The sequence below is a fragment of the Ceratotherium simum genome, chromosome 6, assembly GCF_057802395.1.
Source record: "Ceratotherium simum simum isolate JZ-2026a chromosome 6, ASM5780239v1, whole genome shotgun sequence".
Classification (NCBI taxonomy): Eukaryota; Metazoa; Chordata; class Mammalia; order Perissodactyla; family Rhinocerotidae; genus Ceratotherium; species Ceratotherium simum.
Window position 1 is genome coordinate 90,781,721 of NC_141905.1, and position 67,750 is coordinate 90,849,470.

The 67,750-nt window shown below is 54.2% G+C and overlaps 4 protein-coding genes, 1 long non-coding RNA gene and 1 pseudogene across 11 annotated transcripts; 2 read left to right on the top strand and 4 right to left on the bottom strand.

Annotated features, from left to right (window-relative positions):
- Window positions 1–1,926: 1,926 nt before the first annotated feature.
- ECHS1 (enoyl-CoA hydratase, short chain 1) lies at window positions 1,927–10,228 on the bottom strand. 2 transcript variants are annotated; one of them, XM_087432908.1, is made up of 8 exons: window positions 10,111–10,228; window positions 8,777–8,974; window positions 8,118–8,245; window positions 7,170–7,269; window positions 5,697–5,801; window positions 5,078–5,197; window positions 2,998–3,065; window positions 1,927–2,082 (listed from the first exon to the last, which is right to left on the bottom strand). In XM_087432908.1, the coding sequence occupies exons 1-8, from the start codon at window positions 10,196–10,198 to the stop codon at window positions 2,017–2,019; spliced, it is 873 nt and encodes a 290-aa protein (XP_087289034.1). In that variant the 5' UTR covers window positions 10,199–10,228; the 3' UTR covers window positions 1,927–2,016. The 2 variants fall into 2 exon arrangements, with proteins under 2 accessions (XP_087289034.1, XP_087289035.1); XM_087432909.1 differs by lacking the exon at window positions 2,998–3,065.
- A 575-nt stretch (window positions 10,229–10,803) lies between these two features.
- On the bottom strand, window positions 10,804–17,454 carry LOC147916940 (uncharacterized). Of its 3 annotated transcripts, none has more exons than XR_015552544.1 (4): window positions 17,367–17,454; window positions 15,798–15,900; window positions 11,345–13,428; window positions 10,804–10,917 (listed from the first exon to the last, which is right to left on the bottom strand). It is a non-coding gene; the product is annotated as an uncharacterized LOC147916940 (long non-coding RNA). The 3 variants fall into 3 exon arrangements; XR_015552546.1 differs by lacking the exon at window positions 17,367–17,454 and adding an exon at window positions 16,519–16,859; XR_015552545.1 differs by lacking the exon at window positions 17,367–17,454 and adding an exon at window positions 16,010–16,075.
- On the top strand, window positions 17,082–27,955 carry PAOX (polyamine oxidase). Of its 3 annotated transcripts, XM_004438850.3 has the most exons (7): window positions 17,095–17,427; window positions 17,974–18,460; window positions 20,520–20,719; window positions 21,846–22,098; window positions 24,367–24,479; window positions 24,991–25,148; window positions 27,556–27,955. In XM_004438850.3, exons 1-7 carry the CDS (start codon window positions 17,247–17,249, stop codon window positions 27,697–27,699), a joined length of 1,536 nt encoding a protein of 511 aa, XP_004438907.1. In that variant the 5' UTR covers window positions 17,095–17,246; the 3' UTR covers window positions 27,700–27,955. The 3 variants fall into 3 exon arrangements, with proteins under 3 accessions (XP_087289031.1, XP_087289032.1, XP_004438907.1); XM_087432906.1 differs by lacking the exon at window positions 24,367–24,479 and having other exon boundaries at window positions 17,094–17,427; window positions 27,556–27,702; XM_087432905.1 differs by lacking the exons at window positions 24,367–24,479; window positions 24,991–25,148; window positions 27,556–27,955 and adding an exon at window positions 23,948–24,348 and having other exon boundaries at window positions 17,082–17,427.
- Window positions 27,956–30,041: 2,086 nt separating this feature from the next.
- Window positions 30,042–44,841, top strand: MTG1 (mitochondrial ribosome associated GTPase 1). 2 transcript variants are annotated; one of them, XM_087432914.1, is made up of 11 exons: window positions 30,042–30,237; window positions 31,240–31,304; window positions 33,746–33,850; window positions 35,484–35,564; window positions 36,115–36,171; window positions 36,531–36,621; window positions 38,430–38,509; window positions 39,094–39,190; window positions 39,567–39,648; window positions 43,897–44,009; window positions 44,318–44,841. In XM_087432914.1, exons 1-11 carry the CDS (start codon window positions 30,126–30,128, stop codon window positions 44,479–44,481), a joined length of 1,047 nt encoding a protein of 348 aa, XP_087289040.1. In that variant the 5' UTR covers window positions 30,042–30,125; the 3' UTR covers window positions 44,482–44,841. The 2 variants fall into 2 exon arrangements, with proteins under 2 accessions (XP_087289040.1, XP_004438965.2); XM_004438908.3 differs by having other exon boundaries at window positions 30,044–30,237; window positions 38,448–38,509.
- A 2,550-nt stretch (window positions 44,842–47,391) lies between these two features.
- SPRN (shadow of prion protein) lies at window positions 47,392–48,190 on the bottom strand. Its single transcript, XM_014794054.2, has one exon. The coding sequence runs from the start codon at window positions 48,180–48,182 to the stop codon at window positions 47,733–47,735; it is 450 nt and encodes a 149-aa protein (XP_014649540.1). The 5' UTR covers window positions 48,183–48,190; the 3' UTR covers window positions 47,392–47,732.
- Window positions 48,191–56,163: 7,973 nt separating this feature from the next.
- LOC101408851 (olfactory receptor 6B1-like) lies at window positions 56,164–57,089 on the bottom strand (annotated as a pseudogene).
- Window positions 57,090–67,750: the final 10,661 nt, after the last annotated feature.

The following is a 67,750-nucleotide window of genomic DNA, read 5'->3' on the forward strand; positions in this document are numbered from 1 at the left end:
CTGGTGTCGCAGGGTGGCGGTCGGGGGCCGGGGGCGGGATAGCACGGACTTACTCCTTCAACCAGCATTCTTGACCCGGCCGGAGCAGGAAGGACACCTCCTGGAGGGCCCCGGCGGCCTCGGGGCTCAGCAGATGTGCCGGGAGCACCCGGCTGGGTTCCCTACCCCGTCCCCCAGGCGTCAGATCCCTCAGGTACCTGGCTGGGGTGCAGCGCCCCTGCCCAGGATAGCAGTGTCCTGACCTCTGACCCAGGGGCCCCAGCTGCCCGCCCTCCACCCCACCTCACCACTGGTGGACCAGATGGGCGAGGGAATGCATCTGCAGCTCCTTCCCCTGGAGAGAGAGCAGCTTGCCTTCAGCTGGCCGGAGTCCCCTCCCCCTTTGACCTGGCCACTAGAGGCCTGGAATCTGGGATGCTGACTCCTCATTAACCCCTTCAGAGCAGGGACCACCAACCACACTGTGCCTCCCTGTTCAGGGTGCCGCCACCTCCCACGCACTCCCCCCTGGGAGAAGATGACCACCACTCCAGAGGGGCAGCCACAGCCACCCCACATCTAGTGCTGTGTCAGAATCATGGTTCTTGGGCCTCACCCTGGTTGGGGTGTTTAGAAGATTGTGTTTTCCAAGAATGGCAGCACCACCATATCTCCCATCCCACAGTGCCCTGGAAAGGCCTCCACTGAGAGGTGGGCTCTGTCCCCTTCCCTTAAACCAGGTGGACCCTTATAACTGCCTCCACCAATAGAATCTGCTGGAAATGGTGTGGCCTGGCTTCTGAGGTTAGGTCATAAAAGGCAGCAGCCCAGCCCTGCAATGTAGCAGGCTCACTTCTCGAAATTTAACTGACGTGCTTGCACTGAGGTGTAAGGATTCATGCAAAGAATGTTCACCACATTGCTATGCATAACAGTTCTGATAACAAGAAACTGGACACAGTCTATATATCCAATACCACAGGAATAAGTAAATTACGATACACTCATATCATAAGATACTTCAGGGCCATTAAAAAGAATGCTGGTGTTGTTATTTGGCAATGAAAAGAAATGAAAGTCTATTACATGCTACAACCTGGGTGGACCCTGATTTACTAAATTTACAGAGACAGAAAGCAAGCAGAACAGGATTCCAGGGACCTGGAGAGGGAGGAACGGGGAGTTAGTGTTTAATGGGGACAGAGTTTCTGTTTGGGAAGATGACACAGTTTGGAGATGGATGGTGGCGATGGCTGTAGAAAACTGTGAATACACTTAATGCCACTGATCTGTACATTTAAAAAGGGTTAAAATGGTAAGTTTTCTGTTATATGTTTTACCACAATAAAAAAGAATGCTAGACAACAGTGCACTTATATGCACCTGCAAGTAGAAGGACACCCAGTACACGTCACACAAGTGTGTACACGGAATACCACTCTCGTAGGAGGAAAACTGAACTGCATACCTCTGTGTGTGCGCGTGTGGGCACAGAAAAGTCTCTAGAAGCTACACACCTGTTAATGGTGGTTGCCCTGGACTGTGACAGGCTGACTTACTTTAAGGACTCTGTTTGAATCTTGTCATTTATAATGACAAAACAAAAGTTTAAAAAAAGTGATAGAACATTCAACTCGAGATGATTACAGTAAGGACAGTGTGATCTCACGTCTGTCACTCAGTCAATAGCACATCTCTTTAAAGCGCCCATCAGCGACGCCTTCCCCGAGGGTCACAGTCACTGGCCGTGACCCACACGCTGGCCGACCACGTGCTCTGAGCGTGACGTGCTGTACTAAGTGACCGTGTTTGGCCACGAAACTTCTCTCAGTTCCTGAAATGAAGTAAAAACACGCTCGACAGCGCTTCTCACAACTGGTGGGTGAAGACCACCTGCCACGCACGGCCCCGCAGAGTCAGCGAGAAACTGTGTCACTTTTACTGCCCTTTAAAAGAGAAGGATTTATTTGCTTCTAAAGCTAACAGACCGTAGTTTTCCTCTTCAGACAGAGGCTTTAAGGCAGAGGCGGCCAGTGCTCACTGGTCTTTGAAGTTGGCCTGCCTCTTCTCCACGAATGCAGTCATCCCTTCTTTCCGGTCTTCCTGTGGGAAAGGACAGAGCAGAGGTGGACAGTCACACTTTGCTACTTAGCCGAAGTGCAGGGCTCTGTGTCCGGGGTGTGCTGTCGTTGGGTTCCCCCTGCCTTCGGCCCTCCACACTCACAGGGATGCTGCAGCAGGATCACCCAGAAACCTGGGAATGCTCCAGACTACCTGACCAATTAGGGCCGGCCTGGGATGGGTATTCTAATATACCCCTGCCAAGTGACGGTCACTCAGGAACCACTAACTTGTGTGTTGAATGAATGCTTACCTACAGAGAACCTCAGACGCACACATTTGGGTCATTCACCAAATCACCCCCTGGACTGGGTAGCTATCTGTCAGGTAGTATCCCGAGTGTCAAGAAGGACACGAAAATCCAGACTCCACCTCTGCATCTTTTCCTGTGTGTACACACACACGTACACACGCATCCTCACCTCAAGAGCCAAAGCCATTTTTAATCTTCCTTTCATAAAACCCCTAGATATGACTTCCTGATAATCAAAGGAATGAATTTTAATGACTATTAGAAGAATGATTTCCTTTAAGTTACTGGCAGAAATCCTAGAACATACTGTTCTAAAGCTTCAGATTATAGTATTACAATACAGTGGAACCCCATTCCAAGTAACTGGAATGATCTAGGAACGTTATGGGGGAATGGACTGCATTCAAACACAGGAGCTTGCTGGTTAAGGGCCCCTTGTAAGTTTATGCACTTTTGAACTTCCACACACTGTACTTATTTGCAGAAGTCCATGCTCACCGATAGAACATATCTGACCCAGCTACGGCAAAGCTAGCCGTTCTGACTAGAGGGAAATGGTATTTAATGATAAAATCTACGAGGAAATTCCCAGCAACTTCTATGGCTAGAACGTGTGATTCTCCATCTGGCTGTTGTTTACTCACAGTAGCAAAAGTTGAATAGAAGAGTTTCTTCTCCAGCTTATTTCCCTCTGTTAATGTCATCTCGAAAGCTTGAGAAAGAAAACTCTGAGTTACGAACCAAGATGCTGGATGTGGGAAGGCAGAACTCTTTTCTATGGCGAGAGGAAACACTCCTCACGGAATCACACGAACTTTAATTTCATCCTGATTTAAAATGCAGCCTGGGGGCCGGCCCGGGGGCTTAGCAGTTAAGTGCGCGTGCTCCGCTACTGGCAGCCCGGGTTCGGATCCCGGGCGCGCACCAACGCACCGCTTCTCCGGCCATGCTGAGGCCGCGTCCCACATACAGCAACTAGAAGGGTGTGCAACTATGACATACAACTATCTACTGGGGCTTTGGGGAAAAAAAAGGAGGAGGATTGGCAATAGATGTTAGCTCAGAGCCGGTCTTCCTCAGCAAAAAGAGGAGAATTAGCATGGATATTAGCTCAGGGTTGATCTTCCTCAAAAAAAAAAAAAAAAAAAAAAAAATTAAAATTAAAATGCAGCCTGGGAAGCCCCAGTCCCATGCGTGGCTTCTGGGTCCTGCTCCTTTGCCTCCCTTTTCACACGCACCACCCCGGCCGAGAAACCAGTGAAACAAACTGCTCTGAGGGCCTCCCACTCCTGGGCCCCGAGTGTCACTGACAGTGGCCTCGAGAAGGGACAGGCATGAGGAACTGGATGAGAAGGTGGAACAGCAAACTCTGTCCAACCACAAGAGAATTTGAGGTAGCCTACAAAATTGTATTAAGAAAGTATAGGGGCCGGCCCCGTGGCTTAGCGGTTAAGTGCGTGCGTTCCGCTACTGGCGGCCCGGGTTGGGATCCCGGGCGCGCACCGACGCACTGCTTCTCCGGCCATGCTGAGGCCGCGTCCCACATACAGCAACTAGAAGGATGTGCACCTATGACATACAACCATCTACTGGGGCTTTGGGGAGAAAAAGGGAAAAAACGGAGGAGGATTGGCAATAATGTTAGCTCAGGGCCAGTCTTTCTCAGCAAAAAGAAGAGGATTGGCATGGATGTTAACTCAGGGCTGACCTTCCTCACACACACAAAAAAAAGTATAAAAAATAATAATTAAGGAAGAAAACCAGAAAAGGGAACATTGTGCCAGAACAGAGAGCAGCCTGGGCGGTAAGAAATGCCCCTGCTGTGGGCCATGTCTTTCTGCGAAGGTGAACAGGCGCGCTGCTCTCGGGAAGCACTGCCCGTGGCCCGAGCCCCTGGAGTGGGGGTGGAGCAAGAGCAGGTGCCTTCAGCTGGGGGTCACTAACCCCACAGTGACAGCAGCGCCCCCTCTCCAGCGTGTGCTCAGCCCTATGTTGACTCTTCACAAACATTAGCTCACTCAAGCGAGGCTGGCAGCAACCCAGGGGACATGACTGTGCTTTCCTGCAGATCAACACGGACGCGGAGAGGCAGAGTGGCTGCCTGAGGGGACACACGTCCGTCCCAGGACAGTCTGACTCCAGTGCTGAGAATAAACTGCTATGTCAAAACTCAAGCAATTCTGAGGAGGTCGGAGCCGCTCCGCTGGCAGAGAGCAAGCGCAGAGGCCAGAGCAACAGTGAGCAGTGTGACCTCTGTCCCCGGCTCCACGGGTGTTTAGGGAACCTGTGTCGTCCCTTAGCTGCAGGCCGCTGACCATCTGCACAGCCCCTGACCGATGCAGGCAGGCTATTAGCTGAGGAGAGGCATGTCTTCAACCGGGGCCAGGGAGGTGAACCGTTTCTCAGGATCCAGACTTGCTTTCCTTTAGGGACCACCACACCCATCTTGCTTCCCTCCCTGCTTCCAGTGACTGTCCCCAAGGCTGGCCCTGGTCTCAGGTCCTGGTACCAAGGGGAGCTTGGAACATGTCAACAGAATTTCTGAGCCAGCAACTAGAAACCAGAACTCTACAAAGAGCCAAAACTGAAATATTGAGAATCCTAACAATTTTTGTCCAGGACGGTTTAGGATGCATAATTCAGAGCCCAAAACTTCAAGCCTCACAACTACTCCTGTGCAGTCCTGGGGGCCCTCTCCACCTTCTCCTCCTGGTGGAACCCCACCTGCATTCACTGATTCCTTGGCCATCGCTGCGACAATTTTAGAATTGCTGGCAATTTTCTCTGCACACTGGATGGCTTCTTCGACCAGTGTCTCAACAGGAAAAATTTTGCTGACAAGACCTAAAACACAAAGAGGTGAACAACGTACGAAAACCACTGGTCACATTTCTCTGAGTCACGTGGACACTTTAAGAGCAGAGGTCTCCGGGTGCTAATGGGGCTGCGGCGACACAGGGAAGGCTCCACACCGTCCCCGAGGCGGCCCATGCCTTTGGCTACCACGGCCACTGCGCTCTTACAGATGCACAAACGGGAAGAAAAGCAGTCGCTGAGGTGGGGGGTGGTGAGGACATGCCTGTGAGGGGCCCAGGGACCCCCCCATTGCTATGCTGGGATTTGGGGAAATGGATGGTTTTATTATTACTCTTTAACCTGCATGTATGTTTTAGTTACCCTTCAGTATATATGGCATTTCAAATAAAAACAAAGGAAGTCAGTCCCCTGGGTCCTCCGGACACCCGACAGTACTGTACTGATCACCCCAGCAGCACCTGGACGCAGCCCTTGCCCTCCGCTCAGCTCCCCGTGAGGGTAGCTGCACGGGTGGCCCTGGCCCTACCTGCTTGCTTGGCATCCTGGGCTGAGATCCGGTCACCAGTGAGAATCATCTCCATGGCTAGCGACTTTCCGACGGCCCGGGTCAGTCTCTGGGTGCCTCCTGCACCTGCAGGGGCAGAGGGCTGCTGGTCACAGCTGGCTCTGCGGCCAGTGCAAGCTAAGATGCCACAGACATGCTACTGGCAAGTTCCGAGGGGCTGAAGATGGCCCCTTGGGTGGGGTGTGCGGATAAAACCGAGGTGGCCAGCAGGTAGGGAAGGGGAAGCAGGAAGAGAGCCGAGAAACCCCGGAGTAGGCTCCTCTCCCCGCTCAGGCCCCCTCCTCTGGCGCCTCGGGTCCCCCACATCAGCACCTCTCATGCAGGAGTCAGACGCTGGACAGATGTGCTGAGCTCACAGCTCACGGCCTTAGATGCTGACCTGGTCCAACCTAGAAGGCAGCTGGGGGAAGGCCTCCAATCTTGGCCTGCTCCCCTCAGGATATGGAACAGGGCAAGGGCTCCCACCTCTGGGGCTGCTCTGTATATGCCCTTCCCTCCCAGCACTCTCCAGGTGCCCAGCCCCCCATGGACGCTAGCTGGCCCGTGCCCCGCTCACCTTCCCGCTCACTCAACACCCGCCAGCCGGAGAGAGTGGTCTGCCCAGTCACCCGCCCCCATGGTGAGCCCCGGGGCTACCAGAGCGAGCCAAGGGGACCGGCTGAGGGAGACACCCACAATCCCACAGACTCAGGCGCTGCCACCACGAAGCGGAGACCTGGGCACTGGGACGGGAAGGGCCTGGCTGTCAGCAGAGCTCACAAACGGCTTCCCTCACCCTCAGCCGACCCCAAACATCCTCTCCTGACCCCACAGCTGCTCCCTGCCCACCCCGACTGGCTCAGGTGATGCTTCGGGCTGCAGGCTCTACACGCAGGGCAGAGACCCCATGGGGACATAAGCCTGGAGCCCTCATGAGGAGGATCGCAGCGGGCAGAGGTGTCACTGCCCACTGCTCCTGGCGCCCTCCCTGTGGGGGGTCTGAGTCCCTGCTCTGCTGAACCTGGATGAGGCCACAGGACTTGCTCTGGACACTGAAACGAGAGCAGACGTATCACCTCTGGGCACAAGATCTCAGCACTGGCCCACAGTCACCGTGTTCTCTCTTCCAAGCTTCTGACCTACAAGGACCCACCATGGACGCAGCTCACGAGCAAGAATCACTGTGGTTGTACGCCACTGTGTAGCCAGCCTTTCAAAATGGTGTCTGACACAGGATCCGGCCGTCATCAAAGGAGCCGGCACCACTCTGAGCGCTGCAGTGCCCCCTTGGGCTTAGTGAGCCAGTCGGCAGAGGGAGCGATGTGCGCAGACAGGCAGCCCTGAGCCACCCGTCAGATGCTCCTGCTACTACTGGAAAAGCCCGTAAACCCTGCGATGTGGGCAGACTGTGGGAATTACCTGGGGAGTTTCTGCTAGGGATGTCATCACCCTTACCTGGGATGGTTCCTATCAGGATTTCCGGCTGCCCAAATTGGGCTTTCTCTCCGGCATAAATGATGTCACACATCATAGCAAGTTCACAGCCACCTCCAAGCTGCAAAACAACAGGAAATGTCACCAGGGGAACCACTCAGAAAATCACTCTATTTGCCTATTTAAATTTTATATTAAAATGAAACACAGTACAGGATAGAGCAAAGATTAATATAGGGGCACAAACCTAGTTAGGTGTTCCCATAAACTACCTACAGATGGTTGACGCTGACAAACTCTTTCTGTAAAAGGCCAGACAACAAACACTTCCGGCTCTGGGCGTCCTACAGTCTCTGCTGTGGCCACTCCACTCTGCTGTGGGGGCCCAAAGGCAGCTACACGGAGTGCGAGAACCAATGGGCAGGGCTGTGTTCCAATAAACATTAGTGGCTGACCCCGGCTTACCCCAGGGAGCTTTGTTACATGATCATGAGTAGAAACGCTCTCTTCACTTCTCATAAGCCACGACCAGCCCCAGCACCTGCGAGTGGTCCACGCGCCTACAGAGACCCCGATGCACCAACAGAGGACATGGACTTTTCAACGGTGGCAGAAGAGGCTGGTTTATAGGTGCAGCTCGGGTTGGAAAAACTGCACAGAAAAGCCAACACCTGCGCCTTAACCTAGTAGAGGGGAGACTGTGTCCAGGGGTCACGGGGTCACAGAGAAGAGTGGGGGGGTGGGGGGGGCGTTACTAACAAAGGAATCTGAGAGCCAACAGCTAGCCTCTGCTGACAAAAGCAGACGCTGAAACACCGCCTCTCTTTGCAGTCCTTGGCTCTTCAGCCCCATTCGGTAGGAAAGGCCTGCTGGCCTGGAAAGCAGACTTAGGCCTTTACAAGGTAAGCACCACACAAGCACGGTCCTTCAACCGTGCTGAGTGAGAGGAGGAGACGTGCTGACACTCACAGCATAACCGTTGACAGCAGCTATGACTGGCTTCTTGACCTGGGTCAGTTGGTCCCAGTGGCTCAAGAACTTGCGGGAGTAACAGTCCTGGAAAGTTTGGTTCTGCATTTCCTTGATATCGGCTCCAGCTGGGGGGGGAAAGGAGGTCCTGCTTACCAGAGAGCAGGGACTCCATTGCTGCCATATCCCCTACACCAACCGGTAGCTAACATGCGTCCACCGTGTGCAGGAGCTGGGGGCTGCTGGGATTGGCTGAGGCAGGGCCCCGCTCTCAGGGGCCTGTGAGGCGATGGCCACATGGACACATAGGTGGGCAGCAGGGACAGTGGCAACACCCTGTGATATGCATGGACAGAGGTGACACAGAGGGACCATGGGACAGGACAGACTCGAGGTGGACTCAGAGAAGACTGGGCTCATTCAGTCGTCACTAAGTCCTCAACACACATGACACCTGACCGTCGAGGACCTGAGCCACTCTTATCTTGCTGGCAGAGCACACGTGAACGTCCGACACCCACAGCAGCCACTTTACACAGGAATAAACCACCAAGCTGTACGGAGGCGTGATCTGACTACAACAGCTCACACCCCAGGTGCCAGCACAATCGCACTGCCCTTGCACGCCTGGGTGACCTGCCACCACACGCACACCACACCTGCAAATGCCTTCTCCCCGCCTGTGACGACGATGGCCCCCACGGCCGGGTCCTCCTCGAAGGCCTCCAGTGCCTGGTTGAGCTCAGTGATGAGGCCATTGCAGAGCGCGTTGAGTGCTTTGGGGCGGTTCAGTCGGATCAGCCCCACACTGCTGTTCTTCCCCTTCTTCTCCACCACGATGTACTCAAAGTTAGTGCCTGGGGGAGAAGGGAAAAGGATTTCCATTTACAAAGGCATCACACTGGGGCGATCTACCCCCATCAGGGGACAGAGTGACCCCTGCCCAGTCCTCAGTGGCAGCTCTCAGCTGCATGGTGGGTGGCCTTTGTACCACTCTTTGCTTTCACAGGTGTTTAAACATTTCCTTAAGTTAAAAAACACCCAGCAACGAACAGCAGCCTTCCCACTCCTGAATGCCTTGGTCCGCGCTTCCCAGAAGGTGCACTAGAGGCAGCCTGCGCTTCTGCAGAACCAACGGATGGGGAAATTCATTCTTTGCCTAAGTGCCGACTAGGTGAGGGGAACTAAGCTGCGAGCACAACAGAGTCCGGCCTTGCTGGGCAGACAGCCCGGTGGAGGTACACACAGGCAAAGGGCGACTGCCATGGCCGGAGGGGCAGTCCGCTCAGACTTGGGGGGTCAGAAATGACCTGGAGAGGAAGAAGGCTAACCCGAGAAGACACAGGTGCCGGCCTGCGTGTTGGGGCAGCTGCTTTCTTGACCGCAGTACCCGCCCCGTGGGCTTGTTAGGGAGGGACGGAAATAACACAGGTCAAGTGTTCCGCAGCAGCATGCCTGTCACATACAAGACCAGGGCACGCCTGCCGATTACAGGCCAGGATGCGGAGAAGAGGGTCAAAGAGAACTCAGGGGACCACTTGGTAGCTAGGTAGTTAACTGGATCCCCGAGTGCAGGAGAGCACGCAGGGACTCCCCCAGCTCAAGGACTGGGCCGCTGTAGCGGTAATGCTGCCGGCGCGCGGCGGGGGCGCCGCAGGCCGGCGGCAGATCCGGGAGAAGCAGGGGACACGGGCGGGCCTGCGCAGGAGGCGCCGCAGCACGAGACGTGCGCCCCTCTCCAACACCGGGGCCCAGACCGCGGGGCTCTTACAGCCGTGTCAACCCGCCGAGTCTCACGCCCAACACCCACGGCGGCACCGGCCGGAGGTCTCGGAGCTCAGCCCGCTCCCCGAGCAGAGGGGCGCCGGCGACCGCAGGGCTGGGCCAGCTCCGGCGGCGGGCCCGGGAGCGGGGCCAGGCTGGACAGGGCCCCTGAGGGCCCAGGGGTCCCGGTGCGGCCGCGGCGCCGGGCCCCCTGCCCACCCGCACTCACTCGAGGCGAAGCGGCGCGGCGCGAGGCGGCCGGGCGGGGGGCGCAGCGACGCGCGGACGCGGGGCAGCAGCGCGCGCAGGGCGGCCATGGCTTCTGCAGGCGACGCGCCCCGCCCGCCCGCGCCAGTCAGCGCCCGCCCCGCCCCCGGCCGGCACCGCGAGACCGCGCCGGCACCGCGAGACCAGCGCGGCGGCGGAAGGGGACGCGCCGGGCCGGGGGCGGGGCGACGAGTCTTGGGGAGGGAGAGGAGGAGGGGGAGGGAGAGGGGCGCTCCCCTCCCGCCCCCGCCCCGCCGGCCGCTGGGCACCCCGAGCGCTGGGAAGTGCGCCGCACACCCCCAAAAGCAGACCCGCCCAGACCGGCCGCTCAAGGAGTCGGTCCCCGGGGTCTGACCGCCCACAGCGGACCCGGGAGGAGCGCGCGGGGCGTCGGGCGCCCCGTGCTCCCGCCCGGTGGGCCGCGCCGCCTCTTCTCGCGGGAGTTGTGTTCCGGAGCACGTGGGGCGGGGATGCCCACTCGGCTGTGGACTCAGGGGCGGTGCCATATCGGGGGACAAAGAGGCAGTGAAGGGCCCGCTCAGCCCGGGGTCCGAGGTGTTCCCTCAGGCGCACAGTCGGCGCCCCTCTCCCGGCCGTCAAGTCCGCGTGTGCAGTCCGGTTGTGTAGCTGCCTTGTCTCCAGCCTCCCTGGGCGCGCGCCGGGGCCTTGCGTCCAGGTGTGGTCAGGTGTGAGCGGGACCAGGGCACCATGGGGGGCCGCGTGGAGCAGGTCCTTAGCCTAGTGATCGCTGCCTTCGTGGTGCAGGACCCTGTCAATCAACAAGAAGATCCAGGGTGATCGACCAGAATTAAGTTTGGGCCCCCCAGACCCTGTTTTGGCCAGGTTCCCATCCAGGAATGGTGCGGGCAGAATCTTGACGGTTCTGAATAGGCCTATGAGGGGCCAGCCTGGTGGCATAGCAGTTCAGTTCGTGTGCTCTGCTTCCGTGGCCTGGGGTTGGCTGATTCGGATCCCAAGTGCAGACCTACATACTGCTCATTCAGCCGTGCTGAGGTGGTGTCCCACATAGAACGACTAGAAGGATCTACAACTATGACATACAAGTAGCTACTGGGGCTTTGGGGAGAAAAAACAAAAAAAAGGAGGAAGACTGGCAATAGATGTTAGCTCAGGGCCAATCTTCCTCAAAAAAAAAAAGGGGGGGGGCCTATGTAATCTCTTATCCTGATCTTTACCAGGAGACAGTAGCCTGGTCGAGAGGAGATGGACCAGGAGGAAGTGAGAAAGGCAGAGCTGGAAGTCTTCGAGGTGGTCCGAATTCCTGGGGATACCAGATGCCTGGAGCGGAGCATCATCGAATACCTTGACTAGGGCCCGTTGCTGGGTGGCCATTGGCAGATTGTAAAGGGATGGAAAGGCTGAAAACATGTTACAGGGTAGTTTCAAAGGCGATAGACCGAGCTGATGGGACAAGGACAGCAACGCTGCAGCTTGAAAATGTGGCAGCAGCCGGGAGGCTCCGCCAGCAGCCCAAAGAGAAGGCCAAGGCCCGGGCAAGGAGGCCTTCACTGCAGGAGCAGCCCGCAGAGGTGTCCCTCACAGCCCCACGGGTGGTGTCCGTCCAAGGCGGCACTGTGCTGCCTTGTTGGGCCAGTGGGCTGGGCCACCAGCTCCCCTGGCAGCTTGATTTCAGGGCTCACATCAGGGCCCTCACAGTGGGCATACCTGTGAGAGACCCAGAGACCGGCGGCCAGTTTGTGGAGTTTGGGGCCCCAAAGAGTCTTCAGTCTGCCGACTGACGTGTCCCCGGTGGTAGACCAGACGTCTGGGATGTTGTCAGCAACCTAGTGACCCCCACGGGCTTCAGCTTACCTGAACCTTGGGAGAACGTGGCCCAGGCATGTAAGGGAACCTCTGAGGAGGGAGCCCCCCTGAGCCAGCAGCTTTGCTTCAGGCGGCAGAGTGGGGGGAGTTTCCCCAAGGGGAGAGCTGCCCCACTCTGCAAACAGGTGACACTAGGGCCAGGGTGGCTGCACCCCAAACACATATTCCATTGGACTTCCCAGGTCAGCTGGTCCTTTCCTCCGTGGTTGAGGGATGTCAGGCTGTGTGACAAGGCCAGGGGTCAGGTGGTCAGCCGTATGGAGAGCTGGTCCTAGACCCAGCACTTGAGCTGGAAGGTGGCGCTGCTGCCTCTGGGTCCCTGTGGCCACTGCCGCCAAAGGCGCGACTCTCTGGTTTCTTCCCGGGGCATTGTGCTGCCTTTGCCCCTCCTGGGGATGTGCAACGGTCTGGTGGGAGCCTTGGACCAAGGAGAGCCTCGAGGCACCAGCACACTCCGAGCCCTGGAGGCTCCTGTCCCTTCATGAGCAGTGTGAACCCTGCACTTCATCCAGGTGCTTTCCCTTTGGGACTTCAACGTGGTGTGACGCAGCCCCCTGTCGGGCTTAGAGGGCAGGGGGTGCGGAGTGGGGCTCATGGATTGCAGAGTGAGGAGCCCAAGGCCACAGGCCCGGCAGGCAGCACACACTGAGGCAAGCGGCACACAAGCCACCCTCTGCCCCACTGTTCTGGCAGTGGGCACCTTGACCTGCTTAGTTGCCTATAGGACCAGCTACAGAAACTACTCAGTATCAGGACACGGGTCAGCCTGCAGTCTGGGCCCTCTGCAAGGATTTTCAGAGACTGCTTTGGGCCCATGGCAACACCTCTCTCAACATCATCCTTTTAAAGTGCACACATCCCTTGCACGAACATTTCACTGGAGAAAACTATCATGCATATAAGTCTATTTTCTGTCTCCCTCCGCTGAACTCCATGAGGGCTGGGATTTTGCCCCTGTTACTCAGCGATGAGTCCTCAGCACCTTGAATTATCTGAATAGGTACTGTATTCTCAGGCCTAGGAAGCAGGTTCCTAACCCCCTTTTCACAGTCCAGCAGTGGCACTGAGTGACTGTCTGGGCCCCCTGCTGGCAGCAGCCTGAAAGTCTCTTCTCTGCCTGGAGGGACTCCAGGAGGAGGACGGCAGTTGAGGGTGAGTCTACCTCTCCACTCCCACCCACTCCTTGGATATACTGGCAGCTGGGCCTCTATGCTCCAGGCAGGAGACTGGAAGACTCTTCCCGGGGAGCCTGACCAGCTGGAGGAAAGACCTAGAGATACTGACAGGGGCTCCCCAACTAACAGCCCCCCTGGAGCACCCTGGAGTCAAGCTCACGTTTGATGGGTCCCACTCACAAACCTGAGGTTTCCAGACCTGCCTGACATGCCTCCTCATGAGCAGACAGACTTTACCTGACATCTCGCAAAGCTTCTTCCTGGAAGACAGAGCCAAAAGAAACAGGAAAGAGACAACTTGGAGCAAACACTAAGCAGGAGAATAACTTCAGTGTCTCTCACTGTATCCTCAGAGAAGCAAGGACATTGCTTCCGTGAAATGAGAGAAACCTCAGCTAAACTGGGTCGGGGAGGCCTATAGGGGGAGCTCTCATCCCATCACATCCTCAATGTCACCAAACAGGAAAAGAGGACTCATCTCTGACAGGAAGTACAACTACTTTACTACTGAGGGAAGATTTTTCTCCCCACCCAGCAACAGCCCAGCCAATCAGAAACGCTGCAGCTCATCCAATGAGAAGCCATTGCCACCCTGAACTGTCACTCTCCCCCAATGGACTTTCCTTTAGAACAGCTCCTCCCTCTCCCCCTCTTTCTCTATAAAAGCAGCTCTCTCCTTTGTTCTCTGGATTTGCCTGTGGTTCTCCATAGCAGGCACAGCCTGAATTACAATTCTTTTGGCTATTTTTTTTTTTAAGCAAGATTAGCTCTGAACTAACATCTGTTGCCAATCCTCCTCTTTTTTGCTGAGGAAGACCGGCCCTGGGCTAACATCTGTGCCCATCTTACTCCACTTTACATGGGACGCTGCCACAGCATGGCTTGATAAGCGGTGCATCGGTGCGTGCCTGAGATCTGATCGTGCAAACCCTGGGCCAGCAAAGTGGAGCACACAAAGTTAACCACTATGGCACCAGGCTAGCCCCCAGCTATTCTTGAATAAACTTGTTTTGAAGGTAAAATTACAGGTGAATTTGCTTTTTAAGTTGACACTTCCGTAAAGCATGAACAGAACAATTTTCTTCTTTAAAAAGAAACATTTGTAGAAGAAAGAGCTCTTGGAAATTAAACACTATGAAAGCAGAAACAAAAGCCTTGATGGAAGAAATTCTTCAGAAAACAGAGCAAAAAGATAAAGATGAAAAACAGGAGAGAATATATTTGACTATTCAACGGCCAGTCTCAAAGTTCTGACATCCTAAAATAGGAATTCTAGAAAGAGGTAACAACAGGGGCCGACCCCGTGGCTTAGCAGTTAAGTGCGCGTGCTCAGCTACTAGCAGCCCAGGTTCCGATCCGGGTGCACAACGACGCACCGCTTGTCCGGCCATGCTGAGGCGGTGTCCCACATACAGCAACTAAAAGGATGTGCAACTATGACATATAACTATCTACTGGGGCTTTGGGGAGAAGAGGGGAAAAAAAGGAGGAGGATTGGCAATAGATGTTAGCTCAGGGTGGGTCTTCCTCAGCAAAAAGAGGAGGATTGGCATGGATGTTAGCTCAGGGCTGATCTTCCTCACCAAAAAAAAAAAAAAAAGAAAGAGGTAACAGCAAACTGGGGAGGTGTCATTGGTAGAAACAATTGCTCACTGAAATAATCAATGAAGTCACTTCCTAGGACTGAAGGACAGGAGTTTCCAGATTGAGGGCCCTTTGAGTGCCCAATACAGTGAATGAAAATTGAGGCACAAGGAGGCACTACGTCGTGAAATTTCAAGAGAAGATCCTAGAAACTTCCAGGGAGGAAAAAGCCTCCACTGCATGTGAAGGATTAGAAATTAGAATGGCTGTGAATTTCTTAATAGCACCAGAACGGAGGAGACAAGAAAGCAATGCCTTTGTAGTCTGAAGGAGGAGGTTTCTCACCTAGAACCCCATGCCTAGGCAAACTACAAGTGTGAGAGCAAAATGAAGACATTCTTGGGTTTGAATATCTTTAAATAATGATCTCCCAGATACCTCTTCTCAGCATCACCAAAACAGGAGAATGAACCAAAGAAAAAATATATGGGGGCCAGCCAGGTGGCGCAAGCGGTTAAGTGCACACGCTCTACTGCAGCGGCCCGGGGTTCACCGGTTCAGATCCCAGGCGCACACCAACACACCGCTTGTCAAGCCATGCTGTGGCGGCATCCCATATAAAGTAGAGGAAGATGGGCATGGATGTTAGCCCAGGGCCAGTCTTCCTCAGTGGAAAAAAAAAAAAAAAGGAGGATTGGCAGATGTTAGCTCAGGGCTGATCTTCCTCAAAAAAAAAAAAAAAGACTATATGGCTGAGGAGGGCCAACACAAGGAGAGAGAAGGTGTCCTCTGGGAGATGGAGAAGGAGCTAACTCAAGAGTGTGTGGCCGTGGCCTGCAGGGCCCCCACCCCTGGCCACCCTCACCCAGAGGGAATAGGTGGCCCAGAGAGTCCACGGAGGCACCACCGGGTGGGTCAGAGCAGCAGGGCCCAGTGTGTGGCTGAGAAGGAATGACAAGCCCTGATAGGGTGTTACAGGGAAGCCTGATGACCCTTTAGCAGAAGGCAGTAGCTTTCTAATCCCTGCAAAGCATAGAGAACAGACCTGCCTGAAGGAGAGGAAGTCCAGAAATGCCTGCATGCGGGAACCGGGATGGGGGGCACGAGAGGCATTTCTCCTCCACCCTTCATTTATCCTCAACTTTGTCCTGTGAAAATTAATAAAAGGAAACCTCATTTAAAATGGAGTCCAGTGGCCAGAAGGGGGAGCTCCCAGCAGTACCACTCCAGGTCAGTTACAGGGAGATAGTCACTTACAGACCCCAACAGAAGTCCTCAACAGGGAAGAATCATCCATTACAAGGAGAGATGTACACTGCATCCCAAACAGAAATGGAGGACCTGGCAACTCAGCCAATGAGAAACCATCACACCTGAACTATCGCTCTCCTCCAGTGGACTTCCCTTCAAAACCACCCCTCCCAACTTTCTCCCTTTTCTCCATAAAACAATGTTCCTCTCCTTTGATTGCTGGATTTGCCTATGGTCCGCCAAGGCATGCACATCCCAAATTGCAATTCTTCCTTTACTCCCAAATAAACCAATTTTGCTGGTAAAATAACTGGCTGTTTTATCTTTGTGGTTGACAAGTATCTTGTGTGTATTATGTCCTGTGTGTATGTAGACATGTGACTACACACACACACACACACACACACACACACACACACACACAGAGAATGCTGTCCTCGCCAGCAGACGACCTCACAGAACCGCTTTGGAGTTGTTAAGCTCTCCCCGTCCCATCCTGACACCACAGGACCCACCAGACCCCTCCTTGGACTTCCACCATGGGCTCCATGGGGTCCCAAGAGAAAGGCGCTCGCCTCATGGGGCGGGAGAGAGGCGCCTCTTCCGCCTTCTGGTGGCCGATATCACGCCTCCTTTGGAAAGAGAAACGAGCCGCATGGCCAGCCTGCCCGATTCTCCCTCCGTGGAGACACTTGCCCGCACCTCCTGGCAGCGGGGGAAACACACCGACCCCTCCATGCTCGCCCTCCCCTTCCCGGCGGCCAGCGGAGCTCGCACAACTCCGCCACCGTCCTGGGCCGTGGGCCTGGCCTCCCGGAGAAGCCCCAGACCACACCTAGCGGGGCCCGCGGAGACGGGCGGGGCTCACGCGGGGGCCGCCCTGCGCCCAGCGCTCCACTTCTCTTCCTGCGCGCCGCGCCCCCGCCCCCACCCTGCGTCCCCTGCACCGGCCACGCGCCCCTCGCTCCACCTCTCGACCTGCGCCCCCACCTCGCGCCCCTGCCCTGCGCCTCTCGCTCCACCTCCCGCGTCCCCGCCCCCACAGTGCGCCCCGAACTCGCGTCCCCGCCCCGCGCCCCTCGCTCCACCTCTCGTTCTGCGCCCCTGCCTCGCGCCCCCGCCCTGCGCCTCTCGCTCCACCTCCCGCTTCCCCGCCCCGCGTCCCCGGCCTGCCTGTGCCCTCCTCAGTGCGCTCCGGACCTCCGAGCTGCCGGGGCGCGCGGGGACCGTCCCGGACGGCGTGATGGAGTCGAGCGGCAGCGCGGAGGCCCCGGGCCTCGGCCCGCGGGTGCTGGTGGTGGGCGGCGGCATCGCGGGGCTGGGCTTAGCGCAGAGGCTCTGCCGGCACCCGGCCTTCTCTCACCTTCGAGTCCTGGAGGCCACGGCCCGCGCCGGCGGCCGCATCCGCTCGGAGCGCAGCTTCGGTAACGGCCTCTCCCGGAACTCCTTCCCGGAACCCCTTCCTGGAACCACTTGCCGGAGCTCAGTCGGTGCTCCCCGAGCTCTGCTGCCCCCTGGACCGGCCTGCGCCCGGGTTAACCGGCTTGGAAGCGTTACCGGGCCCTCAAGTCCATCCCTGCCTCGCTGCACTTAACCGGCAAAGATTCTGGTCCTCGAAACTCAGCTGCCAGCAGTCAGCGGGACCGGCCCCTCCGGGGAAGGGAAGCTGTGGCTGTCCACGGTTGCCCCTGGTCCACACCCACGGGTAGCTCCCCCCTCCGGGTCTCCCAGGCCGTCTCTCCACGTGTCCTTCCAAGGCAGGCGCGGGCCAGCACCCCCGCTGAGGTGTTCCCCTTAAACTAGGTCTGACAGGCCCTGCCATGAGGGACTGGTCCTCAGGGACCAGATGGCCCTGGGGCTGGTTTTGAGAGCATATTTGGGAAGGGCAGGGCTGAGTGTGATCCAGAAGGGCTCAGGACTGCCCTTCGTGGAGAGAGAACCTCAAGGTGGCATCTCCTGTTCCTTCCCAGGTGGTGTGGTGGAGGTGGGTGCTCACTGGATCCACGGGCCCTCCCAGGGCAACCCTGTCTTCCAGCTGGCTGCCAAGTATGGGCTGCTGGGGGAGAAGGAGCTGTCTGAGGAGAACCAGCTGGTGGAGACTGGCGGTCATGTGGGCCTGCCGTCTGTGTCCTATACCAGCTCCGGGAGAACTGTGACCTTTGAGCTGGTAGCGGAGATGGCTAGTCTGTTCTATGGCCTCATAGACCAGATGCGGGAGTTTCAGCACGCAGCGCACACTCCAGTGCCCAGCGTTGGGGAGTACCTCAAGAAGGAGGTCAGTCGGCACATGGCCTGCTGGACAGAGAATGAGGAGACCAAGAAACTCAAGCTGGCCGTGCTGAACACCTTCTTCAACGTAGAGTGCTGTGTGAGCGGCACCCACAGCATGGACCTGCTGGCCCTGGCACCCTTCGGGGAGTACACCGTGCTGCCTGGGCTAGACTGCACCTTTCCCAGGTATGTGACATGTGCACCCAGTCAGTCCTCCGTGCACCCCAGACCCCCTCCATCTACTGCAGACCCCCTCCATGCACCCCAGACCCCCCTCCATCTACCGCAGGCCCCCTCCACGCACCCCAGGCCCCCTCCATGCACCCCAGGCCCTCTCCATCTACTGCAGGCCCCCTCCATGCACCCCAGGCCCCCTCCATGCACCCCAGACCTCCTCCATGCACCCCAGGCCCCTCCATCTACCGCAGGCCCCGTCCACACACCCCAGATCCCTCCATCTACTGTAGGCCCCCTCCATGCACCCCAGAGCCCCTCCATCTACTGCAGGCCCCCTCCATGCACCCCAGAGCCCCTCCATATACTGCAGGCCCCCTCCATGCACCCCAGGTCCCCTCCATCTACCGCAGGCCCCGGCCACGCACCCCAGATCCCCTCCATCTACTGCAGGCCCCCTCCACGCACCCCAGAGCCCCTCCATCTACTGCAGGCCCCCTCCATGCACCCCAGACCCCCTCCATCTACCGCAGGCCCCTTCCACGCACCCCAGGTCCCCTCCATGCACCCCAGACACCTCCATGCATCCCAGATCCCCTCCATGCACCCCAGACCCCGTCCATCTACCCCAGATCCCTCCACGCACCCCAGACCCCTCCATCTACCGCAGGCCCTTCCACGCACCCCAGGTCCCCTGCATGCACCCCAGATACCTCCATGCATCCCAGATTCCCTCCATGCACCCCAGACCCTGTCCATCTACTGCAGGCCACCTCCATGCACCCCAGACCCCCTCCATCTACCGCAGGCCCCGTCCATGCACCCCAGATCCCCTCCATCTAGCGCAGGTCCCCTCCATGCACCCCAGAGCCCCTCCATCTACTGCAGGCCCCTCCATGCACCCCAGACCCCCTCCATCTACCGCAGGCCTCTTCCACGCACCGCAGGTCCCTCCATGCACCCCAAACACCTCCATGCGTCCCAGATCCCTCCACGCACCCCAGGCCCCCTCCATGCACCCCAGGCCCCTCCATCTACCTCAGGCCCTCCACGCACCCCAGGCCCCCTCCATCTACTGCAGGCCCCTTCACGCACCCCAGGCCCCCTCCATCTACCACAGGCCCCCTCCACACACCCTAGGCCCTTTCCATGCACCTGACCTCCCTCCATGTGCACCAGACACCTTCAAGATCCCAGACACCTCCATGCACCCCAGGCCCCCTCCATGCATCCCAGGTCTCCTCTATGCACTGCGACCTCCCTGTACCCAGCTCCCTCCATGCACCCCAAGCCCCCTCCACACACCCAGCCCCATCCATGTACCCCAGTCCTTCTCCACGTACCCCAGGCCCCCCTCCGTGTATCCCCGGGGTCCTTCCATGTATCTCAGGTCAAGCTTTGGGAGGCAGGAGAAGGGAGGGACTCAGGGCTGTTCGTCTTTCCTGTTTTCGAGAGATTGGTTGGTTGTTTCTCTAGCTTGGCTAATGCTAGAAAAAGAAAACAACCATTTTCAAGAAAAAGTGATTAAAAGAAGGAAACGCGTCTTGTAGTGCTTTTTACTTCCCGTGGTTATAAGGCCTCTTATGTGCTAAACTCTGTCAGTCTCAGAGATGGGCAGATAGGCCATCTCCTGTGGCCGGTGGCTGTCTCCCCACCGGGTACTGTCCCACTGGGCTCTCCCAGGTGTCACCCTGGTGTGATCGTCCCAGGCTTCCACACAGGGGAGGGCACTTGTGACTCAGGAAGTGCTCAGAACTGGAGGTGGGGGGTGGTCAGGAGGCGGCCGTTGTTATCTTGGGAGCTTCCCATCCATTCGCTCTTTTAATCCTTCCATTAGCCCTGGAGGTGGGAGGTGGGTGTTAACAGTCCTGTGGTGGACTCAGAAAACCGCAGGGTGGAGCCCACTCCCTGCCTTCCTTCCCAGCGGGCCGCCTCCTGCGCCTCCTGCGCTGAGCCGAGCCCACAGGTCAGGACCAAGTGCTCACTGCAGCTCCCCCATCCTGCTTCGAGCCTAGAGGGCTTATTTCAGCGTCTTCTTCTCTAAACAGTGCCAACACTGTGTCTCTCACAGGGGCTACCAAGGACTCACAAATTGCATGGTGGCCTCCCTGCCCAAGGACACAATAGTTTTTAACAAGCCTGTGAAGACCATTCACTGGAATGGGTCCTTCCAGGAAGCCACGTCCCCGGGGCAGACGTTTCCAGTGTCTGTGGAGTGTGAGGATGGAGCCTTCTTCCCAGCGCATCACGTTGTGGTCACCGTGCCCTTAGGTGAGCCCATATTTCTTGCCAGGTTTTCCCCTTGTTCCCCATCCCAGGTGCCCCTGGCCTCTGGCTTCCTCCTTCCTCAGGTGGTTCTGGGGCGTTTGCTTGGCCACTAAGCTTACATTTTCCTTCTATGTTTCGGATCAGATTACTTTATTGTGTTTTGTAGCAAATGTGTGCTTTGGAATTAAGCGTTTCACAATAAGAGAAAACGTAAGTCACTGTCTTCCTGCTCCTTTGGAGATAATTTATGGAAGGGTTGCGGTTCCCTCTGGAGGGTTACCAAACTGCTTTCTCCGAGGTGGGAGAGGCCGTGAAAGCCAGGTCTCAAGGTTAGGCCCTGGCAGAATTGAGGGAGGAGTCATGTATATGATTCTGCTTAATTCTAGATTTGATGACAGGAGTCTTGAGTAGGAGTTGGCAATTTGATGAAAGGTGGGATGGTTGAAAGCCAAGTGTCCCTGCGTTACCTCACTTACTCCTCAGGCAGTCTGGGAATGCATCTGTCCCCATCCCCGTCTGACAGATGGGAACAAAGATAAGTCGATAATCGCCCAAGTTTACAGAGCCAGGACAGACAGGACTGATGCGCTCCGTGGGCCCCACGCCTCATGCCGTGGGGCCTCCTTTCCTGCTGCGCTGTTCGTCCTTTCCTGACTAACTTTCGAGTCATCTGTGTCTTAAGGAGATGGGCTTGTGCCGCAGAGACTTCATCCCCTTGTTGACTTTGAGCTAGGTTTATTTTTGCCATGCAGATTGATGTGTATGTGGCTTCTGGATGAAGCCTGCATATCTCACTGCTCCTCCACACTAACGTTGAGCAGCATGGCCTGCAGAGGTTGGAGGCGGAAGGCTCGGGAGTGAGAAGCTGTCGCTACAGAGCAGCTTGTGTGTGTGCAAACTGTCCTTGCCGACCAGGTGGCCTCGTGGCTTTTGTGTCCTTCCACTTTGGTGCTGGTCATCCGAGGCTGTGAGGCCCGACGGCCAGTGTGGCATGGTCCCTCCTGGACAGGGCGTTTTTGGAGGCCTCTTTCTCTGACTCCCCTGACGGAGGTCAGGGCAGTTCCTATCGCTGCCGATTCCACTTTGAGAGATTTATGTGGTGTAAGTTGAGTCCGATTATAAATTCTAGGTTTTCTTAAAGAACGTCTGGACACCTTCTTTGAGCCGCCACTGCCCGCTGAGAAGGCAGAAGCCATCAGGAAAATCGGCTTCGGGACCAACAATAAAATATTCCTGGAGTTTGAGGAGCCCTTCTGGGAGCCGGGCTGCCAGCACATCCAGGTGGTGTGGGAGGACACGTCGCCCCTGGAGGACGCCGCCCCTGAGCCCCAGGCCGCCTGGTTCAAGAAGCTTATTGGCTTTTTCGTCCTACCTTCCTTCGAGTACGTACGCTCCCCGTTTCTCTGAGGAGGCCTCGGTTGTGGGCTCCGAGTGGGGGCTGGTTCGTGGGCCTCGGTTTGCTTGAGGACCAGCAGTGTGTCCGTTCGCTGTGAGGCGTTTCTGGAGGGTTTGATGGGTGGGGACCTCAAGGGCACCCCAGAGCGCTGGTGACAGACACCCAGGGCCTAACCCCCACGAAGACGGACGGAAGCCTCCGGTGCGCAGCAGGTCAGCATCTCTCGGGCCTGGAATGTGCTGGTGGACCGGAAAGCACTTTCTGTCAGTAGGAAAGTATTTACTGAAATTCTCAGGAAGCTGGGGCCGGTAGGTTACAGAAGAAATTGGAAACATGGATGTGCCTATAGCTGGGAGACAATACTTGAACCCAATGCAGTAATTGAACAGAACATCCTTATAAGTCGTGGACTCATAGAGCCATAAATGAAGGACTAATTGTGTGGCCAAGCTATTCAGCGTAAATAAGGCAGCGTGTGTGGACGTGGTGCTAACTCAGAAAACAAGACCACGTGTACTTTAGGGAGGGAGAGACTGATCTTCCCGGCAGGATTAAGACACAGTGCGTTGTGGTCCGTTGGCAGACATGACTCGAGGTTTCCGTGTGGAGATGTGGTGGGGTTGCGGACCACGTTCTCGGCCTGGAGGACTCGGGATAAGAAGGGAGGTGTGGACAGGCCTGCCCTCGGGGCTTGTCCCCAACACCACGAGAGCGGGATGCCTCGGGCTGTCCCGGCTGCTCCTCCAGCCTGTGGGGCCCCCGTGTGTCTCCTCTGCCCTGAAGGTAAAGCTGACATCCAGGGGTTTAGAGGCATGCTCGGCCACCTGCTCCAGGCCCGGCTCTGCAGCCTGCGCTCTGTGCTCAGGACGTTGGGGATGACAGTCCTGGGGACCCTGGGTGCCCTCGTGGGACACTTTGTGGCACGGGGCAGTGGCTCTCACAATTTGTGGTGTCAGGACCTCCTTTTATAGTCTTAAAAATTATCCAGGATCCCAAAGAGCTTTTGTTTATGTGTGTTGTATCTGTACATTCACCACGTTAAAAATTAAAACTGAGAAATTTAAAGATATTTATTCTTTAAAATCATAGTAAACCTATTCTGTGTTAGCATAAATAACATTTTTAATGAAAAATAACTATATTTCTAAAACAAAATATAGTGAGGAGACTGGCAATGTTTTGTCTTGTTGCAGGCTTAGTGGAACGCGGCTGGATTCTCACGGCTGCTTCTGCATTCTGGCCAAAATATATGAAGTATATGTGTAGTTGGGAAAAGGAGTAGTATTTAAATACTGTAGTTTTCAGATAATTGTGGGTATTCTTTGATATTACACCAAAACTCAAGAAGTGGTAGTTTCTTAGAGGTGGAGCATGGAATCTGGAACCACGTGAGTGGATGTTCGCACTCGGTTACACTCAGGTCCATTTGTCCGTCTCACACTGTGAGTGGATCTCTTACCATCCATGTTTTCGTCTTTTGGAAAATATTGGTTCATGCATTCTTCCAAATGTTGATATATTTCTTTGTACAATATCAAAAAATTACATTAATTGATATCACCACTGATCTCAGAAAAATCTCTCAGTATTGGGAACCCATCAAGCTGTTGGTGGCGGATACAGGTTTTCTAAAATTCTAATTTTTGCTCGAGAGCTTAAATTGTATCACCGGCAATAAATCCTTGCGGTAGTTTTCCATGTGACAGACACACTTTGCTCATTTTCAAGAAAATATCTGCCAGACCCCAAGCCTGAGCACCACAGCTCGTCTGTGCGTCGTCTTCCAGGGAAGACGGTGTCTGAGCTTCCTGCCTGCTTCCCGTCTCTTCACACAGACTGTTAGAAGACACGCACTCGAGTCTGGATGTGACACAGTTAATGACCGAATGCTTCCTCAGGGCCCTTCTCGAGGAACTCTGGCGTCTTTACTGTGTGTCTATGGCGGGAAGAACACTGTGTCTGCTGTAGGTTTGTGTCGGGGCCTCGATTCTGCTGAGGGACAGCAGCTTACCCTTCGGTGCAAACCTTGGCAGAGTGGACACGGCAAATACCGTCTTAGTGTCAGGGAAAGGTCCCTGGGGTCTTGGGGCCCCAGAGTCTGGCCCACACTGGCAGAACTGCTGACCTGAGGGCACTCTTTGGGTGATGTTGGGCACTCCCTGCATGGTCATTGGGTCCTGGCCAAGAGACCCGGGCGACCAGGGGAGAGCTGCGCCGGAGGCAGGTGGTCTCAGTGGCGTTTCTCTCCACGAAGGTCTGTCCACGTCCTCTGCGGCTTCATTGCCGGGCTGGAGTCCGAGTTCATGGAGACGCTGTCGGATGAGGAAGTGCTTCTGTCTCTGACCCAAGTGCTTCGCGGGGTGACAGGTACTGACCACCACGACCGTGGCACTGCCTTGTGCTCGTTTTGGCTGATCTCGAAACGGGAACCCAACGTTTCCAAACAGAAGAGCCGAGTGTGGCTCTGTGAACCTCTAGGGACAGCCCTTCCTCATGTTAGGGGGTCTCTGAGACTTCTTGTCTCTGAGGAACTGAAACGGCTTTGCAAACACTTTCCACTTCTGTTTTCTAAACTGCCACCACAATAAATGCGGCTGTCCTGAGAGCTTCACAGATGAAGAGGCTGGGGTCGCGCCCTCGGCGTCACGCGAGAGGACTCAGGACTCAGCCCGCCAGGTGGTGTCCCTGTTAGGGATGCTGCTTCTCTAGGTGTTCCGAGTCCAGCAGAGGGGATGAGAGCCTCTTGTTCATACACCCGTGGCTTGGTTTTTTTTCTGGTAGTTTTTTCTGTTTTAAACCGTTCAGACTTTACATTGAAAGACCAGTCGCAGGTGTGGGCAGGAGTGCCGGGTTAACGTGTGGCCTCCCTGTGTTCCAGGAAACCCACAGCTTCCTGCACCCAGGAGCATGCTGAGGTCTTGCTGGCACAGCGCCCCATACACCAGGGGCTCCTACAGCTACGTGGCCGTGGGCAGCACCGGGGATGACATTGACCTGCTGGCTCAGCCCCTCCCTGCCGACAGCAAGGAGGCCCAGGTATGATGATTAAGAATAATTTTAAAATGTATTATTTTTATCAGAATTATACATATAGCTTGAAGTATCAGAGAATTCCACAGTGCTGGCTAAGAAAATAAAATAACGAAACAGCGCTGCTGGAGGGCACCCAGGGCCCTCGCCGCCTGTTCTTCCAGCTGAGTCGTGTGTTTGCATTGTCTGTGTCTCTAAATAACACATCCGTGCTACCGCTGTTTACAAACATCTAATTGTGGAAAACTCAAACGTACCCGAAAGTGGGCAGAACTGTCGGGTCCCACCTCCAGCTTCTCGGCCGCCAATCACGGCTGCCTCACCGAGTCTCTCCCGCCTGTTGTTTGCACGTCCACAGGTGACCGCGTTCCGTCTGCACGTAGTTCAGTGAGCGTCTCTCGAAGATAAAGGACATCCTCTTAAGATGTGTAACTAGAACACTGTCATCACACTAAAAATTCACAACTAAAAATGAATGTGTTCCCAACACGCGGTGCCGGTGTTCAGGGGCCTTACGCTCGCTTTTCAGTTTGCTTGTTTGGCGATGTCCCTGCTGGGTTTTCAGGTTTCGGCTTCACCCACTGACTTCTCACTGTGGCAGGTGAGGTTTGAGCTTCCTCCCGCCTCTGCCCACCAGCTGTCCCATCTCCCGTCCTCCCCCGTGTGAGGAGGCGATTTTGGGGAGCCTCTGGTCAGTGTGCTCGTCGTCTTGGCTCTAGGGCTGTGCACACCTGAGCCGCCAGGGGCCAGGGTTTCTTTTCCTGCCTGTTTGTGGATGCTAGTGTGAGGGTGTGTCTGCAAGTGTACATGAGTGGGTGTGAATGTGTCCGTGGGAGTGTGTGTCCATGCTGGTGTGTGGGGGCTCAGTCTCCTGTGTGCCTCTCTGCCTGGGCTCTGCTAGCCGTCTCCGTCACCTCTCCCTTCCCTCCTGTGCACAGGTGTCTGTGAGCTTCAGCTCTGCGGGGCATGGCTGGAGCCCGCCGCACCTCCCCCACCCCGGGACCTTCCACCACCACTGTCCTGTGCCTCACTCCTGCTCTGGACCCTGCTCTCTGTGTTCTGCATCATCTCTTGGTTTGCTCCCCTGCTTTGTGGGAGCACTTATTCCAGTAGCTTCCTGAGAAAGGGGAGCATGGGAGATAAATTCTTAGAGAAAGTTTGCCTGTGTGAAAATGCCTTTTTTCCTACCGTTACACTTCGGGTGTTCCAGTCCTGATTGCTACGTAACGAACCACCCCGAAACGAAAACCCGGTGGTGGAAACAACCACGTTATTATGCTGACAGATTCTGTAGGTGGGCACAGTGGGATGGCCTTTTTCTGCCCCCTGATGTCTGGGGTCTCAGCTGGGAAGACGGCCCCCTGGCGGTGACTCAGACCCAGGGCCGGGGTCACCTGAGGCAGCTTCTCTTGCATGGCTGGCCCTGGGCTGGGGAGGCTGAAGGGCTGAACTCGGCGTTGACTGAGCACCTGCCTGTGTCCTCTCTGCGGCCGAGCTTCCTCAGGGGCGGGGGCCTCAGTGCAGCCACCCGGGGCTCCAGCACCGCGTCCCAGCGGGGTGGGAAGCTGTGATGCCTCCAGTGACCAAGCTGGGAGCTCAGAGAGCACCACTTGTGCCACACCCCGCTGGCTGAAGTGGTCACAAGCCTGCCCAGACTCGAGGGGGACACAGACCCACCTTTCTGTGGGAGCAGTCTCCAGGAATAATCGCCATGTGAAAGCCCCACAGAGCGTATAAAGTCCTAGTGTGTGAGTCCCGTCCCTCAGGGTGGAAGACAGTCTCCAGAGCTGCTGGAGGAAGTCCACCGCTGTTCGGATCCCGTTCTTCCTTGTCATCTGTGTTCACATCCCTGAGGAAGCTTGGAAGAGCATCAGGCTGCACGCCTAGTGCTCACCGAGCCCGGCGCTGTGCCGCCCTCTAGCCCGCAGTCGCTCAGCTCACCCGTCCCCTTGGGCCGGTGCTTCTGTCGGAGCCCAGCTCTTGGTCAGCTGGGAAATTCTCTTGAATTATCTCATCTTCTGTTTTTTTTTTTTTTTCCTTTTTTCTGGGATTTCTGTTATTTGGATGTTGGACTTCTGGACTTGTCCTCAAATGTTCTTATCTTTTCCGGGCTAATTTCCACCTCTTGGTTTTTTGCTCTGCATTTTGGGTGAAGTTCTCCATGTTGTTTCCCAAGCCGTCTGTTGCGTTTTCCATTTTTGCGGTCATGTGTACTTCCAGGGGTGCTGCTGTCTGCGGCGCCCTCGCTGCCTGTGGCGGCAGCAGCTTGTGCTCTTGTTTCCCGATGACGTCAGGGAGTGGGATTAAGGGAAGAACAAAGCCACACCCGCCGTCAGCTCTGTAGCCACCAGTAAAAGGCGCGAGGCTTGCGGCCGACCCCTGGCCTCTGTTCTGAACCCGCCCTTCTCTGCAGCTCCAGGTACTGTTTGCTGGGGAAGCGACACACCGGACGTTTTACTCCACCACGCATGGCGCTCTGCTGTCCGGCTGGAGGGAGGCCGACCGGCTCATCGCTCTGCAGGACTCGCAGGCGCAGCTGCGTGGGCCCAGGCTCTGAGCCCTCCTCCGTGTGCTCTGAGCTCGGCTCTGCTCCTCCTGTGCCAGGGGCGGCCGCGCCATCCTTTCCTCGACAGACGGTGTTCAGCCTGGCTGGAGACATGGGGATGTCCATGCATCCAGGGATCAGCTCTCATTGCTCACGTCTGTCGCTGGAGTCCGGCCAGGGCTGAGCTGGAGCTGCATGGGCAGACTTCCTGGAGAAGGGAGACCCGGGATGCCACGCTGACGGTGTGCAAATAAAGTGTGTTAAAGCCTCCTGTGTCCAGAGTCGTCCGTCCGCCTCAGCACTCCAGCGTCTGTCCCTTTTGTCTTTGTCTCTGTCTCTCCCCAGGCCCAGGTCCTTGCAGGGCCCTGTGCCCCCTGGACTCTGGGCACTGTGGCTGCCCCTTGCCCGGGTACCTTCAGGTGTCCCTGAGTCCTCGTGGCTGGTGCCTGGACTGCAGTGAGCCTGCAGACCTCCTGCTGTCATCGACAGACACTCATCAGCACCTGCTGCCTGGCAGGCTGTGCGAGGGCCAGCGGGTGGGGGCACGTGAGCGCACAGGGGCCACCTGTCCTGACCTGGGGGCCAGTGTTTTCTGGGGGTAGAGAACTAACAGTGAGGTCTCAAGAGCACAGAGGACTGGGGTAGCCGGGCGGAGTGGGCGTGTCCGGGTGTCCTGGGTGGTGTGGGGTGAGGGTGTCGGGGTGCACCGGGCGGTGCGGGGCGAGTGTGTCGGGGTGCCCTGGGTGCTGTGTTCAGCTGCCCCCATCTTACCTCACTGCATCCTCAGAGCGTCCTGGAGAATGAGTCGCACTGCCCCCCGTTTTCACAGCTGAGGAAACGACAAAATGCCCAGAGGAGAGGCTTAGTAATCGCCTGGTCGCACGCTGCCGAGGCAGAGTTTGGGCATCTTTCCACGACAGGCCTGGGGGAGGCTGGTGCAGCTAGAGGGCAGTGCTCTGGAGAAAGGTGCAGGAGCCACAGGGTCCAGGACTCGGCACTGCAGGAAGTGGGACCACCGGCCCCGCACCCACCTTGATGGAGGTCAGCTGCTCCTGTCCCTCCTGGTGCCTCAGGCTGCAGTCTGGGTCCTGCTGGGGGGGGGGGGGACCCTGACCCTGGCTGCAGGAGTGAGCGTATGCGTGCTTAGAGGAGGGGCCTCGGGCCAGGCGGGTCTGGGCTCCTCTCCTGTCCCTAATGGCAGGCTGTGGTGCCAACGTGCCCTCCGCCCCAGCACTCCAGCCTGGCTCTTTGCAGGGCGCCTTCTCATCCTTCCCAGCTTGTTTCACATCGCTCCTCCAAGGGGTCTTCCCTGCCCCCTGCCCCAGGGTTAGGTATGTCTGTCCACTGTTTCGTGTTGCTGGAGTGGTTCTGTTTGGGACACCTGCAAGTCAGACATATGTGAGAGAAATCCAGAGTTCAGCAGGGTTTTATTCTAGTTTATGGTCCTAGAACTAGGAGAGTGCAGCTTCCATGAGGCACAAAGGGCTGTATTGTTGACATCCAAGGTGACATCTCTGTATCCAGAGACAAAGGCGAGAGACCCAGGCTGCCCTCTGGGTGGGAGGTGGCTCCGCAGGGAGGGGCTGGGGCCTCACTGGTGTCTGACTGGTAGGAGGCTCGGATAGTGTCACTCAGCGGGCGGGCTGGTCTCCCGTGGGCAACCGTCCCTCAACCCCAGGACCGTTTAGCACTGAGGATCGGGAGGTCTAGACCAGGAAGACGGCAGTCATGATAGTTCTGTGCTGACAGTCTGAGCCTGCTTGGAAGTTTAGGAGCTGGTTTCAGAAATTCCATTAGAGTAATGCTCTCGTCACAGGATGAGCAGTCACTTAGGGTCCTGTGTAAAGGTGAAATGGGACGACGTTTACATACAGGATGGGGCAGACTCATTGTAGTAACGGTTTAACTTAGCAGAACTGCAGTCACTGTTTACAGTGTAACAGTTTGCACAGTTTGTGTGTTACATTGAAACCTGGAGAACTTGAAAAAGAATAGAAAGATATTACGTTTGTAAGGTAAATTGAAATATTTGAAAATTTTAACCAAGCTTGTAAAAAGGGACCAAACACTGACAGGGGACTGCTAAAGTTTGGTACAGTTATACTCAGGATACGCTTAAGGAAGAACTAGGATTTTTTTTATCTAATGAATGTTAATGTATCTACGAATTCCTTAAAAAAATGCCCTAAACTCAGGAACCCTGAGAACTGCCCGGACTGCGCATGTCCCGGGTCGGCCCTTAGAGTTGTAGCCCCGCCCACCCGGCGCCCCGCTCCGCCCCCTGGGCTCCGTGGCCGCCCGAGGCAGCGTTGTGCGCACGCGCGGGCAGCCAGCGGAACCTCGGAGAGCCGGAACCTCTAGGCTGCGTCACGGGCCCGGCGGAGCAGTCTGTCGCTTGAGCGTTCCCCCGCGCACAGCTGCGCTCGGGACGCGGCGCCATGAGGCTGAGCCCGCGCGCCCTGTGCGACGCCGCCCGGGCCGCTTGGCGGGAGACCTTCCCCCTGGGCGGCCGCGACGTGGCGCGCTGGTTCCCGGGCCACATGGCCAGGGGTGAGTCCCGCGGGGCGGCCCCTCGTCCCCGCGGCCCGTTCGCGCGGCTGTGGTGGAGCCCATGCGGTCCTGACGGTGCCGGGGGGTTGAACGGCGGCCCGGGCCGGCGTCCGCGCCGTCACACCGGGGGCGTGTCTCTCCCGCGTGAATCCCGCTGTCGGGGTGCGCCCCGGGAAGACGCGCCGGGCCGGCCCCACCGCTCGCCCGGGACGCCCTGGCTCCCGCGACGCGGCGCCCGCGGGCGGGGACGGACGGAGGCGGGGACGGGACGGGGACGCCGCGCCCGCGGGTAGGGGCGGGGACGCGGCGCCCTCTGGCGGGGCGGGGATGGACGGAGGCGGGGACAGGACGGGGACGGGGACGCGGCGCCCTCTGGCGGGGCGGGGATAGACGGAGGCGGGGACAGGACGGGGACCGGGACGCGGCACCCGCGGGCGGGGACGGACGGGGACGGGGACGGGGACGGACGGGGACGGGGACGCGGCGCCCGCGGGCGGGAGCGCAGGGCGGGCTGCAGAGGGCTCGTGGACGGCGGCCTAGCCGGGCGGGTCGCTGCCCCTGAGCGGGAGCGCGGCGGGGGAGGAGCTCGTTGCCGGGGCTAACTAGGTGCCCCGGGAGCGAGTCTGGGACCCGCAGCGTCGTCGCCTCCACTCGCACTGAGGGCCCACGAGCCCCGTAGTCGCTTTTTCTCTTTTACAGCCGAGACCACGACCCGTGAGTTACACACTCCACGGCAGTCGCCCCGGCCTCACGAGGAGTGGAGACGGGCCCTGTCTCCACTCCTCGACCTGTGGCTGTCCCTCTCCTGAGCCCCTCGTGTTGCGCTTGCAGGAGGCGCCCAGCGAGTGGTGGTCAGTTATCGCTGCTTAGAGCGCCTCACGCAGATGTTTTCCTTTAGGTTGTTTGTGGTGGTGTGTCATTCTGGACAGTTCAACTTAAATCTCTCACCACTCTTGAAAGGGCGTGCGCCCCATCCCTTAGCTGTCCTTTTTCTGTTTTCAGGGCTGAAGAAGATGCAGAGCAGCCTAAAGCTGGTGGACTGTATCATCGAGGTGCATGATGCCCGGATATCCTTTGGTGATTGTGACACTGTGATTTATAATAAGAAATATGTGTTTGGTTTTTGTCCCCATTGCTGGCACAGAGCTCCTAAAACCCTTGGAATTTCCTGAGATGGGAGCTAAAAAGATATCTTTTGTTATGTTAATGAGGTGAGTTTTGGGAAGCCCCCAGGTCACTTCGGTGGGGCTGGCTGCCAGGGGAACCAGCCCTGATCTTGGAGGGTTGGAACTTTCAGTCCCACCCCCCGACCTCTGGGAGGGGAGGGGGCTGGAGATTGAATTGATGAGTAGTGGCCATGATTTAATCAATCATGCCCCTGTCATGAAGCCTCCATAAAAACCCAAAACGAGGGGGTTGGGCGAGCTTCTGGGTTGGTGAACACATGGAGATTCCACACGTGGAGATTGGGGTGCACCTGGAGAGGGTGCAGAAGTCCCATGCCCTCTCCCACAATCTCGCCGTACATGCTCTTCCATCTGGCTGCTCCTGAGTTCCATCCTTTTACAATAAACTGGTGATCTAGTAAGTAACGTGTTTCTCTGATTTTTGTGAGCTGCTCTAGCAAATTAATTGAATCCGAGGAGGGTCATGGGAACCTGAAATTTGTAGCCAGTTGGTCTGACACACAGGAGATCACCTGGACCTGGGATTGGTGTCTGAAGTGGGGCAGAGGCAGTCTTGTAGGACTGAGCCCTTAACTTGTGGGATCTGACGCGATCTCCAGGTAGACTGTCAGAATTGAGTTGAATTGTAGGACACCCAGCCTATTGGAATTGGATGCAGAATTGTAGTGGTGCAGGGGAGGCCTTTCTTCCTGAATCAGCGAGAGCTCAAGGAGCAAGAAGCATTCCTGGCTTGTTACCTTGTTTCCATTCACCTCTGTGTGGTCCCTGCTCTGGTCCAGTCAGCCACAGCAGTGGCCAGCAGCTTCACCTGTCGTAGTTGGCATTTAAAGCAGTGGCTCTTAACCCTCGTTACACATTAGAATTCATCAGGAGGCTTTTAAAAATACCGGTGCCTGGGCTCCTTTCCAGACCAGTGAATCAGGATTTCTGTATGTGGTTCAGGCCTTGTGTTTTTTGAAGCTCCCCATTGATATGTAGGTAGTATAGTTTGTCTCAGACCTCTACCTGGCATGCGCAAGCCTTCAAACCCAGTCCAGCAGTAGGGATTTCTAGGTGGGATAGGAAACCTTGATTTAAATGTTCCTGCCCACTGGGCCTCCTTCTGTGCTTGAGGTGTGAATCAGCAAGATGTGATGATCTTGCTCATTAGCAAGTGTACTCTTCAGACCCTGTTTTTGTTGACTTGAGCTACGTTTAGATTCTCTGTATATGATGAAGGTGTGGTTTGAGAGTGGTTACTATCTCTAGGATGGAGGATGAGGGGCCATTTTCACGATTTCAAAGGCTTGTTGGAACTTCTGCAGTAAAGTATCGTAGTTCTTTGCTGTAGGCTAAATATATCAGTTCATATGATATCTCATGGTGGTCAAAGTGTTTACTGGCAATTACATGTCTGATTATTAAACTAATAAAACCTGTAGTTATTGCTCAGTGTACTGTGTTGTTGAATGTACAGAGGACATCTCCTCTTGCTCTCTGGACTTCTTATCTAGGGCATGGCAGGGTCGCCACCCTGTGAGGGAGTCTGGAGGCTTTTGGTGTTCTGAATTAGCACTTGATCTGTTAACCTTTGAGGGAGGAGTGTGATTTATGGAAAGTCCCTTTGTTGTGTGGGTGAGGACACAGCAGCTTAACTGGTGCCTGGACCCAGGGCATGCCAGAGGCCTGGGGAATTTCAGAGCTGGACTTGACAGGAGATCAAGCACCAGGAAGGGGCTGAGTGCTCAGAAGATAAAGACAGAGGACTCCCCTCCTGTGTGTTAGTGTGTGTCACAGGAGGTGGGACGCTACAGTGAGCCCTAAGGGTCCCCTGCTGAGGGTCTCCTCTCCGTCTCCAGAGGTGGCAGTGCTGGTTTGAGATATGCTGGTTAAGACTTTAAGGGAGGCACTTTTTTTTGAGCAATCAAATCATTCATTTTGAACTCAGGAACCTTGGCAACTAAACAACGATCTGGGTATAAAACCTTCCTCTGAGCTTTGTGTTTTATTTGCCAGCACTGTTCCTGTTTGAGAAGCCCCGTGAGAGCCACCGCCCTGCCTGTCCACTTCTGGTCTGCAGGAGGCAGCGTCCGGCCTGCAGTGGCCCTGGGGCAGTGAGGAGAGGCACACACCTTCCCCACCGCCTTCCACACCGGGCGGGTGGCACTGGGGGTCGGTTTCTTAGCGTTGAGGTGGGGCTGGTGGTGGGCGCTTGCTCTGAGACTGGGCTTCCTCCTCCCTGCGTGAAGACCTGGCCATGGTGCTGATCTACATATGGAGATGAGGCAAAGTAAATGCCCTGCTGGGAAAGCTCTGAAGGAATTTTCCCTTAATTCCACCACATCCCACTTTCAGGCCGCAACCCTCTGTTTCAGGAAACCCTTGGGCTTAAGCCTCACTTACTCGTCCTTAACAAGATGGACTTGGCGGATCTGGAGGAGCAGCAGGTGAGGGCCCGTCTGCAGACACCCCAGCACCAGGGTCGCTGGTGTCCACTAAGACTCGCTGGTGCAAACACTCAGTGTCAGTGTCCAGGCAGGCTTGCCTTAGCGCACAACCCTGTGTTTGCAGAGGGGTCCCAGCAGTTTCTCACAACGGTGCTTCCCTTGTACCTGCACGTATGATCCACGTGATCCAAATGTACACTCCCATGGGAGTGGGCCGGGAGGTGCTGCCAGAGCAAAGGGCCCCACGTGGCTGTGGGCACTTGAAATGTGGCTTCTGCTGCTGCAGAACTGCCTTTCACTTTAATTAGTTTAATCTTCAGTAGCCTCGTGAGGCTGCTGGCCTCAGGCCTGGACAGCGCTGGCCTGGAGGTCTCCTGTGATGGCCGCATTTGCTGCCAACTCTCCACACTGGCCAGTTCCACGGCCTCCCAGACCCCACCTGTCCTGTGGGCTGCCCTCTGCACACCATGTGATCTGGAAGCTGGAAGTGTTGGGGAGGCCCAAAGGAGCTAGCGGAGTTCTCCAAAGCCAGGCGGGCTCAGGGGACATCAGTGACCAAGTGCAGGATATTCCCACGTTCCCAGAGGTAAAAGGAATGTGAGGATTTTGGAAATGTTCATCTCTGCTTTTCTTGCTCTGCTGTCAGATCCTTCGCAGAGTAGGCGTCAGAATCTTGAACACCAGCCAGTTTTGTTCAAGATGTTTGTGGTGAGAACTTTTCCTTCTGTTGCAGCAGCGAGGACGTGTTTCAGGTTTCCTAGTTGACTGTGGTACCTTTGAGTTAACTTAAACCCCAACCACAAGCCTTCACCACAGGTTTCTGGGGAAACAGCAGACACTAAAGCCTTGAGATTGTTTGTTCATTGAGATCCCAATGAACAAAGAAGGCTTCTCGCCTGACGCCCGCCCCTCCGTGCGCTCACAGCCCATCATTTAATCCCTCCTGCTGTGGGAAGGAGGCGGTTCAGTCCTCGGAGAACAAGATGTTCCCGGTTTTCACTGCATTTGCCGTCGTAGTATTTATCATCACAAGCTTTCAGTTGATTTTATTAGTTGAGACTTAAGTCTTATGAGCGCTTTTGCCCTTAAATGCAGATTTCTGTTGTGTGGTGGGCACATTTGGTGACCCGATACAGGGACAGGAGTGTCTCACCTGGTTGGGAGGCAGCTGGAGTGTTTGCTCCTTCTCTGAGGTGCTGCTGCTGCGGCCGAGGTTTTGGAGAAGAGAGGGGAGGGGATGCCCCCGTGAGGGTCCCCCCTTGTCTGCCTCTGTGCAGTGGGGACATCCTGTGCAAATTTATACACTTCAAAGTGTGGCTTCAAATATATCTTTTTGTGGTCTGTATCTTAATCTGCATCGTCATAAAAAATAACCAAAATAAGTAACTGAAACAACTGAATTAATGCATGACATTTTTGTTCATTTAAGTGTTGATCATATTTAGCTGGTCAAACAATACAATACTGGTTTTAAAAAACATGAGTCACGTGCTTTCACTTAATGTGAAGACCAGTAAATTCTGGTCACACCTGGCAGACGGGAGCCTTCAGTCTCAGATCCTCAGATTTTAGTGAATCACACCACCCATATTTTCATTTGGTATTTAAAATGGAAATGTCTTGTCTCTTTCAGAAAATTATACGACACTTAGAAGGAGAAGGGCTAAAAAATGTCGTTTTTACCAACTGTCTAAAAGATGAAAATGTCAAGCAGGTAGGCCTGTTTCTGTTTTGTACTCTGATGCTTCTGCTTAAATACGTTCGAGAGAGACTGTCGCTTATTTCGTGCTTTCACAAGAAGCAGAGTTTTGGAGATGATCCATGGATTTGTGGGGGTTTCTGGGGGGCACTTGTCTCCTGCTGCCGAGAGCAGGATTGACCCTGGGCAGCCTTTGGTGGGTTTGACAGAGCACCAGATCGGGCCGTAAAATCCATTCCAGGCTGTTAAATAGGAGAAGCCTTTGGACAGTCTAGTGCCTTATTTTTCCTAGTTGTATTTGGGGAATTTCATTGGCTGACGTGTGTCTTTGTTGGAGGGTGTTTGCTGTCACAGCTGTCAACCCCCCGGGGGACTGTCCTCATTTTGGTGGAGTGACAGGGCGGTGCACAGGTGACCCACCCCCCACCACAGTGCAGTCTAAATCCGTGATGAGGGCAGAATCCTAGTTTCCCGGTGCTGGAGACTAGCCTGTACCACCTCCAGGAGCTGGGGAGGAAGCCAGGTTTGCATGTGAAAGTGCCTATGTGTGGTTGGTTTGTTGCAGATCATCCCGAGGGTCACGGAACTGGTCGGGAGCAGCTACCGCTATCACCGAGGAGAGGTTGGTTGGGAGGCCTAGAGTTGGCCGAGGGACAGTCCCTCCTGCTGAGGAGCCCATACCTCACCTGCTGAGCAGTGGCTGAGCCCCAGAACTCCTGGGACCTCGGCACAGACAGGGCCTCTCACGTCTCTGTGCACCGCTGCAGGCGCAGAGGAGGAGGGGGTGCTGCCCTAGCCAGAGGAGCCACCCTCTGTCCTCTCATTTGCCCAGCAGGAAGGACGGGGTGGCCCTGTTGAGGTGGGCAGGGCCTCTGCACTGACCTTCCTTCCCCTAAGCTGGCCTGGGCTCGTGGGCCGCATTGTGTGGGCTGGGTGGGGGTCCCGGTGGGGCCCTGACTTGCTGCTCTTCTGCCTCTGCAGAATCTAGAGTACTGCATCATGGTGATCGGGGTCCCCAACGTGGGCAAGTCCTCACTCATCAATTCCCTGCGGAGACAGCACCTCAGGAAAGGTACCGCGGGCATGCACGCTGGGGTGGGACGCCTCCATCTTTCCTGGCAAGCAGCCCCGCTTAATGTTCTGAGACAAAGCCCCCACGGCCTCACAGCTCCTCGGGGTTGTCTCTTCCCACCAGAAGGACCCAATTAGTGGCCTCATGTTCAGTTGAATGGTGAGACAGAGTCATCCTGTTACGCATTTTATACTTAATTTGTTCTCTCTTAAATATTAAATATTTAAGATGTTTAATACGTGGATGATTTTACTAAACTTTGATGAGTTGTCTTTTCATGTATTTAAGCCGCTTTGATCGGTTGTATGCAAAACTTTGTGCAGTAGATAGGGTCTGGTGTCAGGCTGGAGGCCGACGTCTGACCCAGGTGTCCCTCACGTCGTGACCTGGGAGAGAGTGCGTACTTGTTCTCGTCGAGCAGGGTCACCGAAAGGCTTTGCACACCTGCGTGGGAGTCGCGCTGGGAGCCCTGTGGCCTGTCTCCCGGGTTCAGGCTATTCTCTGACTTCGAGTCACAAGCGCCTGCAGTGCTCACTTGCTGTGCCTTCACTCTCTCCTCTTGAGTGTTTGAAGGCTGTTAGCTTCCTTTTCTACATCACGTGAGTTGTCTGTGGACACACCTGTCCCAGTGCACAGACCGAAGACTGTAGACCATGCGGAACCGTCACTTCGCAGGTGGTGGTTTTGGTGCTCATTGGAGAGTTGTTACAGTCATCTATTTTTTTTAAGTTTATTTCTCTTTAATTGTGGCTTTAAAAAAAATCATTGAGGGGCCGGCCTGGTGGCACAAGCGGTTAAATTTCGAGCGCTCTGCTGCGGTGGCCCGGGGTTCGCTGGTTCGGATCCCGGGCGAGCACCGACGCACCGCTGGGCAAGCCATGCTGTGGCGGCGTCCCATATAAAGTGGAGGAAGATGGGCACGGATGTTAGCCCAGGGCCAGTCTTTCTCAGCAAAAAAAGAGGAGGATTGGCACATGTTAGCTCAGGGCTGATCTTCCTCACCGAAAAAAAAAAAAAAAAACTAGAAAAAAAAATCATTGACATTAAGTACATTCAGTGTTGTGCAACTATCATGCTATCTATTTCCAGACTTTTCCATCATCTCAAACTGAAACTCTGTCAACATAACTGCTGACTCCTCCTCCCCCTTGGAACCTCAGATCTGCCTTCTGTCTCTGGATCTGTGACGATCTGGTACCTCGTATGAGTGGAATCACAACATTTGTCCTTCTGTGTAGGCTTATTTCACTGAGCATCGTGTCCTCCAGATTCATCCATGTTGTAGCCTGTGTCAGAGTGCCTTTGCCTTTTAAGGCTGAGTAATATTCCATTGTATGGATGGACCACATTTCTCGTCTGTCCATCCACCAGTGGACACATGTGCCCCTTTCCTCTCGAGTTGATTCGGCAGGGGCAGAGTCTGCTTGGGACACACCCTGGGCTGGGTTCCAGAGCAGCCAGTGTTCAGAGCACAGGCTGGCAGGTCGGTCAGGAGCTCAGCAGACTCTGCAGGGTGTGGACTGGGCCTCGGGGGCATAGGGTCATGTCTAGGAGGGAGGAGGGTGGCTGTGCTGAAAACAGCAGCTCTGGTCTGACCGTCGTGGCCCCTCAGCAGTTCTTGGAGCACCTTTCCAGGCACGGGGGAGGCGAGTTCTGGTGCCTGGCGTGGAAAGAGTGCCTGCTGTGAGCTGGTTTGGGGCTGAACACTGAATGCAGGCTCATTTGGGCCTTCGTAGGTTTCCCTGTGTTTCATTGCTAATTCTGAGGCTTATATGCCAGGCCTTGTGTGTTTAATGTACATCGGACAGCCCCTTTCTATCTTGCAGGAAAAGCCACCAGGGTGGGCGGCGAGCCTGGGATCACTAGAGCTGTGATGTCCAGAATTCAGGTAGGCGGCCTTGGTTGCCGGGCCCAGAGCCTCACACATGGACGCCCGGCACTTCCTGAGGGCTTGTGAGGTGACCCCCTCTGTCCATGCTGTCCCTTCCCTCCGCTCTCCATTCCCACTGAGTGCTGGCCACGGGCTGGGCACTGCACCAGCCCTGACACCAAACCTTTCAGGAGGGCATGCTTATTATCCTTGTTTTAGAGATGAGGAAACTGAGGTGCGGCGAAGTTACATCCCCTGCCCAAGGCCACATGGTGGTTGGGGCTGAGCTGAGCTGAGCCTGTCCTGTCAGCCACTGTCCAGCTTCTGTACATGTTCACTTGTCTCCGTAGGTGGAGAAGAGACGGGCTGTTTGGGCCTGTTGCTTTTATTTATTCTCCCAGTTAAATGGGAATCAAATCCTGTGGGGAAACTGATAACTTGATGAAAATGATGACACCCATGGGGGCAGATTCCTCGGGCAGGTTCCTCGGAGCCTCAGGAACCCAACACGAGGCTCAAGGGGGCACCCAGCGGAAGGCCTGGTGGGAGGGGCTGCTCAGGGCTTCCTGAGAGCCCGGCCCAACCACCTTCTGTACCTGCAGGTGTGTGAGCGGCCCCTGATGTTCCTGCTGGACACTCCTGGGGTGCTGGCGCCTCGGATTGAAAGCGTGGAGACGGGCCTAAAGCTGGCCCTGTGTGGTGAGCCGGGGCCGCCCTTAGGGCCACACCCGCTGCCTTGGCGCAGGGCCCCCACCTGGGTGGGCTGTGCCTGCCTTAGCCTGGCTGCTGCAGACACCCCCACAGCTGTCGGGAGAGGGTGTCTCAAGCAGCGTTGTGCAGTCTCAGCAGACAGCTGACGTGTGCCAGGCACCCTCTGACAGCACTGACCTTCACAGTTGTCCTTGGAGAGAGTGCCTCTCTTCTCCCATTTTATGGACAGGGCAGAGGGGTCAGGTCAGGCGGCCACCGTGTGGCCTGCTCCTCAACAGCACCTCTGGCTGAGACCGAGACAGGTGCACTCGAGCGCAGGTGCCGGGCTGTCTGGCAGTGCTCACACTGGGCCTCCTGTCTCCAGGAACCGTGTTGGACCACCTGGTCGGGGAGGAGACCCTGGCCGACTACCTTCTCTACACCCTGAACCGGCACCAGCTCTTCGGGTGAGTGCAGGATGTGGGGCAGGCGGGCCCTTCCTCTCTCTTGTCCTAGCCAGGTGTGATTAAGAGCAGGCAGCATCATGAGGGTAATACAGACGAACAGCACCTTCTCTATGGTGGCGTCAGATACAGTGGACGGTTTTGACACATGGCTGCATCTGTGAAACTGTTACGCAGTCAAGAAAACCCCCAAATTTCTGGTGCTGCTTTGTAATCCCTCTTTTCTACTCCTTCCTGCCCCCACCCTGCAGCCCTGTAACCATCTGCTTTCTGTCATTTTCGGGAACTTCTGTGGATGCAGTCGTGCAGTGTGTCCCCTGTTGTCTGCTTCGTTCACTCTGCTTGATGGTGTTCAGACGCCTCTGTGTTGTCACGTGTATCACCAGTCATCCCTGTCACTGGCGAGCAGTACCTTCCTGTACACACATGCGGTTTGTTTGTTCTTACCAATGAGTGTGACGTGAGCTGTGGGTGTTTCATAGATGTCCTTTTTTTATTTTTTAAATAATTTTATTTATTTATTTATTTATTTCCCCCAAAGCCCCAGTAGGTAGTTGTGTGTCATAGCTGCACATCCTTCTAGTTGCTGTATGTGGGACGCGGCCTCAGCATGGCCAGAGAAGCGGTGCGTCAGTGTGCACAGGGGTCCGAACCGGGGCCGCCAGCAGCGGAGCGCACACACTTAACCGCTAAGTTAAGGGGCCGGCCCTGATAGATGTCCTTGATTGCACTGAGGACATCAGTCTGGTTTATCAACTTGATTGATTTTCCCCTAAGAACCGGCTTTTGGTCATTTCGTCATAGCTTTTCATTGACCTTCTCTGTTGTCTTTCTGTTTCGTATTTCATTGATTACTGTTCGGTCTTTGTTATTTCCGTATTTCTACCTTGCTGGCTTTCTTTCTACTTTTACCATCAATTATTGAGGGAAGGGTATTGAAGTCTCCAGCTCTAACTGTGGCTTGTGTTTTTCCTTGCAGTTCTGTCAGTTTTTGCTTCATGTACTGAAGCTTTATTGTTGGCTGTGGAAACACTCCGGAGATTATGTCCCCTTGATGCCCTTATTGCTTGAAATGGCCTTTATCCTTCAGAATGATTTGCTCTGACGTATGCCTTGTCTGGTATTTTTATAGCCACCCCAGCTTTTTTGTGCTTGGACTTAACATGGTATATCTTTTTCTCTTTTTCTTTACTTTTTACTTCTGTTCTTTTATTTTGTGTCTTTATATTTAAAATGTGTTTTCTTATAGACTGCATATAGTTGAGTCTTGTTTCTTATCCAATCTGACGGTTTCTGTCTTTTATTTTAGGTATTTAGACTGTTTACATTTAATGTGATTACCGCATGTTAGTGTTACGTTTGTCATCCTGCTGTTTGTCCCATCTGTTCTTTGTTCTTCCCTTCCTCTCTGTGTCTCTGTCTCTCTCTCTTTGGCCTTTTCTTTAGATTAACTGGATACTTTTTATGATTCCACTTTATCCCCTTTGTTAGCTTATTATCTATGACTTTTGGAGGAGGTTTCTTTAGGGTTTATAGAAGATCTTTAAGGGATTTTATAACACGTTGCATGTAGCTTAGTGCCTTATGGTACTGTGTTTCCATTTTTCTCAACCTGACCCTTGGGCTGTTGCTGTTCTGTATCTTACTTTTATGTTTTTATAAACCCGAGATACGCTCTTACTGCTTTTTTTGTGTAGGTCCAGGTTTCCGTCTGGTGATATTTTCCTCTGTATGAGCATTTACTTTAACATTTATTGTAATGCTGATGACGAATTTTTTGGAATTAGTTTGTCTGAAGGTGTCTTGATCTCACCTTCGTTTTTGGAAGGTATCTGCCATGTGTGCACTCCTGGATTCACGGTTTTGTTCAGTGTTGGAAAGATGTTCCCCGCTTTTCTCACCTGGGTTGTTTCTGATGAGCTGTGTGCTGTCGTGTTTGTCTTTATTCTTCTGTATATAATGTTCCTCCAGCTGCTTTTAAGATTTTCTCTTGATCCCACTTTTCAGCAGTTTATGACGATGGGCCCTGGTGTGGTTTCCTTCATGTTTCTTGTGCTTATAGTTTGTTGAGTTCTTGGATCTGTGGCTTTGTAGTTTTTATCAAATTTGGATAATTTTCATCTATTACCTCTTCTTGTGTTTTTCTGTCTCCTCCATCTCCTCTCCTCAGGACTTAGATCACCCACGTGTCGGCTGTGGACGCTGCCCCTGCTCAGCGATGCTGGCCTTCAGGCCCTCTCCTCTTCTGCAGTGTCTGGTGTACTATTAGTCCCTGCCAGTGTGTGTTTCGTAGTGTTCCCCTCTGGAAGCTCTGTTTGAGTCTTTTTTTAATATCTTTTGTGTCTTAACTTTGTAACCACATGGAGTGGTTTAATGTCTTTGTCTTGTAATTATAACATCTGGGGCAGTTTCCACTGATTGATTTTCTCCTCAGGACAAGTCTAGTCTGTTTTTCTGCTGTGCAGGCCTGATAATTTTTGCTTGGATGCTAGGCATTTTGAATTTTACCTTTTTGGGTGATGGGTAACTTCATATTCCTGTAAAGATCCTTGACCTTTGTTCTGGGACAGCTGTTTGGAAACGGTTTGGTCCTTCCAGGCCTGTGGGTCTGGAGCAGTTCCCCTGACTGAGGCAGGGCCCCCAGCCCCTCCCCAGTGCCCCGTGGGTCATGAGGTTCCCTCTGTTCCTGACTCCGAGCAGCGCCGGCTGCTCCCCCTGCCCTGCTGGGCGGTTCTCTTGGGCTCTGGCCTTGTTTATCATGGTCCCTCCTCTGCTGGGTATCTGAGGGTGGCTCTCTGCAGATTTCCGGAATTCTCTCTCTGGACAGCTCTGCCTTCTCTGGTTCTCTCGTGTGACCTTTAGCCGCCCTGGTCTCCCAGCGCCGCTCCTCCAGCCGCTTCCCCCGTCCGCGTTGTCCGGGCTCTGCGGGCTCCCTCCCTGCGCCGCGGCCTGGAGCTCTCCAGGCGCTGACTGGGCCTCCCCAGGCCCCTCATTCATGTTCTTCGTGCCCGATGTCTGGTGCCTTGAAAATGGTTGTTTTGTGTTTTTGGTTGTTTCTTCCTTTTTGGCTGTTTCAGATGGGGTAGATCCAGTCCCTGTTGCTGTGTTTTGCGTGGAAGTGGAATTTCGGATGTCGTTTTTTGGCTTTGTTTTCGTGGGGCTCAGTTTGCCCCTCAGGTTCTGTGGTGTTTCTGGAGGACGCAGCAGCCGAGCGCCACCAGGTGCAGCTCTCGGGTGTGTGCTAGCGGAGTCCTCAGGGCCTGTGGCCTCCTGGGACAGTCCTTGGGATGCGGGGACGCGGACCTGCAGGGCTGCTGCTCTCGGAAGTTTGATGTAGGACCTGCGTCCCTCAGGACTCAGATGTCCCTGAGACGGGGCTCTGACGCTCACACGGGGCCTGGGCCTGTGTCTCTGTTTGCCGGGTGTGTAGCCTGAGGCCAGTCTGAGCACCCTGGCCTCCAGGGGGCTGGGCCCGCCCTCTGTGTGGGGCCTCGAGGCAGATCCCACCACTCTGTCTGCCCATCAGGAGGCTCAGAGTGGAGACTAACTGACTTGCTGCATCACCTGGCGGGAGTGTTGCTCAAGGTGTCTCCTGGCTCCTGAGATTTAGGGAGGGGCTGGTCTGTGGATGACATTTGTCTCCTTCAGCCGCTCAGCCTCAGCCGTGCCCAGGCCCATGCTGCTGGCCCTGTGCTGGCCCTTCCCATCAGGCCTAGACCCCGTGTCTTGTGGGGACAGGTGTCCTTGAGAGTCACCGGGCAGTTCTCAGCAGCGGTGGGGGCTGAGTTAATCCGTGCTGCCGTGGGCTACAGAAAATGCCGGTCAGAGAGACCTGTCCGTTCTCCAGCCATTGGACAGAGTGCAGGTGATTCTGGCTGTCCTGACCTGCATGGCTGCCTGGAGGCACCAGTGCACCCGCAGCAGCAAACTGAGGGTGTCTGCTGGTGGCCTGCTGTGTGGACCTTGGGCCCCAGGCCCCGGGCCTGCTCAGGGACAGGGTGGACGCCGCCTGTGAACAGCAATGGTTCACCCGTTGCAGCCCAGAGCTCTGGTGGGGGAGCCACCCTCAGGGCAGCTGGCCTTGGCCACGGGGGAGGACAGATGTCGGTGACTCTGCAGTGGGGCCTCACGCCCCATGCCCAAGCTGTGGTCACTCACACCCATACCCACACGGGGTCATTTGTGGAGCCAGGCATGATCTCGCAGGGGCCGGCCCTGGTTCCGGCTGACCGACCGGCAGTCTTTGTGCAGGTACGTGCAGCACTACGGCCTGGGCAGGGCCTGTGACGATGTCGTCAGCGTGCTGAAGCACGTGGCTGTGAAGCTAGGGAAGACACAGAAGGTGAAGGTGCTGACTGGCACAGGTGAGATGAGGCCGGCTGTCGGGGGAGGACACAGTGGGGACACGTGGCTGCTGGGAACAAAGATTCTGAGAGGAAGGGGCTCTGCATGCAGGCCGGGGCGGTGCTGGGTGCTCCTGTGTGCACCCCGCCCTCTGAAGCCTCTGCTGCTCCAGGCGCCCCCAGCTCTGTGTCCTCTGACCAAAATGCCCAGTGCCCGAGCTCCACAGACACCTTAGGGTCCCCAAGGGGTGGCGGGCAGAGGTGCGTTCGAGTCTTGGGCCTGCCTTGGGTAGAAGCTCCTCCCTCACGGGCCCCTCCCGTCTCCCCAGGTGATGTGAATATCGTTCAGCCCAACTACGCTGCAGCAGCCCGAGACTTCCTCCACACCTTCCGCAGTGGGCGGCTGGGCCCCGTGATGCTGGACCGGGACGTCCTGCAGAGCCTCCCCGAGGCAGGGGCTCAGGGCCACCACCCTGCCGAGATGGACCCCTGAACTGGTCACTCCCACCTGGCCCTCGGCACCAGAGATGTCATGTCCCGATTTTCACGGCCGGGGGTGCGACGCTCAGGAGTCCCTTCCGGAAGCCCCACGCTGGTCACTGTACACTCAGCTCTCCACTCCAGGACGGAGCCCCTCCCGCTGCTCCACGGCCTGGCTAGCTCCTGGTCACGGGGGACTGTGCCCGGGTGTGGACATCAGGACGGCCGATGTCCCCGAGTGGCCCTGCATGCCTGGCCTGGCGGGGAGGCTGTCTCACGCTCAGTGTCCCTTAAAGAGAGCTGACGTCGTCTCAGGAGGAGGTGAAGCTATGATCTGTAATTTTAACGTTTAAATTAAAAGGCCTGTCTGTGGTGTTGGCCCATTCGTTGTGCACCAGGAGCACCCTGGGCTGTGTGGTAAGCCCTCTCTCACCAAGGAGAAACGGGACGTGAACCGGTTGGTAGCTACAGCTCTTGTGTCCGACTCCCCACACACTGTCCCGGGTCCTGCAAGAAGGAGGAGTCTTGCTGCCAGTGGATGTTTATTCACAACACTACTAAATGTGCACACAAACAGGGACGAGAGGTGCCACGTAGCCGTGCAGCACCCAGGGACCACCTGTTTCCTCAGTGCCCTGGGGCCATCTGCTCACGGTCCAGCTGTGGACAGGCTGGAGGGTCGCTGGTGTGGTCAGTGAAGACCCCAGGGCTTCCCACGGCCTCAGAGCACCTTCAGCTGACGGGACCGTCCCAGAGGCACCTCCAGCACTGGTGTAATCTGTGCACCTGACGGGGTCCAGCCTGTGTGCCGGGGAGGGCAGAGAAAGGGAAGGTGGTGTGTGTGGGGGCTGCACCTGGTCAGGCTCACCTGTGTCCAGTGGTCTCCGCCAGGACACTCCCTTCCCGTGGCCCCTTGAGGTCTTGCTATTCGTGTGGCTTCCTCACACCCGTGTACACTTAGCAGCCTCTCCTGAGAGTAACCGTTCTGCGGGCCAGAGCCCTGACCAGTAGGATGGGAAGTATTCAGAGACCCGTGGCTGTGCCAAATGCCAGACACCCTCCTGGAGTCAGGCTGGTGCGTGGTCAGCTTTCGACTTAAGAGCGTGATGTTTCTGTCGTGTAGAGCGTGCTCGCAGCCCCTGTGGTGCTGAGCAGTGTGTGAGGGTCTGGTCTGGCCACAGCTGTTGTCCGGGGGGCAGAGGGGCTGAGTGCAGCCAGGCTGGGCCCATGCTCCCGGGCTCCCTGGAGAACTGAGCTTGCCCAAGGAGCCACCTGGATGCGTCTCCCTGTGCGAGACTTCACACTCCTGCCGCCTGCGGGTTAAGTGGCAGAACTGGCACGCTGCCTCTGGGGCCCTGTGCAGGGCCTGGCCACGGCCTGCTGGTCTTTGGTAGCATCAAGCTTGGTCTGGAATGGACGGAGGAGCATCTGGGCTTGCTGCACCATGAGAATGCTGGCAGTGTGGATGCGGAGGCGTCTTGCAGCTTAGTGTCCCTCTGGAGAAGAATAGTCCGTCCAGGGTCCCGCTGACGGCTTGAAGACTCTCACCCTGACCAGAGCCACGTGCCAGCTGTGGGAGAGCAGAGGTGGCAGGGCTCCCTGGGAGGGGCTGGGCTCGGCTCTGATGCTCATCAGCTGAATCCAAAGGCCCCGAGGTCCAAGGGGTGAGGGCAGGTTCTGAGATGCAGCCCAGTGGTGGGTGAGGCCCCTGCGGAGCACCGAAGGAGGGCGAGATCCTGAGGAGCTGGCCTGGGAAGTCGACCTGCTGTGGAATAAGGGGCATCAGAGCCAGAGGACGTGGTGAAGAGCTGAGGCCCCAGGGCTGAGCTCATGGACAGAGAACCAGGCTGGTGGCTGGAGGGAAATGGGCTGTTGGCTGCCCCCAAGGTAGAGGGCCGGCCTTAGGCACGGGTGTTGGGAGCCAGAGGGAAACCCTTGTAAGGACTTGCCTGGCGTTCCCTTGGAGGCTCCCCTGGGTATTGGCCTGTCCTCAGACATCCTTGGCTGTTCAGACAGCCCACGGTGGTGGTGGAGGGACTCGGCCTCCACGCATTCTTCCGTTGAGCCCAGCTGCTGTCACGTCTGGCTGTATGAGCTGGGTGCTGGGCCTGGCTACTGCTGGCCTTACTCCAGGGACCTGCTGCGTGGCCATGTTGGCTGGGGGGTCTGACTTGAGCCCCCGGCTTCCTTCGTTCACACCACCTTCTGAGGGGGGCTGCCCGCTGGGAGATGCTGCTGCCTGAGAAAACCTGCCAGAACCACCCCTGCCTGTGCCCGGAGGGCTCTTAAGTGGGGTGGTGGTTGCCATCCCTGTGTACAGGGTAGGGCTCTGACCCCAGATGTGAACCTAAAGCTCAAAGGAAACGGAAAGCTTGAAGTTGAAACAATTTTTTTTCTCAAAACGGGTCCCAAGAAGGGTTAAGTGACTTGTTTCAAGTCGGAGCAAAGTGGCTCCAAGGGAGCCCCTAGCAGTGTGTCTCCCAGGGCCTCTGCCCAGAGAGGGGGATGGGGTCTTTGGGCCCAAGGGCAGGGGCAAGGCTGGGGGCAGCCCTCGTGGGAAAGGAGTGTTCTGGGAACCATCCAGAGAACTATGATGGGCATGCCTGGGCTCTGAAATCCATAGACCGCCTCTTCTGGACGTGAGGTCAGCACGCTACAGCCCATGAGCGAAACCTCTTCTCTCTCCTTCCCCCGGGGTTCCTCAAGTCCTTTGTTCCATTCTGGCAGCTTCTGTGGGGCAGGCCACCATGGTCCTCAGGGCCGGTGGCAGAACCAGCACAGCCTGACAGCCCGCCTCTCCACCTGGTGGTCAGCACTGTCACACCTCTCAGGTGCCCAAGGTGAGGTCAGGGGAGCCGGAGGGCCTGAACAGCCTGGTCTGGGCACCTCTCTTTTGGGCGGCTCTGCAGATGATGGACAGCTGGCCAGGATGGTCCAGAAACGACTGGACACCTGCCTTTTGGTGGGGAGGACCCTGGACCCTAACCTCCAAGTGGAACGTGGGGCATCGGGCAGCGGGTGCTTGGTAGGGTGGGAGATGGGGAGGCTGGGGAGGGGCTCGGGCAGGGGGTGAACAGGAGGCCGCCTCCCAGCCACAGGTAGGAGAGGCAGCAGCTCCTGCGCGACTGGCCGGAATTGTCCAGGCAGCCCCTCTGGGCTCGGAGACTGGGCAGCCAAGGGAAGGCGCGCGCGGGGCGGCCTCTGGGGTGGGCTTCGGGGGCCTTCGGTGTGGCTGGGGGCCGAAGTGACCCCGAGGCCTAGGGCCTAGGGCCGCAGCAGCCCCAGTGCGCCCAGGGCGCCGCCCAGCAGCAGGCTGAGGCGCGGGCCCTGCGTGGGCCCCGCGCCCGAAGTCCACGCGCGGTAGCTGTAGACGCCTCGGCCCGTCACGTTGCCGCCGGGGGTCCCGTCCTCGTCGTCGTCGTCGTCCAGGCCGCGCGCCCCCAGGCCTGCGGCCCCCTTCCAGCCCAAGCCCGCGGCCAGGCCCGCCGCCCCCGCCACCCCGGCCGCTGCGCCCGCCGCCGCCACACGCAGGGAGGAGCCCGCGTACCGGGGCGCGGGCCTCACGCGCACCCTCGAGGTCCCGCGCGCGCCCCCGCGTAGCCCTCCCCGGGCGCTGCCGCGAGCCCCCCCGCGGCCGCCCTTGGCCGCGCCGCTGTCGCAGAGGAAGGCGGCCGCCAGGAGCAGAGCCCAGCACGTCGCCGCCGTCCAGTTCATCTTTGTGGGGCAGGACCTGCGGGAAGGCAGAGGAAGGGACCTCAGCTTCTGTGAGGACCGGGGGGCCCAGGGCCTGGGGTCAGCGGCTCTGGCCCTGGGGACAGGGGCCCAGGGGCTGGGGACAGGGGCTCAGAGACTGGGACAGAAGCTCAGCATCTGGCGGTTCCTGGGGCCTCCAGCATCTTGGAGGACTACTACTCAGGGCTGAGGTGGGCTGAGAGGAGGGAGTTTGAACGCTTGAGGATTAAGGACTCAGGCCTGGAGCCGGGTGGGGGTCTCGTTCAGTAACTGGGAAGGGGTGGGTGGGGGTCAGAGGGTTCAGCATCTGCGGGTTATTCTGTGCCTGGGGATGGAGAGGGGGCATGAGCGGCGAGGGTGGGGGGTGGTGGTGGTGAGACCCTGTGGTGAGGGACGCTCGGGCCTGCGGGAGGGGGCTCCATATCCTGGGCTGCTCCGGAAGGACCAACCCAGGGCTCGGGGGAGGCCATGCTGGGATGGGGGTTGTGTTTGAAGGACGCAGTCTTAGGGACCGAGGCCCCCCCCAAAGACCCAGATTGGGGTCTGGAAAAAGGACCTGTGCCTCGGCCCGGCTCTCCCGGACCCCTCGGAGCGGCGCGCACTGGGCGCAGGGCCAGAGCCGGGGGTCCGGGCCTCACGGGCTGGGGATACTGTGCGGACGGACCCCGCCCCCGCAGGCCGCGACCCAGGGGCCGGTCCCCTCCCGCCCCACCCCGCCCTCCATTCCACCCCTTCCCCGAACGCCGGGGACGGGGCTGGTTCCGGGCGCAGCGATCTGGGCGGCGAGTCTACCCTCCTCCCGGGCCCGCTGGTCTCCTTGCGACCCCTTCATCCCCAGCCTCCCGGCCTTACCCTCCAAGAGCCTCGGTCGGAACCGCGGGCTGGAGTGGCCGCTCCAGAGGCCGGGAGGTGCGGGAAGGGCGGGCTGTGGCGGAGACCCTCCACCGCCGCGGAACCTGGATGTTGCGCGAGGCCTCCGCCCTAGGATTGGGGGCGGGCAGACGCGGAGGCTCATTCCCTGCGAGATGGAGGGGAGGAGATAAAGGCAGGCCCTGCGCAGCGCGCAGCCCCTCTCCCTTCTCAGCACCCCCATCCTCGCTGCACCCCTTCTTCCTCTCCCCACGCCTCCCCCTCCTTCCCCAGTCCCCATCCTATCTCCTGCTTGCACACACGCCCGCCCCACTCCGTCTCCCTTACCGAGTGCACAACTAACCCCTTCCCATCCCGCTGCACACCGCGCCCCACAGAATCCGTCCTCAACCCCCTCCCCCGCTCCTCCCCACCTTCCCACACTCCATCGCATTCCCGCCCACCCCAAACCCTAACCTCTCCCACCCCACCCTCCCCCATCCGTCATCTTCATCCCTGCCCCAGGTGGCTGTGTCCCAGACGCAGGGACCACGGAATGCCGTGTCAGACCCTGAGCTCCAGATCGTGGTGTCCAGCGCTCTGCATTCAGAGGCCCAGAGAGGACAGGACGGCTGTCCAGATCCCCACAGGCCGGAGTCCTGGGGCAGCAGGCCCCCTTCCCAGAGCTGGGAAAGGGGCTCTGGGCCCCACTCCTCCTGCCCTGCAGTGCCGGCTGTTCACATCCCTCCAGGGGGCCACTCCATGGCAAGGTCACCTGTAACCCCACTGCCCAAGCCAACCCAGTTGCTGCCGGAGTGGACTCTGGGATCCCTTCTTGAAATGTTTGTCTCGCCTCTGGGACCTCCCCCCGCGCCCCCATGGACACTAGGCCTTCATCCCAGCCACTGCATGTGGGGACACCAGGCCTTCTTGATGGTTTTAGGAGTGGACACCCGGCCCTCCCTGACGGCACAAGATTGTTTCATGTGATATGCTCTCTCTCAGCTTCGGTCAGATCCTCACCATCCCCTAGAACCACCACTCCTCACGTGCTCCTGGGCGACCTCACGCCCTCTCCGTTTCAAATGCCTCCTGGGCTGGCGGCCTCTCCCAGCCAGACCCCTGGTCTGCTGCACCCCAGAGTCGGCTGGCGCCTCCCTGTGACTTCTTGGCTGCGGGCACTTGGCCGTGAGTTCAGGGCCCGCGTGGTGACTCCTTGTTTTCCCTGAACTTAGGCAACCACATGGGAGGCCCAGCAAACATTTGATGAATAAACATGTTTCTGTCTTCTAACTTTCTGGATAATTCAGAAGGAAGCATTCTGGGAATAGAAACCAAGCTTATTCTTTTAAAGTATAACTACTGTTAAGGATCGGTGAGGGAGGTCCTTGTATCTTAGCCTCTCTGGTTGAGACACGACAACAGTGTTTTTTGAACCCCTGGCAAGAAAGAACTGGAAAAAACTGGTATTTGAAAGTGAGACGGGTCTGTTGGCTCTAGGTCCACCCAGCTCCCCTCCCTTCTGAGGCCTGATGAAAATCACAGTAATTAAGTTTGCAAGGAGAAGGGGAGGGGCCCTCAGGAAATTCAGAGGAGGGTGCTGGCTCATTGGGCGCAGGAGGAGTCCACCTGGAACAGAGGGCAGCGGCTAAGGAGAGAGTGCCTGGCCTCGGGACTTGGGAATGTGATGATGGCTGGCCCGGAGAAGTGAGGGCAGAAATGGGGGTCACCCAAGGTTTGCATTCTCTGGTTGAGCCCCTCCCTGGTCCCACGCACAGAGCAGCCTCCAGCAAGTTGCTCACCCCAAGGAAACAAAGAGGTTTCTCTGAAGAAATCAGAACGAGCTGGGTGCCTTGGCGTCGGTGTTGGGGCCTGCAGTGGACAGCTGCTGCTTCTGCCCCTCAGCGTCCATTTCCCTTTGTTCTGGTCCAGGAGTCTGTATGTGTCCCCCGGGGAGCCAGCCTCCTCTTATTTTTGGCCCATGGGGTCTGGCTGTGACTGCCCCCGCCCCTGGCCCTGTGAGGGGACGTGACATGCCATGTGGTTCCTCCCAGTGCAGGCTGAAGACTGCAGTCTGAGCTGCTGGGAGACGCCCCTCTCCTCTGGTGACTCTGGAGGCGTGAGGCTGAGTGTGGAGCTGCCTCACATGTGGAGCTGTCCCACAGAACCTGAGAGAAGCCGCCACGGGGGGCAGGACCGAGGGGAAGAGAGGTGGGTCCTGGCCCAGCTGGGTTTCCTGGGTCAGGCAGTGCCAGAGCCAGCGCTGTGGACCTTGTTTAGATACGTGCTCTCGGTCACCTGCAATTAGAAGGCTCCCAGCCGACGGCTAGTTCCCTGCCCTTTGTTGTAAAGGCCCCCCCCCACCCCGAACTCCCAGGCAGCATTCCTGCTGCTGTGTTTTAAAGTACGAACGACAAGGGGTGTTTATCAGACGTTCGGGGAGAGCTGCATCATGGCAGATAAAGAACAAGGTGAAGACACAGAGAAAAAGAAAAACAGGTCAGGAGGTCTGAGGAATCAGAGGAAAACCTAAAATGCAAACATTAAGAAAATACTCCAATTTATAGACGCAGAAAGACTGGGGGAGATAATATATTTATATAAGAGCAGGATGCTGTGAAAAATGAATAGATAGAGACTAAGAAAGAACTTTTGAAAAAACAAGATGGCAAAAAAACCAACAGAATAATTGAATTATCAAGTTAAGGAAATCTCTGGATGAACAGCCAAGAGATGGCTGAGAGAAAAGGGCCTGGACCTAGTGTTACCGAACCAGGTTCATTTTTGCCTGTCGCCCGGAAAGGCAAACACCGAGACGACGAGATTGCAGAGAGAGAGGGTTTAATCACAAGGCAGCCAAGCGAGAAAGTGGGAGAATGAGTCTCAAATCCGCCTCCCTGAAAATAGGGCTCAGGGATGTTTATGGGGAGGGTGCAAGATGGTCTGAAGTGTGCAGATAGATGATTGGAGGTGAGGAGAGGTGAGCAAGCGTAGTCAGACTTCACTCCTCTTCATAGGATGCATGTTCACAAAATGGCGGCGTTGGCATGACCTGAGGGTGGAGTTTTTAGCCTCTTGTTGTCTAAAGGTCGCCTATCAGACATCTGCGCTGGCCCGTTGTGCAGGCTTGTCTCAACCTGCCTGAAGTGGACAAGGGGGTCCTAATTCCTGAAAAACAGCTGAAACACTCATTACCATGGTGACCCTGGCTTCAAGGAGACATGATCTGTAGGGACCTAGTGGAGTCCGATAGCATGTTGCCTAAACAGCACAGTTAACACTGGGCGGGGGAACAACTACAAGCTACAATCAGTAATTGCAAAAAGGAAAAAGAAAAAAAATTTTAGTTCCCAGCTACTGAATCATCAGTGCCTGTTTGCCGGTTTCACTAGAGGATCAGCTTCTGGGCTCTGAGAGCAGAGACGAAGGAGAACCAGTGACACCAAATAGGACGAGGCCCCCGCCGACTTTGTGAAACCCTAAACCTCATGTCCTAAGATTCATGAGGGAGTACAAGACATAATTTAGACTATTTCATGTTTGAATATCAACATGAAATTCTACATGAAACATGAGCACAGTGAACCCAACGGCACATCAGAGAGCGTCACGTGAGGCCAGCTCAGCGCAGGGGATTCCTGCCACGAAACACGTCGATGTGCTTCACTCGCTAGTGCACAAGGAGAAAATACTTGTGATCTTCTCCAGAGAGGAAGACAAGGCATTTGATTTCCTTATTACTTTATTTTTAAGTTTTTTAAATTGAACTATATTGACATATAACATTGTGCAGATTTCAAGTGTACATGTTGATTTGATACATTTGTAGATTGTGATGTGATCGCCATCATCAGAGCATTTGATTTCAATCAACACTCATTTGTGGAGGAAAAATGCCAAGGAGACTCGTCGTAGAAGTGAATTTCTTCCTTGATAAAGGCCATAGTTCAAAAACCTCAGCAGATATTATACTTAGTGGAGAGCCTTTAAATGTACTCCCTTCAAAAATATGAACAAGAACAGATGGCCCACCCTCACCTCTTCTGTATCAAGGTATTGGCAGGATGGCTAAGAAGAAGAAAACGATGCATTGAGGAAGCGGCTGACTCTGCACACTGGCGGCACTGACACTTACTCCCAACCCACAGACGCTGAGCACAACCTGCAGCTGGGGAACTGGGGACAGGGCCTGGGGGAGCTTTTGCCCCCCAAAAAGGGGGCTATGCAGAACTTGCATGATCGTTTCCTGGGTTGTGGACTTGGAGCCGGGAGTTGCTGCTGCCATCCGCAGACTGCAGGTGCTGAACACGCAGGCTGAGTAGGGGGAAGAAGGGCAGACCTAGGCCGGACGCACAGCCAGGCTGCTCCACTGCCCCTGCACTGCCACTGCCTGACCTCCTGTCCCTGTTCGTCTCAGCGACTGCCACCTGGATGCTCCGACTTTCAGCCACATGTGTATCTTGGACTTGATAAAATCAAATTTCTCTACCAGAACAAGAAATAGCTAGAAAATATAAAATAAAATGCCATTCACAGTAGCAATCAACACTCTAAAAAACCTTCCACAATGCAAAAGATCTCTATGGTGAAAAAAAAATTATTAAAGAACATAAAAGATCTGTATAAATGGAGGCATAAACAAGGATAGCACAACTTAATATTTTGTGTGAAATTCACACTATTTTGTGTGAAAATTCTCCACAAATTATTCCATAAATTCAATGAAATTCCAATAAAAATCTCAGCATAATTTTTAAAAGAACCTGTCATAGGCTGAACTGTGAATTGTATCTCTCCCCTCCATTCATATGTCGGAGTCCTGATCCCCAAGACCTCAGAATGTGACTGTATTTGGAGATAGTGTAAAGAGGTAATTAAGAGGTAATATCTTCACCCCAAAATGAAGATATTGGAGTGAGCCCCAATCCAATCTGACTGGTGTCCTTATAAGAAGAGGAGATTAGGACATACACACTCACAGAGGGACGACCACGTGAAGACACAGGGAGAAGACGGTGTCTACACACCAAGGAGAGAGGCCTCAGGACGAGCCAACCCTGCGACACCTTGTCTCCGGTTTCCAGCCTCCAGGACTGTGAGAAAATGAATGTCTGTTGTTTAAGCCCCTGGTGTGGGGACTTTGTTATGGCAGCCCTAGTGGACTAATACAGAACTCAAGGGTTCTAAAGTTCATATGGAAAAATAAAGGTCTAATAACTAATTTTGAAAAAGAAGAGGGGCTCACCCCGTCAGATATGAAGATGTTGTGGAAAAGCCACGGTGATAAAACAAGTCTTGGCAAGGAACAGAGAGACCAGTACAAGACAACAAGGGCGTCACTAACAGACTCTTGTGGGAGCTTGTTCATGTCAGCAGGAATAAAACAAGTTGGGAATTTTGATAGAGAATGGGAAACTGTAAGAAGAGCCAAAAGGAAATGTATAACTAAAAAAATACATTTAAAAACACAGAAGATTAGATATGGCTAGAGAGAATTAGTAACGGAAGATCAGAAGAAAATATCCAGAAGAGAGTACAGGTAGGAAATAATCATACAGCAGACAGAACAGGCTGCTAGGAGGCATGGGGGATGCTACAAAGAGGTCTGACGTACACGTACATTTGGAACCAAAAGGAGAAGAGGGAAAGAATGAGGCAGAGGCAGTGTGTGAGGAAACAATGGTGATAATTTTCAAAAACTGATGAGAGAAAGCAAGTCACAAATTCTAGAAGTATTACAGACTCCAAGCATGACAAATCCAGAGAGACGCATACTCTGGAAACCAAACACATAAAGATCCTAAAAGCTTCCAGAAATGTCGGAAACTCAATTACCTAAAAAGAGTAAAAATAAGACCAACAGCTGACTTCTCAACAGAAGCAGGGAGCAGCTGCCAAAGCAGAAATGTGGTTTGCAGAGTTCCAGTTACAGCATCACAGAGCTGACAATAGAAGGGGGGTTAGAAGCTGAGAGGCAACAGATTAATAACCAGCACAGATAAAAAATATATATTATACAAATAAACACTAATGAAAAGGAAGCTGACGTAGCTATATTGTCAGACAAAGTAGACTTTAAGCCTTACAGATTAAGGCATAAAGCATTACTGGATACAAAGAGTAACACTGCATAATGATAAAAGGTTTAATTTACCAAGATGATGAAACAATTGTAAATTTCATGCACCTAATGACAAGACCTCAAAATACATAAAGCAAAATAGTAAGAAAGAGAAGATTTACAGGGCAAAATCATTTACGAGAATTTAAGACTCTCACACAAAGCACATGACCCATCTGTCGATAATGTACATGCATCTCCAAGGACATACACAAACCTATTACATGGTGGCTGTGGTGAAGGGACTGGGAGTGGAGTGTGGAAAAACCATGAAATTGAGTGAGAGAAGTGCTTGCCCTGAGCAGTGACAACGGCCCAATAAGAAGGGAAGAGCAGGATTAGCCCAATTTCTGCCCCCAAGCACCAGAGGGGAGAGAAAAGACAGAAAAAGCAGGAATGCCATCTATTCATTAGACCCATCAGGTTTTAAATAAAGCGGCTTTCTTGTTTCTGGGGAAAGGTGGCAAGTGTGTGGCTGATGGTGCTGCCTGGACTTGCTTAGTCTACCGTCCAGCTGGCTGAGGTTGGTTGCAGGATCTGCTCTGAGGACCTGGGACCTCAGGCAAAGGAGGCCATCCCAGTGGGCTCAGGGACAGGGCACACAGGGTCCAGGAGGGCCAGGCAGAGGGGTGGCCACCACAGAAACTGGCCAGATCCCAGGTGGTTGGGGAGTGACCATTGAGAGGGACCTTCCTGTGAGCTGGGAAGTGAGCTCTTGCGGGCTGAGGGCACTGCTGGGAGCTGAGGAGCTGTCCACTGCTCTGGTGCTGATTCTCCCTGGGAGAGGCTGGAGCCTTTGGCATTTCTGCTGCTCCTTCAGCTGCTCTTGTGGCCACTCGGTGCTCTTGGCAGCTCCTTCTCAGGTGAGGTGGAGATAGAGGACATTGCTGCTGTGCTGGTGAGAAGGAGTCATGGCCTGCCTGGTGGTGGGCCAGTGACCATGAGCAGATAAGAGGGGAGGGATCTGGAAGTTCTTCCTCCTGCAACTGGTGCTCAGGAGGGGCCAGGGGCCCAGAGGAATCTGGCCAGTGCCTCCCTGATGTCGCGGTTCTGCAGGCAGTAGATGATGGGGTTGAGCAGTGGGGTCACCACTGAGTAGACCATGGACACCAGCTTGTTGAGGTCGAAGGAGCTGATGGCGTGAGGCCGGGCGTACATGAAGATGGTGGTGGTGCAGAGGATGGCCACCACCACCAGGTGGGAGGCACAGGTGGAGAAGGCCTTCTGGTGGCTGGCCCCCCTTGGCATCCTCAGCACTGTGGCCAGGATGTGGCCATAGGATACCATGGTCACCAGCAGGGAGGTGGAGAGCACAGCCAGGGCTGCTACAAAGTCCAAGACTTCGATGGTGGTGGTGTCAGAACAGGAGAGCTGCAGCAGGGGTGATATGTCACAGAAGTCGTCGTTTAGGACATTGGGGCCACAGAACCTGAGGCGGAAGATGAGAGCTATGGACACAAAGGAGGCCACTCAGCCAGGCACTGAGGGCCAGGTGCAGGCAGAGCCTCGAGTCCATGATGGCCGGTAGTGCAGCGGCGACAGATGGCCAGGTACCAGTCACAGGCCATGGTGGCCAGGAGGAAGCACTCGGAGGAGCCCAGAGAGAAGACAAGGAACAGCTGGGTGAGGCATCCAGAGAAGGAGATGGTCCTTGCCAATGCCAGGAGGCCAGCCAGCAGCTGTGGGACGGTGACCTAGGTATAGAGGGTCTCCAGCACCGAAAGTTTGGCTAGGAAGAAGTACATGGGCGTGTGCAGTTGACGGCTGGCTCGGACGGTCACCATGATGACCAGGCTTTCCAGGATGGTCACCACGTAGATGGTGAGGAATGACCCAAACAGCAGCCCTCGCAGGTGGCACAGCTCTGGGAAGCCCAGCAAGATGAACTCTGTCACCGTGATCTTGGTGGAGTTGCTCATGGCCCTCCGTGGTGGGGGGAGGGTCACTTGTGAGCACCCTGGAAGGGCAGAGAGACACGGGTGTGGTGTGTGATGGGCCAGGCCTTCTGCTTTGCTGAGCAGCATGGCCGGGTTGTGAGAGCTGGGTGAGTGTACTCTAACCCTCCTCAGAGGGGTCTCAGAGGTGCCACTCTTCCCTGGAAGCAGGTACCACTGCTTCCCTGTGGTCCCCACCCCTCCATCAACACACATAGTTACTCAGAGCTAACGTTGGCAAAGGGGCTTAGGGCTCACACCCACCAGTCTGTGCAGCTACCCCCTCTTATGTGCACACTCACATAGACATTCTCAGTTGCACACAATTCTGTGCCCAACACAAAGGTACATGGCCAGGTGTGTGTAGCACACCCCCTCATCCACCCAGGTGCCACACATGCAGGTGCATACAGACACACATACGTGCACACACCCACATCCACCCAGGTGCACACACACAGAGCTGCATGCACACATACCCAAGGTGCACACACACCCAGGTGCATGCACACACATATACATCCTAGTGCACACACATATACGGGCACAAACCCCCATGCCCCCAGGTGCACGCACATACATACACACAGGTGCACATACACACACACACCCAGGTGCGCGCACACACACACGGCACGAGAGAATACCCATTCTGCTTGGTGTGCCTTCTCGGGCTGTGTCCCAGGCACTTCCCTGGCCTCATCCGTGTGGGCCCCCGGGGGACTGCTCCTTCATGCTGCTCTCTGGTCAGGGGCCCCTCACGCCGCGGGAAGGACACCACTTCTATCAGATGTCCAGCGGGCTGTCCAGGGGTGAGCAAAGCCTGGGCCAGGGGGTTTGCGGAGGGGAGGGATGCTCATCCCCACCTTTGATGACCCCACGTGGACCTCGTCTTGAGCCAGCCTGACTTCTTTATCCTGTGTTTTCTGAGCAGCAAAGTGGCCATTGGGGGATGGATGGAAGCGGTCCACTCAGAGCCTCTGAGGGGTCGCGCTGTTTGGACTTTTGTGCCAGAACATCCCTGGAGTCGGTCTCTGAGGGATGGCCGACATCGTGCGGGCTGGGACAGGGCCCCACGCGGGCGGGCCAGGGGCTCCTCGGGCTTTCCCGTTCCTCCTGCAGGAGGTGGGGCCTCAGAGCCTCCCCCGCACGCCGCTGTCGCGGTCTGTGGAGCACCGCCAGGGGTCGCACTGAAGGCGGAGGGAGATTCCCGTGGAGAGTGTAATTCTTGGGCGACCCCACGTCTGTTGCGTCTATGATTTGCCCTCCTCCCACGGCGCGGGTTGCGTTGGCGGCTGCTCCGGGCTCACCTGGGAAGGGGAACTCGCTGGGTGAGCTGGGGGCTCCGGAGACCCCACTGCCAGCGACGCGCTCAGCCCTGCGGGGAGGGGGCTGCGGAAGGGGTGCCGCGGGGATGCTCAGAGCTGGTGGGGGCACAGGCCGGGGTGCGCAGGGGACTGAAGACTGTCCCCCAGATCCCTGGCGATGTGAGACCTGTCAGCAAAGCAGCAGGAAGGGTCTGCAGAAGCTCGGTAGATGGGGCCAGCTTGGACCCCCAGGCTGAGGGCGCCGGGATCAGGGCATCAGGGCTGGGGCTCAGGAGCCCGTGTGTGGAGCCCCGGAAGGTGCTGTCCTCGTGGCCTCTCCAGGCCCTTTGCCTCAAGACCAAGGTCCCGGCGAGCAGAACCTCCCCTCACAGAAGGTGCGGGGCCTCGGCCGGGTCCCTGCATGTCTCTGAGCCGAGGTCTGTGGGGAGCACGGCGCATCTCACCAGGTCCCCGCCGCCTCTGGACCCAGGTGGCTTTTATGGGGCTCCTTAGTGGCCTTGTCCCCACCCCCGCCTTCTGCTCCGAGTCTGGAGGACTCTAATTGCAAACTCTCACCCCTGCGGGCCTCTTGAGCTCTTCCTGGAGGCGCGCTGCAGGGTCCCTGGAGGGAAAGGGTAACGGGGCGCTCAGCTCGGGGCCTCCCCGCTTTCTCCTCAGCCGCAAACAGCGCTCTGCACGTTACCTGCCCTCCGGGTGCCCTGGCCCCTCCCGGCCTCAAAGCCCTCCCCCTGGGGTTCAAGGGGGAGTCAGCGCTACCCAGCAGCTTTCAGATCACCCGCTTCCTTTCGTGTCTTTCCACGCGTGACGTTTGTTATTCATTTAGTTATAAAATAATGTGAGGAACACTTGTAAACCTACTCTCCACACAAGACAGACAATCGCTGACGAGAGAGCTCAGCTCCTTCCCTCTCCCACCCCGCGCTCCCCTCGCAGAGGGACCACTCCTGGGTCCCTGCTGCTTAAGGCATCCTAAGTGTAGATGAGGCATTGCTTCGTGCTGCTTGTGTCAAACCTGGTGACGGAGGGCGTGTGCTCTGTGCCGTCTTCTGGGTCTCGCTTTGCTGTTACTGGGTGCTTGCTCCTCTCCGCAGCTGATCTGTTTTGACACCTGTATGACGTTCCCTGGTGTGACTGCCTCACAATTCCTGGCTTGTTCTCTGTGCATAGCTCCTGGTCGCCATGCACCAGCGTTTCTCTTCCAGCCACAGCTGGGCTCGGGGACGCCAGGTTGAACTTGACAAGAAAATGCCCAGTTCTCTCCCTAAAGCGGCTCCACTGATTACACTCCTACCGTTGAGCTTCATCTCCTCCACCAGGAGGTGGGGGGAATTCTTAATCTTGGACGATTTAGTGGGTAAAATCAGCATCTCCTGTGGTGCATTTGTTTTCCCTGCTCCTCTAATCTGTGTAGAATCAGCGTGGCCTCTGCTTCTGTGAGATGCCTGTGTGTGTTGCCATATCTCCCACAGATCGTCTTTTCCTTATTGATTTGCAGGAGCTCTTTATATGTCCTTTTCTGAACTTCTTTGTGGATGTAATTTACACAGTAAAGTGCACAGACCTTACTGTTAAGTTTGATGAGTGTTGATGAATTCATACGTGAACGGAGCCCCCAGCTCATCAAGATACAAGCTTCCTTCACCCCAGGAATATCCCACCTGCCTCTTCCCAGTCGACCCCTGATCCCCCACATCAAGGCAGCCACTGTTCTGACACTTTTCTCCATAGATCAATTTTGTTTTTCCTAGAGTGTGACATAAATGGAACCACAGGGCATCCCCTCTTCTCTCTGGCTTCTGCTCAGTGTGTTTTGAGGCACGTCCAGGGTGTTGTATCCATAGACCATGGATTACCTGGAAGTGTGTTATTTAACTTCCAAATATTTGGAGATTTTCGAGAGATATTTCTATGTTATTAATTTCTTTCTTTTTTTTCTTTGGTGAGGAAGACTATCCCTTGAGCTAACATCTGTGCCAATCCTCCTCTTTTTGCTGAGGAAGATTGGCCCTGGGCTAACATCCATGCCCATCTTCCTCTACTTTGTATTTGGGACGCCTGCCACAGCATGGCTTGACAAGCGGTGCATAGTTCTGAGCCTGGGATCTAAACCTGAGAACCCTGGGCTGCCTAAGCAGAGCACTCAAACTTCACCACCATGCCATCAGGCGTGCCCCTTGATTTCTGTTGTAACTTCATTGTGATCAGAAAATATACTTTGTATAATTTTGAATCTTTTAAAATTCGAGATTTATTTTATGACTTAGAATATGGGTCTATATTGGTAAATGATCTGTGTTCACCTAAAAAGAATGTGCATTCGCACATGTCATTGTGGTGATGTTAATCGGGTCAAGCTGGTTGATAGTGGTGTTGAATCTCCTATATCTTTGCTGATTTTGTCTACTGGTTCTGTCACTTATTGAAAGACGGATATTGAAATCTATGGCTATAACTGTGGATTCCCTATTTCTCTTTGAGGGTCTATTGGTTTTTTTTCATGCATTTTTTGGCTCTTATTAGGTGCATAAATGTTTAGGATTGGTTTGACCCTCTAAAGAATTGATCCCTTTATGGTGTTGAAATGATTTCCTTTGTTCCTAATATTTGTTGCTCTGAAATCTACTTTGTCTGATATTAATTAATTCTAGCTTTCTTTGATTGGTGTTAGCATGGTATATCTTTTACGCTTTGTTTACTTTAAATCTATTTATGTCTTCCTATTTAAATTATGTTTCTTGTAGGCAGCATGTTGTTGTGTCTTACCTTTGTGTCCACCCTGACAATCTCTGCCTTTTATTTGAGGTATTTATCCATTTACATTTAAAGTGATTATTGATATGGTTAGATTTAAATCTACCATATTGCTGTTGGTTTACTATTTGTCCTGTCTGGTTTTTGTTTCTTTTGTTATCTTTTCTACTCTCTTTGTGATTACATTTTATCACCTTTGCTCACTTTCTACATGTAACTCTTTGTTTTGTTACTTTAGTGGTTGTTTAGGGTTAGCATACATCTTTAACTTATCACAGTCTACCTTCAAGTGATATTTTATCACTTCATGTATAAGAACCATACAAGAGTGTACTTCCATCCCTCTCCTCCTAGCTTTTGTGCTCTTGTTGTCATGCATCTTATTTTCACGTTATAAATTTCGTAATACATTGTTATTTTTGCTTGCACAATTATCTTTAAAAGAGACAAATAATAAGGAATACATTGTCAGTTTATCTATGAAATTTCCATTCACTCTGCTCTTCATTTCTTTCTGTAGATCCATATTTCCATTGGGCATCATTTTCTTTCTCCTTGAAAGATGTCTTTTAATATTTCATGTAGTGCTGGTCTGCTAGTGATGTATTCTTGCAGCTTTTCTTTGGATAAAAATGTCTTATTTTACTTTAGTTTTTGAATCCCTACATATAGGACTCTAGGTTGACAGGTTTTCTTTTCTTCTCTTTTTGTATTGATTTAAAATTTACTTTTTTCCCCCTTATTTTATTGAGGTCATGTTGGTTTATAGCATTGTGTAATTTCAGGTGTACATTGTTATATATCAGTTTCTGTATAGACTTTATCGTGCTCACCACCAATAGTCTAGTTTTTATCCATCACCATACATGTGTGCCCCTTTCGCCCACTCCCGCTTTCCCCTCTGGGGACCACTAATCTCTTCCTCTTATCCACGTGTTTGTTTATCTTCCACATATGAGTGAAATCTTGTGGTGTTTGTCTTTCTCTGTCTTATTTTGCTTAACACAATACTCTCAAGGTCCATCCATGTGGCTGCAAATAGGACAATTTTGTCTTTTTTTTTTTGGTGAGGAGATCAGCCCTGTGCTAACATCTGCCAATCCTCCTCTTTTTTTGCTGAGGAAGACTGGCCCTGGGCTAACATCCATGCCCATCTTCCTCCACCCTACATGAGACACCGCCACAGCATGGCTCACCAAGCAGTGTGTTGGTGCATGCCTGGGATCCGAACCGGCGAACCCCGGGCTGCCACAGCGGAGCATGCGCACCCAACCGCTTGCGCCACCAGGCTGGGCCCGATTTTGTCTTTTTTTATAGCTGAGTCGTATTCCGTTGTATGTATATACCACATCTTCTTTATCCATTCATCAGTTGATGGGCACTTGGGTTGCTTCCATGTCTTGGCTATCATGAATAATGCTGCGATGAACGTAGGGATGCATAACTCCCCTTGAATTGTTGATTTCATGTTCTTTGGATAAATACCCACTAGTGGGACAGCTGGATCATATGGTATTTCTATTTTTAATTTAATTTAATTATTAAATTATTTTTAAAATATGACCTTTAAAATATGACCTTAACATAATACCCTCAAGGTCCATCCATGTTGTTGCAAACAGGACAATTTTGCCTTTTCTGTGGCGGAGTAGTATTCCATTGTATATATATACCATGTCTTGATCCAATGGTTGTTCGGTAGCATGTTGTTTAGTCTCCACATATTCGTGGCTTTCCTAGCTCTTTTTCTTGTAGTTGATTTCTAGGTTCATAGCGTTGTGGCTGGAAAAGATGCTTGATATGATTTCATTCTTCTTAAATTTATTGAGGCTTGCCTTGTTTCCCAACATATGGTCTATCTTTGAGAATGTTCCATGTGCACTTGAGAAGAATGTGTATTCTGCTGTTTTTGGATGGAGTGTTCTATATATATCTGTTAAGTCCATCTGTTCTAGTGTTTCATTTAAGTCCACTATTTCCTTGTTGACTTTCTGTCTGGTTGATCTATCCATTGGTGTAAGTGGGGTGTTGAGGTCCTTTACTATCATTGTGTTGCTGCTAATATCTTCTTTTAGATCTGTTAATAGTTGCTTTATGTACTTTGGTGCTCCTGTATTAGGTGCATGTATATTTATGTGTTATGTCCTCTTGGTGGAGTGTTTCTTTTATCATTATATACTGCCCCTCTTTGTCTCTCACTGCCTTTTTTATCTTGAAGTCTGCTTTGTCTCATATACATATGGCAACACCTGCTTTCTTTTGCTTGCCATTTGCTTGGAGTATTATCTTCTGTCCCTTCTCTCTGATCCTATGTTTGTCTTTAAAGCTGAGATGTGTTTCCTGGAGGCAGCATATTGTTGGGTCTTGTTTTTTAATCCATCCAGCCACTCTATGTCTTCTGATTGGAGTCTTCAATCTATTTACTTTTAGAGTGATTATTGACATATGACAGCTTAATACTACCATTTTATCTCTTGTTTTCCAGTTATTCTGTATTTCCATTGTTTCTCTTACCTTATATTTTTGACTACCATTTCAGTTTTTGGTGGTTTTATGTCATGGTTTTCTCAGTTTTCCCTTTATTTATGATTTCTGGCTCTGCTCTGATTTTTTATTTTGTGGTTACCATGAGGTTGGTATAAAAGATATCATAGATGAGATAGTCCATTTTTTGATAGCCTCTTATCTTCTTTAGGCTAAGCAGGTTCCATCCCTTTCCCCTTTCCCTTATGAGTTATTGTTGTCACAAATTATTCTTTTTTGTGTTGTGAGTTTGTGACTAAACTGAAGTGTTTATAGTTATTTTTGATGTTTTCCTTCCCTTTATACTTTATGTTATAATTGTTTGCTAACCTGTTCTGATGGAGAGCTGCAATTTTCTGATTTTGTCTATTTATCTCCTTGCTCAAAGCTTTATAAACCTTTGCCTTTTTGTTTCAGGTATGAGGGCTTCCCTCATTTCTTGTAAGAGAGGTCTGGTGGTGATGAACTCCCTCAGCTTTTGTTTATCTGGGAAAGCTTTTATTTCTCCATCATATCTGAAGGATAGTTTTCTGGATAGAGTATTCTTGGCTGAAAGTTTTTGTTTTTCAGAATTTTGAATATATCATTCCATTCTCTCCTAGCCTGTAAGGTTTCTGCAGAGAATTCTGCTGAAAGCCTGATAGGGGTTCCTTTGTAGGTTATTTTCTTATGCCTTGCTGCCCTTAATATTTTTTCTTTGTCATTGGCTTTTGCCAGTTTTAATATTATTTGCCTTAGAGAACGTCTTTTTGCATTGATGTAATTAGGAGTTCTGTTGGTTTTATGTACCTGTAAGTCCAGTTCCTTCCCCAGGTTTGGGAAGTTCTCAGCTATTATTTCTTCTTCTTTTTTTTTTTGGTGAGGAAGATCAGCCCTGAGCTAACATCCATGCCAATCCTCCTCTTTTTGCTGAGGAAGACTGGCCCTGGGCCAACATCCGTGCCCATCTCCCTCCTCTTTATGTGGGATGCCGGCACAGCATAGCTTGATGAGCAGTGTGTCAGTGCACACCTGGGATCTGAACCTGGGCCGCCAGCAGTGGAGCGCACACACTTAACCACTACACCATGGGGCCGGCCCCTCAGCTATTATTTCTTTGAGCAAGCTCTCTGCTCCTTTCTCCCTCTCTTCTCCCTCTGGAATACCTATAATCCTTATGTTGCTTTTCCTAATTGAATTGGATATTTCTCAAAGAATTTCTTCATTTTTAAAAAATCTTTTTTTCTCTTCTCCTCTACCTGTAACATTTCTATATTTCTGTGCTCTAATCCACTAATTCTGTTCTCCGTAACATCAGCTCTATTTTTCATGGATTCTGGATTATTTTTTGTCTCACTAATTGTGTTCTTCATATCCAGAATTTCTGTTTGGTTTGTTTTTTAGAATTTCAATCTTTTTGGTGAAGTATTCCTGCTGCTCACTAATTTTATTCCTGAGGTCATTGAACTGTCTTTCTGAGTTTTCTTGTAACTCACTGAGTTTCTTTATGACAACTATTTTGAATTCTGTCTTTCAGATTGTAAACTTCTGTGACTTGAAGATTGGTTTCTGGAGACTTGTCATTTTCCTTTTGTTCTGAAGTGTTACCGTAGTTCTTCATGGTGTCTGATGAAGTGATCCTTTGCTGGTGCATTTGTGGTGGTATCAGGTCACAGATTCCACCTGCCACCAGTTGGGGGGAGCAGGAGCTGTGTTTTCTGATTCTGCCCCGTCTGCTGGAAGTTGTGCGGGTAGGACTTCTCTGCATTTGTATGGGCTGCTGGCAGCTGCTCAGCAGGTTGCACTCATGTGAGAAGGGCCTTTGGCTGGGCAGACAGGTCGGGCATCCTAGGCAGGGCCTCTGTGCTTGGCAGGGGACTAGCTGAGCTGATGCACACTAGATGGGAGGGGCATCTACACAGGGGCTGAGCCCCACTCAGCGGGTTTGTGGGCTGCTGTGCTCCATGGGCAGGGCACCTTCTCGCCTGTGCTGTGCTTTGTGGGAAAGGCACCCAGGCAGGGGCTGAGCCACCACTCAGTGGGTCCCATGGGCTGCTGTGCTCTGTAGGTAGGGTGCCTTCTGAGTGGGTGGGGTGCCTTCTTGCCTGTGCTGTACTCAGTGGGTGGGCACCTTCATGGGGCCTGAACCACCACCACTCAGTGTAGAGCACTCCCACCAGTGGGGCTGCTGCAGCATGGTGGGTGCTCCCGCGGGCTGGGCTGCAACTCCAAAAGTGTTTGCATGGGCCAGGCTGTCCCCGCCTCCTCTTACAGTCATGCCTACCACTATGTGAGGATCTGTGGCCTGGCTCACTGCTGCTGGGGAGGGGGAGTGGTAGGGGGAAGGGTGTGCTCACCTAGTTCCACTGCCTGGGGATCCAGCCCACCCACCTTCAGATGTGTGGCATGGATCTCTCAGATGTCCTGTGCTGTGCATGGAATCCTCTGCTGGTTAATGAGTGTCCATTTAGTTGTATCTTACAGGGGAGAGACTAAGGGAACAACTCGCTCCACCATGATACTGATGTCACCCCAGGTTTTCTTCTCAGTACTTAAAAGTTGCTGCTCCACTGTTTTCTCACCTGCATTGTTTTTGATGAGACATCTGCTGTCATATTTCTCTTTGTTCCTCTTTATATAATACTCCTCTGGCTGCTTTTAAGATTTTCTCTTTATCATTGGTTCTGAGCATTTGATTATGATGTGCCTTGGTGCAGCTTTCTCTGTGTTTCTTGTGTTGGAAGTTATAAGCAACTGGACTTGTGGGATTGATTATAGTTTTCATCAAAGATGGAAAAATTTTGTCCATTATTCTTCAAATATCTTTCCTCTCTCCACTTCTTTGGGGATTCATTTACATATCCAGGCACACCTTGGAGTTATTCTAGTTTCAATTCCAGACCACTGCAATAAGTCAAATATCACAATAAAGTGAGTCACACATTTTTTTGGTTTCCCAGTGCATCTAAAAGTTATATTTACACTATGCTGTAGTCTGTTAGGTGTGCAATAGCATTATGTCTAAATGCACAATTTACATACCTTAATTAAAAAATACTTTATTGCTAAAAAATGCTAACCATCATCTGAATCTTCAGTGAGTTGTAATTTTTTTTGCTGGTGGAGGGTCTTGCCCTCTGGGGAGGGCTGCTGACTGATCGTGATGGTGGTTCCTGAAGGTTGGTGTGGCTGTGACAATTTCTTAAAATATGATGACAATGAAGATTCCCACATTGATTGACATTTCCTTTCATGAATGATTTCACTGTAGCATGCGATGCTGTTTGATAGGGTTTTACCCACAGTAGAATGTCTTTCAAAACTGGAGTCAGTCCTCTCAAACCCTGCCACTGCTTTGTCAACTGAGTTTACATAATATTCTAAATCCTTTGTTGTCATTTCAACAGCCTTCACAACATCTTCACCAAGAGTAGATTCCATCTCAAGAAACCACTTTCTTTGCTCATCCATAAGAAAACAATTCCTCATTCGTTAAAGTTTTATCATGAGATTGAAGCAATTCAGTCACATCTTTAGGCTGCACTTCTAATTCTAACTTTTTGCTGTTTCCAACATATCTGCCATTACTTCCTCCACTGAAGTCTCAAACCCCTCCAAGTTATTCATGAGGGTTGAAATAAGCTTCCTGCAAACTCCTTTTACTGTTGATGTTTTGACCTTTTCCCATGAATCATGAATGTTCTTAATGGTATCTAGAATGGTGAATCCTTTCCAGAAGGTTTTCAATTGACTTTGCTCAGATCCATCAGAGGAATCACTATCTATGGCAACTAGCCTTACAAAATGTATTCCTTAAATAATAAGACTTGAAAGTAGAAATTACTCCTTGATCCATGGGCTGCATAATGGCTGCTGTGTTAGCAGGTGTGAAAACAACATTAATCTCATTGCAAGTCTCCCTCAGAGCTCTTGGGTGAGCGGGTGCATTGTCAATGAGCAGTAATGTTTTGAAAATAATCTTTTTCTCTGAGCAGTAGGTCTCAACTGTGGGCTTAAAATGTTCAGTAAACCATGTTGTAAACAGATGTGCTATCATCCAAGCTT

Coding starts and splice junctions, on each gene's coding strand:
- PAOX (XM_004438850.3), top strand. CDS start 17,247: ATGGAGTCGAGCGGCAGCGCGGAGGCCCCGGGCCTCGGCCCGCGGGTG. Junction 22,099..24,366: donor TTCGTCCTACCTTCCTTCGA/GTACGTACGCTC, acceptor CTCTCCACGAAG/GTCTGTCCACGTCCTCTGCG. Junction 25,149..27,555: donor CCGACAGCAAGGAGGCCCAG/GTATGATGATTA, acceptor CCTTCTCTGCAG/CTCCAGGTACTGTTTGCTGG.
- MTG1 (XM_087432914.1), top strand. CDS start 30,126: ATGAGGCTGAGCCCGCGCGCCCTGTGCGACGCCGCCCGGGCCGCTTGG. Junction 33,851..35,483: donor CGGATCTGGAGGAGCAGCAG/GTGAGGGCCCGT, acceptor TGTCTCTTTCAG/AAAATTATACGACACTTAGA. Junction 39,191..39,566: donor CCTAAAGCTGGCCCTGTGTG/GTGAGCCGGGGC, acceptor TCCTGTCTCCAG/GAACCGTGTTGGACCACCTG.
- ECHS1 (XM_087432908.1), bottom strand. CDS start 10,198: ATGGCCGCCCTGCGCGCGCTGCTGCCCCGCGTCCGCGCGTCGCTGCGC. Junction 7,270..8,117: donor CTGCTGTCAACGGTTATGCT/GTGAGTGTCAGC, acceptor GTTGTTTTGCAG/CTTGGAGGTGGCTGTGAACT. Junction 2,083..2,997: donor TCTATTCAACTTTTGCTACT/GTGAGTAAACAA, acceptor CCTTTCCCACAG/GAAGACCGGAAAGAAGGGAT.
- SPRN (XM_014794054.2), bottom strand. CDS start 48,182: ATGAACTGGACGGCGGCGACGTGCTGGGCTCTGCTCCTGGCGGCCGCC.